The 72,089-nt window shown below is 40.3% G+C and overlaps 2 protein-coding genes and 1 long non-coding RNA gene across 3 annotated transcripts in view; 2 read left to right on the top strand and 1 right to left on the bottom strand.

Moving 5' to 3' along the window:
* Positions 1–6,113, top strand: part of ifngr2 (interferon gamma receptor 2) — a 9,192-nt gene extending 3,079 nt beyond the window's left edge. Inside the window, exons 5-7 of the mRNA XM_084085043.1 lie at positions 160–313; positions 2,701–2,852; positions 4,121–6,113. Of these exons, the coding sequence (XP_083941169.1) occupies positions 160–313; positions 2,701–2,852; positions 4,121–4,249 (435 nt within the window). The 3' untranslated portion in view covers positions 4,250–6,113. The remainder of the gene's footprint in view (positions 1–159; positions 314–2,700; positions 2,853–4,120) is intronic.
* Positions 6,114–17,831: 11,718 nt separating this feature from the next.
* LOC311065077 (transmembrane protein 50B) lies at positions 17,832–30,374 on the bottom strand. The gene is made up of 7 exons (XM_084085285.1): positions 30,313–30,374; positions 28,411–28,663; positions 25,960–26,072; positions 25,720–25,787; positions 25,487–25,579; positions 24,235–24,292; positions 17,832–24,108 (listed from the first exon to the last, which is right to left on the bottom strand). The coding sequence occupies exons 2-7, from the start codon at positions 28,507–28,509 to the stop codon at positions 24,063–24,065; spliced, it is 477 nt and encodes a 158-aa protein (XP_083941411.1). The 5' UTR covers positions 28,510–28,663; positions 30,313–30,374; the 3' UTR covers positions 17,832–24,062.
* An 8,127-nt stretch (positions 30,375–38,501) lies between these two features.
* On the top strand, positions 38,502–42,781 carry LOC311064243. The gene is made up of 3 exons (XR_014602696.1): positions 38,502–38,642; positions 40,805–40,891; positions 42,079–42,781. It is a non-coding gene; the product is annotated as an uncharacterized lncRNA (long non-coding RNA).
* The last annotated feature ends 29,308 nt before the right edge of the window (positions 42,782–72,089 follow it).

Here is a 72,089-nt window from a genome sequence, read left to right as displayed (position 1 = left end):
GTTTATTGTGTATTGTTTTGTTCTTGTATATTTTTAGTATTTCTGTGTTACTGAGTGTAAAGCACTTTGGTTCAACACTGTTGTTTTAAATGTGCTCTATAAATAAAGTGGATTGGATTGGATTGTATTGGATCTAATGTTTATATACTGTCCATACAGGAATATAAAATACATGTTCCAGACTCCAGATCTTCAGTGAGTATCAAAGAGCTGGATGAGGGACAGAGATACTGTGTGTATGTCCAGATTGTCTTATACGACAAGGTGGTTGGTCCTCCCAGCTGTCCAAGGTGCATGCTCATACCAGAGTCAGGTAAGCTCAGATTAAAGCCATATGATATCCGTTTGATTGTTATTCCAAAATTCAATTTCTTCCTGTTATTATATTGTTTGAGTTTCTAATGTTAAGATAATGGAATCAGTATTTTTCTTTTTTCTTTTCTTTTTTGAAAAATGGCTTTTTGAGTTATATCTAAGATCCAACATGCTTCGAACAGGCAGTGACAAGGCACAGAATACATAGGGAATTGGCATAACAAGTTAATTGGGGTGAAAAGGTAATTTTTTAACAGTGCAGATAAAAATGCATACAAGTAAAGTTTAGGGCATGGAATCAGATACAAATAAATACATTATCATTGTACAAGCGCAACTTAAATAATTTCTTTAATCCTTGAAATTGACACATAGAGCTTCCTTTTTCTTATTGAACAGGGTTCTCATGTGAAAATAATTGAATATATTTAATCTATCACAGACGGTCATGGAAATTGATGAAACAAGGTCCATGTCATGGAAATATACAGGTCAATGAGAAATACAAAAACAAAACATCTAAAGCTGTACAAGGCCTATATTTATCAAGCGTTGCAGAGAAGCAAAGCTGTTCTAAGTAGCCAGTTCCTTTCTTGATGTTTAGATATGTTGCATGATAACACTAACAACACATTCCTGTTTCTAGTGCAGGCCTGTACCCAGACAATTGATTGCACAATGATTTCCATTTTATAGCTCAGTGTTGCTAGCCTGGTGTAGCTAGACTATATCACTGCGTGGATATGAGTCTGGTGCTTCCATGAGGACGTTTTTTTTTACTGGCCCCTGATTGGTTGCCCAAGTCTTCTGGAGCAGGAAATGGATTCTCTATTGGTGTCTAGTGGTGCCAGACCCAAATCGCAGTGCAATTTTTTTTTTTGCACTCGCAGATTCGTCTGGTCCCAGGCTACAGTGTTGCAAGATTGTCAAAAGAGAACTCCCAATTCGTGTATGAAAGTGTTTGTAGGGAGCTTCATACCTAAATGTCCTCCTCTGAGATAGATAGTATTTATATAGATAGTATTTCTGGTCCTAGTTAAACTTTGACCATGATTCCTAGTGGTGAAGTACTTACAAAGTGATGTTACAGACAGTGGCTGGTTTAACTCATGTCACTGATTGAACTAATATAAGAACTTGTGTCAAGTTGTAGTCATAAAAGTGACTTTCTTTTCACTTCAGTTCCTGAGGCATCCAGTCTGTTTGGACAGAGTAACATTTAGCATTTTGAAAACATGTTTTGTCAACATTCAAAACATGTTTCAAATCACACATGGTACGGTGTTAAAAGCAAGTTGTAGCTGAGCCTTGTTTAGTATAGATGCAGAGCAATATATCACAATAGTGAATTGTGATGGATAAGAGCACTTTGATGCACTACTAGTGACACCGTGAAGTGCACGTGCAGAGACCTCGCTGACAGATGATTCTCAAACCAACAGACGGTAGTCGTACTACACCAGGTGTTTCCAACGTTTTCACCCAAAACAACATGATAAATGTATACTATTTAAAAAATAGTGAAAATAGCCGATCTTCAATTTTGTGTGTATATAAAATTAAGGGAAGTCACTCACTCTCTGTTCCGCATTTCTCTCCTCACTGGCTTGCGCAATTGATCTCAACTTGCACACGGCATTGACCATTAGCATTATTCAGATCGTGAGGAAGACAGTTTTTCACTTTGCCCAAATTCAAGCTGTTTATTAGGGTTTTTTGGAAACTGTTTAACTCCTCGACCGCATTTGCCGTTACTGCGCATGCGCGGCCACAGGGTCTGCTATCACGGCTATGGGATGTACTCTGTTATCACGATACCAACCAGTGGCCAGTCCCCTGGTAGACTTTGCTACCGGCTGCAGCTCTCGGTGCTAATAGCGTGAGCGATGAGCATCTAGATTGTTTACTCGGGCATTGATACAACGGACAAGTATTTTCACGTTGAGAGACGACACGTGCCGGCCGGGACAATTCTTTTTTTTTTTTTTTTTCCTAAAAAGAAAAAAAGGTTTTTACTCACAACCCATAAAATGGGTCCTGACCCTTTGTTTGGGAACCCCTGTACTACAATCTTTGCTTCAATATTGCATGACCCACAGTATTCATTTAAAAGCCTCAGATAAGGCTAACTCTGTCTAACTCTATAACTCTGATGCCTGACAGCTTGTCTCGGTTCCATTCCCAGGCCAGTGCGGACCTTTACTGCATGTCACCCCCCGACTCTCTTTCCCTGTTTCCTGTCTCGCTACACTTGCGTTCGTGAGTGCGTGCAGTTTTGGGTGTGTATGTCCACTTGCATACTGCACATGCAGGTGTCCATGCCTGTATTGTTCATGTGTGAATGCGTGTGTATAATATGTGTGTGTTTGTGTGATTTTTTTGTAGATGAAAAGCTGAAGCTGGGTACGATAATCGCAGCAGGGTTTGGTGTGATCATAGTGGTGGTTGTGTCTGTGGCTATGGCGTATGTCCCGCTGCACCAGCAGGAGAGAATCAAGAGAATTAAACAGTGGTTCAAACCTGAACCCACGCCACAGGTAGCCTCAATAATCCCCCCCCCCCCCCCCCCCCACACACACACACACACACACACACACAGACACTCTCTTGCAACCTCAACTAAACAGATTACCTAGTGATCGACCGATTATGGTTTTTCAGTGGTTGATCAAAAACTGATTATATATGTTTATTTATTTTTGGCATCTAATAAAGAAACAGCAACACACATAACTAAAAACAACAAGCAGAACTGCCCTGGCTGGTAGTTTTCTCCCACAAACTAACACGTCTGCAAGTTATGAGCCTGTGTTTAGATAGCAGTGCACTTAATCAGAATCAGCTTTATTGATTACAGGTTTACAGGTGTAAAACAGTGGGTGAAATTCGTTTTTGTGCAAGCGCCATCGTTTTTTGTATAAACTCATGGACATAGAAAGCTTTAATCGGTGTTCTAAACTACAGATAGGCAAATAAAAATAGGCAAATAAAAAAGAAATTGTACAAAATTTGACTGATATCGATAAATCATTACCAATTTATCTATATCGTTATTATTTTTTTCTTAGAATCGCCCGAAAAATGTATATGACCAAAAAAATAGATTATAGTATACAAATGTTAGTGGAGTGTTAGGAAATGACAAATGTCTCCATCAAATGAAACGTGTACCAAGGGACCCAGGTGGTCATCACCAGATTAGCGCACGTCCGGTGGTTTACGCTAGAAGTGACACCGCCTGAGTGCACGTGCAGAGACCTTGCTGGCACGGCAGACACGGTCATAGCGTGCCAAACCAAACTTTACATGGTGGGAACCAGTGGAAAAGTGATGCCAGGAAAGTTGTGTAACCACCAGTAAATGTGGCACGTACCTAAATCCCTAAGGACCAAGATGAGGCCAGATGGCCATGACATGGCAAAAATCTATTGTTAAGAACTTGACATGATTTATATAAAACCCAATGTCAGGGTAGACCATCTGTATCCCGCTTGCTGCACCTTTATCTCTATAGACTTAACCTCTGCATTGCATAAATAAAGCCACGCTTGAAATTCAACACTTATCTCATGTCTCTTGATCAATTCTCTGGAAGGACCCATTCACAGAAATCCACAACGTTAGCCCCAGAATAAGGACTCTAGGGTTCACGTGGTTAAGATGTGGCTCAAACCACCCATTTAAAAACACATTTATCCATTCAGACACCCGCATCTGTTGAATATCTAATAAAAACAACACATCTGAATGAAGGAAGATCTGTGTAAGTGCTCTGTTTTACATTTTTCTCTTCCTTGTCCCATAGTCTCTCTGTCCACTACCAGACCACCAACACCCTCTTATCGCCATCGCCCCTCTGGAGGACGAGTATGACCGCATCTCCTTCACTTTAACACAAGAGGAACAGGGTTTGACGTCCGTCCAGGAAACTTGAGGTCAATCAGTCACTGGGACTTTCCTGTTCAAGATCCTGAACATTTACTGTAAGCCATAAATTGGTCGGTCTGCCAGTCCAAAACATTTCAACCACAAACCGATGGTGACTGGAAGGTGTAACCATGTCTCTAATAACACATGGAGTCACCAGCAGGTTCCTTTCATCTGACATTGAGGCGTTGAACTGTCTGGGAGAGTGTAACGCATGTAGAGGTTCACTACTAAGTGACGCCCCACTGAACAGGCGCATCGAACAACCAGCAGGAGTCGCTTACCTGTGAACACTGCCAATTGAGTTTGTAGGGGTGCCCAGCCAATCAGGACTTGTTCTAGGAACAGACCATATGGACCTAATGGTAATCCCCATTCTCGTCTCTTTGGGGATATTTTATATGTTTCCCTTGAGTTTTGTCTGCATTTTTCAAGGCACATGCGAACTGAGCCAACATATATCCGTGTTTGAGAATGTTCCACAGTTCATACACGACAACATATTAATGCTGGGAAATATATTGATTTTATGTCAATATCAGGATAGTAGATATAATCTGGGTTTTTAGATATCTTAATATCATGATTATGGTTTAATTAGACCCTTCAGAAAAATGCGATTATGCGATCGCACAATTTACCGCATAATCAGCAAAATGGCGCATAATTATGCGGGGGTAATGTTTTTTCAAAAAGGCTGCATCGCATCGCATAATATGCACATCGCATCGCATGTGTTGCTCAACGCGGTCATTGACGTCCTCAAGCGCTGCGTCATAGGAGCTACAGTTGTAGTTTTGTATCTTTGTATCTGAAAGTTGAACCTAGCTCAACTTCAATTTGTATCTTTGTATATTTTGTAGCAGCTACAAACGTCGGATGTTGCTTTGTATCTTCATGTCGCTGGCTTCCCTTAAAAATTAATGGTAGACTGTATCTTTGTATCTGCCCGTGTGAACGCAGCATTAGTGTTGTCTTTTTCTGGTTTTACTCACTTTTTTATTTACAGGTTATTGAAAAAAATATTTTATTATCATCTTGATATCAATTTATTTGTCTATCGCACAGCCCTACAATTGTGCTTCAAATAATTTCTGAGAATTCATATTGTCTTCTGACACTACATAGTGAATTTTTAACATATTATTTATTCTAAATACAGGTTAATCATAGGACACAATAGATTATTTTAAGTCCTGGAAGATAATGAGACACCATAGAGCAGTGGTTCCCAAACGTTTTAGCACAAGACCCAGATAGAAAAAAACTAGGGAAAATCTACAAGCTCACAACGCAAGCTCAGAATCAGACCGCGCCGTGTTGTGAGCTTGTAGATGGGCCACTTTCACTTCTTTTTAAAAGTTACATTTTTGGAATTTCTTTTAATCCGTTTTATTTTATTAAATTCTTTTGAAAAATGTTTTTTTTACAGTGTGTATAAAAAACATAATATTTTTGGAAAGTCTTTTGAAATAACAATACTGGTAATCACGATCTACAAATGGGTCCCGACCTACTGTTTGGGAAACAACCATAGAGTGATGCTTAGTAACTCCAGGTGGAGGCAGTCTGGTTACATTGTCTCAAGGATGGAAACTCTTGTTAGACGTTCTCCATTGGTGCTGCAAATATCCATTATCTTCTTGGCCATTATTCCATTGATTACTCTTTCCATTAATCAAATCATTGAGAAGCGCAATTTAAAAAAAATATACATTAAAAAACATTCTACATAAACAAATCGATTAACCACTAAAGCATTATTTTATTTTTTTGCACGTCATGCAACAATAGTGAAGATAGCCACAGCACTATTTTGGATATGTGCTGTATATGTATGTATGTGTGTGTGTGTGTGTGTGTGTGTATATATATATATATATATATATATATATATGTATATATATATATATATATATATATGTATATATATATATATATGTATATGTATATATATATATATATATATATATATATACATATATATATATATATACATATATATATATATATATACATATATATATATATATATTAAAAAAAAATTACATTCTTGAAATATTTCCCCTATATCCCAAAGAAGGGATACATTTTTCACTTTATTAAATTATTATAGTTTATGTTTTACAATCAATTAAATTGATTAGTTTTGATGCAATGTTGCACCCCAATTCTCCAGCCATTCACGCCTTTCATCAGGATTCACTTGTGGTTTCCTTATAGTTGCTGTTGGTCAGAAACCTCATATCTCCATATTGAACTTTTTATGTTTTTCATAAATGAATGCCCTACTACTTCATCATACAAGAGTGTCGCACAAAAACTAGTGAAAATAGCAGATGTACTGTACAGGCTCAACATGTCACGAATGTGACGTTTTTGTGAGCTTGTAGATCATCTATTTTCACTTTTATTTTGGTTAATAATTGTTTTGGATATACAAGGTTTCCACCTGAAAGCGACAATATGCAGAGAGCCATGGAGCTCTAGACTAGGAGCTCCCAAACTTTAACATGTCAAATAGCCATAGCCTCTGGCTGGGAATACCCATTGCCTTATAAGTTTGATACTTTATTTTTCTGTTGCTGGGTTAGCCAGCCAGCATGTCACCTTACAATATATACTTTAAAACAAGCATTGCATTCACATTACAATTTTAGCTTAAAGTTTTGTATTAGCACATGCACTGTAATTGACTAATTTGCATTATTTACGCACCGTTTCCACACTGTATTTTTTTCTCTTTCTGTTACGTTTTGTATGGTGTTTTTATTGTGATAGGAATCCCCCTTGGGTTTGAAATAAAGCTTGAATTGAATTGACACTATTTGCTATGTATGGTTTTAAATGTAAACAATAACATGTTTAAACTAAGTAACCACTAATGTAAGTGAATATAACCTGGGGCCTATTACAAGGAAAGGAGAATTAAATAAGCCTGGATTTAAATCAAATCCAGGTTTGACAAAGTCTGGTCCGTACAGCCTGGTTTATTACGTTCCATGAACGCCAAGCCAGGCTGAAAAGGAGCGACTTTGTCGAGCTAGACCTTGTCAAGCCAGGCTGTGTCGAGCCAGGATGGTAAAGCCAGGCTTCCTTTAACAGACAGTTGTAAATGATGAACTGTCTTCACTTTACTATAGGGCACATAATAACATGTACTAAGGATTTATAGATATTTTACTCTACTCAGAGTCATAAGTTTACAAAATGTACTAAAGTACAGTGAACGTCTGTGCGGTTTGTCTTCATCACTGAAAATAACGTACATGTAAACTGATATAAAACTGCTGTCATGTGCAGTTGGGGTGAAGAAACACAACCATTTCACTCCTAATAATACCTATTTGATTTGACATCCTGACTTGCTGCTGTAGCTGAGGCTTGAACCTGTTACCTGCGGCTCACTAGTCAGTGACTCTATCCATTCACCTACAGCTGTTTCCTTGGAATCTGTGGTTCTGAAACTTTTTGTTGTCAACCCCCCAAATTGACATGTATTTGGGCAGTGGACCCCAATGTGAAAAGATGTAGTGTCAGGGCCCCCCATGAAAAAGATTTATATTTATGCTGTAACACATTTTTTTAAAGTTATTTGTCTTGTTTGTTGTTCAAGTCAAATCACCAGGAAGGCTGTACTTGTCAGCCATCTGTTAGCTCAATGGGTTGAGACGCAGTATTCATGATCCAGAGGCCATGAGTTCAAATCCCATTGATGTCTTTCCTATGATTCTTTCCTTTGCAGACTGGCTTCCAGAAGATCAACTGAAAACTACCAGGAAGGCTATATTTGTCATCCAACTGTTAGCTCAATGGGTTGAGACGCAGTATACATGATCCAGAGGCCATGAGTTCAAATCCCATTGATGTCTTTCCTATGATTCTTTCCTTTGCAGACTGGCTTCCAGAAGATCAACTGAAAACTACCAGGAAGGCTGTACTTGTCAGCCATCTGTTAGCTCAATGGGTTGAGACGCAGTATTCATGATCCAGAGGCCATGAGTTCAAATCCCATTGATGTCTTTCCTATGATTCTTTCCTTGAGTGGGTTCGATTCCCACTCCGAGTCATGTGTCCCCGGTAACTTGGGGCAGCGGATAAATTGACTGATATCCTTAGTGATGCTTCCCTTTGCAGACTAACTTCTAGAAAACAAGTTAAAACCACCAGGAAACCTGTAACTCTCAGCCAACAGCATAGCTCGACTGGTAGAGCGTCTGTCCAATAACATGACTTGACTTGACTTGAGTGGGTTCGATTCGATATCAGTCAATTTATCTGCTGCCCCAATTTACCGGGGACTTGACGTTAGTGGGAATCGAACCCAGGACCGCTCGGTCCTGGGTTGTACTGGATTTGAACCAGCACACTCCTACAAGTTATTCTACGGATATCAGTCAATTTATCCCTTGCCCCAAGTTACCTGGGACACTTGACTCGAGTGGGAATCGAACCCACTCAAGTCAAGTCATGTCAAGTCAAGTCGAGTCAAGTGTCCCAGGTAACTTGGGGCACTCAAGTCAAGTCATGTCAAGTCAAGTCGAGTCAAGTGTTGGCTGAGAGTTACAGGTTTCCTGGTGGTTTTAACTTGTTTTCTAGAAGTTAGTCTGCAAAGGGAAGCATCACTAAGGATATCAGTCAATTTATCCGTTGCCCCAAGTTACCTGGGACACTTGACTCGAGTGGGAATCGAACCCACTCAAGTCAAGTCAAGTCATGTCAAGTCAAGTCAAGTCGAGTCAAGTGTCCCAGGTAACTTGGGGCACTCAAGTCAAGTCATGTCAAGTCGAGTCAAGTGTTGGCTGAGAGTTACAGGTTTCCTGGTGGTTTTAACTTGTTTTCTAGAAGTTAGTCTGCAAAGGGAAGCATCACTAAGGATATCAGTCAATTTATCCGTTGCCCCAAGTTACCGGGGACACATGACTCGGAGTGGGAATCGAACCCACTCAAGGAAAGAATCATAGGAAAGACATCAATGGGATTTGAACTCATGGCCTCTGGATCATGAATACTGCGTCTCAACCCATTGAGCTAACAGATGGCTGACAAGTACAGCCTTCCTGGTAGTTTTCAGTTGATCTTCTGGAAGCCAGTCTGCAAAGGAAAGAATCATAGGAAAGACATCAATGGGATTTGAACTCATGGCCTCTGGATCATGTATACTGCGTCTCAACCCATTGAGCTAACAGTTGGATGACAAATATAGCCTTCCTGGTAGTTTTCAGTTGATCTTCTGGAAGCCAGTCTGCAAAGGAAAGAATCATAGGAAAGACATCAATGGGATTTGAACTCATGGCCTCTGGATCATGAATACTGCGTCTCAACCCATTGAGCTAACAGATGGCTGACAAGTACAGCCTTCCTGGTGCTTTGACTTGAACAACAAACAAGACAAATAACTTTAAAAAAATGTGTTACAGCATAAATATAAATCTTTTTCATGGGGGGCCCTGACACTACATCATTTCACATTGGGGTCCACTGCCCAAATACATGTCAATTTGGGGGGTTGACAACAAAAAGTTTCAGAACCACAGATTCCAAGGAAACAGCTGTAGGTGAATGGATAGAGTCACTGACTAGTGAGCCGCAGGTAACAGGTTCAAGTCTCAGCTACAGCAGCAAGTCAGGATGTCAAATCAAATAGGTATTATTAGGAGTGAAATGGTTGTGTTTCTTCACCCCAACTGCACATGACAGCAGTTTTATATCAGTTTACATGTACGTTATTTTCAGTGATGAAGACAAACCGCACAGACGTTCACTGTACTTTAGTACATTTTGTAAACTTATGACTCTGAGTAGAGTAAAATATCTATAAATCCTTAGTACATGTTATTATGTGCCCTATAGTAAAGTGAAGACAGTTCATCATTTACAACTGTCTGTTAATGTGACTTTCTCCTTACCTGTTGCAAACTACCTGGCTTTCATGAATGCAGATGCCAAACAATTACTAGAATTATCTTTCATGTTTAATATATGATTCGTAAGACATTCGTAAAGAGTGTGTTGACCATTTGCTAACGTTATCATGGGCCTTGTTGTAAAGTGAAGACTATGCATTATTATTTCATGTTTAACAGTGATTAGTAAAACATGTGACATCAAAAAGTGGCAAAAGTAACGTTATATAGTATACAAGTATACAACAATTTATTAAGATATAAAATGTAGCAACTCTTGGCCACAGCACACACACTGACATTTAAACAAAGAAATTAATCACAACAGAATCACAGAGTAGCAGCTTGGAGCCTCTGCAGTCACCACCTCCCAGTGCAAGTTAGCTTTAGCTGCTAAGCTAAACTGCTAAGCATGGAGGACATTACGGGAGGCATGCGTTAATCCGACAGACCTTTTCTCCGACTATGTGGCATCCGCGTGCGGTTAGGGTTAGGGTGCGGGTTTGGTTCGGGTTTACTGTTTAATGTCGGAGCACTGCGCTGTCGGAGGAATGCGCTGTCGGACTAACCAAAATACCCCTTAGTCATGCTACTTCATGTGTGTAAGATTAGCCATTTTATGTTACCTCGATCACCTGCAACAAGACAGTTAAAACACATAAAACATGAATTAGACATATTTCTGTCCAGTCTGCAACTGCATCACTGTTCACTTCCTCCCTAGTAGGCTACTGCAGGTGTAATGCAGGTAATCAGTGTGTTGCCAGATTTTGCAAAAGAAACAAGCGGACAGGTCTATGAAAACACGCCCAAAAGAAGCAACTAGGCTCAGGCTCATGATAACATCTGCAAATGGTTTACATACTCTTTACGAATGTCTTACGCATCATTTGCTTAACATGAATGATAATTCTAGTAATTGTTTGGTGCCTGCATTCATGAAAGCCAGGTAGTTTGCAACAGGTAAGGAGAAAGTCCACATTAACAGACAGTCATAAATGATGAACTGTCTTCACTTTACTGTAGCGCACATAATAACATGTACAAAGGATTTATAGATATTTTAGGAATGTTTTACAAAGCATGTTAAACATAAACAAACACATTAACAGACAGTTGTAAATGATGAACTGTCTTCACTTTACTATAGGGCACATAATAACATGTACTAAGGATTTATAGATACTTTAGGAATGTTTAACAAAGCATATGTTAAACATGAACAAGCTACCAATAGCTTGTATATATTATGTAACATCAGTTAAAAATGATTTAATAATCATTTACAGATGTATTATACATGGCTTATTCATGAATAGTTACTAATACCTTTATAGATGATTTGTAACCGTAGTTATAAAGGTTTTAGTAATCATTTACGAATGTGAATAAACAGGTTGTTAATGATTTGTTAATAGTTTACAAACTGCTTATAAACGTTTATAAATGCTTTAGAATGGGTCGTTACAAATGATTTCATAATCTTTTACAGATGTATATAAATGGCTTATTCATGAATAGTTCACTACTTACTAATACTTTACAAATGATTTGTAACTGTAGTTATAAAGGTTTTAGTAATCATTTACGAATGTCAACAAACAGGTTGTTAATGATTTGTTAATAGTCTACAAACTACTTATAAACGTTTATAAATGCTTTATAACGGGTCATTATTGTAAAGTGCTACCTTTTTTTTTGGCCTCCACACTTAGTGATTTTTACTAGGCGTAAGTATGTAGTTGTAAGCCTGCCTTTAAATGTCCATTGCCGTTGTAGTGACTTTTTTTTTGGTCCCTAACATTCATCGAGCTCTGAACTTAGTCAATTTATTTTTTCACCATTGGGTCACTACTGAAAAGAAAGTTGGTCACTACCGAAACGAAAGTTTAATCCGAAAAAATCACTAAGTGTGGAGGCCAAAATCGTCCCCCCGAAAACCTGTTAGGAGTACGTTTCAGGCAATTTAGAGTTGATTGGTAGTACTTTGCAGTGACTTTTTTTTTGGTCCCTAACATTCATCGAGCTCTGGACTTAGTCAATTTATTTTTTAACCATTAGGTCACTACCGAAACGAAAGTTGGTCACTACCGAAACGAAAGTTAAATCCGAAAAAATCACTAAGTGTGGAGGCCAAAATCGTCCCCCCGAAAACCTGTTAGGAGTACGTTTCAGGCAATTTAGAGTTGATTGGTACTTTGTAGTGACTTTTTTTTTGGTCCCTAACATTCATCGAGCTCTGGACTTAGTACATTTATTTTTTCACCATTGGGTCACTACCAAAACGAAAGTTGGTCACTACCGAAACGAAAGTTAAATCCGAAAAAATCACCAAGTGTGGAGGCCAAAATCGTCCCCCCGAAAACCTGTTAGGAGTACGTTTCAGGCAATTTAGAGTTGATTGGTAGTACTTTGTACTGCCGCATCGACAATACATGGGGCGCTTAAAGTTACACATTTCAAAAACTCCAAATCATTTCAAAGTAAAACATCTCAAGGATGCATGTCCACAGTAAGGGGGATTTTTTTAACTGTGAATGGAGTTTCTAGGTGAAAGTGTTTTTTTGAGGTCCCAAAACCTTCCATCCGCCTCCATTATAAATCTCTGAACTTTTAAAGGAGTACAATTCTAAAACTATGCAACATTTCAAAGATTCCTTTTCAGGCAAACATGTCCACAGTAAGATGAACATTTTAAAGTATGAATGAGGTTACTAGGCGTAAGTATGTAGTTGTAAGCCTGGACTTAGTACATTTATTTTTTCACCATTGGGTCACTACCGAAACGAAAGTTGGTCAATACCGAAACGAAAGTTAAATCCGAAAAAATCACTAAGTGTGGAGGCCAAAATCGTCCCCCCGAAAACCTGTTAGGAGTACGTTTCAGGCAATTTAGAGTTGATTGGTAGTACTTTGTACTGCCGCATTGACAATACATGGGGCGCTTAAAGTCAAATATTTCAAAAACTACAAATCATTTCAAAGTAAAACATCTCAAGGATGCATGCCCACAGTAAGGGGGGATTTTTGAACTGTGAATGGAGTTTCTAGGTGAAAGTGTTTTTTTGAGGTCCCAAAACCTTCCATCCGCCTCCATTATAAATCTCTGAACTTTTAAAGGAGTACAATTCTAAAACTATGCAACATTTCAAAGATTCCTTTTCAGGCAAACATGTCCACAGTAAGATGAACATTTTAAAGTATGAATGAGGTTACTAGGCGTAAGTATGTAGTTGTAAGCCTGGACTTAGTACATTTATTTTTTCACCATTGGGTCACTACCGAAACGAAAGTTGGTCACTACCGAAACGAAAGTTAAATCCGAAAAAATCACTAAGTGTGGAGGCCAAAATCGTCCCCCCGAAAACCTGTTAGGAGTACGTTTCAGGCAATTTAGAGTTGATTGGTAGTACTTTGTACTGCCGCATCGACAATACATGGGGCGCTTAAAGTTAAAAATTTCAAAAACTCCAAATCATTTTAAAGTAAAACATCTCAAGGATGCATGTCCACAGTAAGGGGGATTTTTTGAACTGTGAATGGAGTTTCTAGGTGAAAGTGTTTTTTTGAGGTCCCAAAACCTTCCATCCGCCTCCATTATAAATCTCTGAACTTTTAAAGGAGTACAATTCTAAAACTATGCAACATTTCAAAGATTCCTTTTCAGGCAAACATGTCCACAGTAAGATGAACATTTTAAAGTATGAATGAGGTTACTAGGCGTAAGTATGTAGTTGTAAGCCTGGACTTAGTACATTTATTTTTTCACCATTGGGTCACTACCGAAACGAAAGTTGGTCACTACCGAAACGAAAGTTAAATCCGAAAAAATCACTAAGTGTGGAGGCCAAAATCGTCCCCCCGAAAACCTGTTAGGAGTACGTTTCAGGCAATTTAGAGTTGATTGGTAGTACTTTGTACTGCCGCATCGACAATACATGGGGCGCTTAAAGTAAAATATTTCAAAAACTACAAATCATTTCAAAGTAAAACATCTCAAGGATGCATGCCCACAGTAAGGGGGAATTTTTGAACTGTGAATGGAGTTTCTAGGTGAAAGTGTTTTTTTGAGGTCCCAAAACCTTCCATCCGCCTCCATTATAAATCTCTGAACTTTTAAAGGAGTACAATTCTAAAACTATGCAACATTTCAAAGATTCCTTTTCAGGCAAACATGTCCACAGTAAGATGAACATTTTAAAGTATGAATGAGGTTACTAGGCGTAAGTATGTAGTTGTAAGCCTGGACTTAGTAAATTTATTTTTTCACCATTGGGTCACTACCGAAACGAAAGTTGGTCACTACCGAAACGAAAGTTAAATCCGAAAAAATCACTAAGTGTGGAGGCCAAAATCGTCCTCCCGAAAACCTGTTAGGAGTACGTTTCAGGCAATTTAGAGTTGATTGGTAGTACTTTGTACTGCCGCATCGACAATACATGGGGCGCTTAAAGTTAAAAATTTCAAAAACTACAAATCATTTCAAAGTAAAACATCTCAAGGATGCATGTCCACAGTAAGGGGGAATTTTTTAACTGTGAATGGAGTTTCTAGGTGAAAGTGTTTTTTTGAGGTCCCAAAACCTTCCATCCGCCTCCATTATAAATCTCTGAACTTTTAAAGGAGTACAATTCTAAAACTATGCAACATTTCAAAGATTCCTTTTCAGGCAAACATGTCCACAGTAAGATGAACATTTTAAAGTATGAATGAGGTTACTAGGCGTAAGTATGTAGTTGTAAGCCTGGACTTAGTAAATTTATTTTTTCACCATTGGGTCACTACCGAAACGAAAGTTGGTCACTACCGAAACGAAAGTTAAATCCGAAAAAATCACTAAGTGTGGAGGCCAAAATCGTCCCCCCGAAAACCTGTTAGGAGTACGTTTCAGGCAATTTAGAGTTGATTGGTAGTACTTTGTACTGCCGCATCGACAATACATGGGGCGCTTAAAGTTAAAAATTTCAAAAACTCCAAATCATTTCAAAGTAAAACATCTCAAGGATGCATGTCCACAGTAAGGGGGATTTTTTGAACTGTGAATGGAGTTTCTAGGTGAAAGTGTTTTTCTGAGGTCCCAAAACCTTCCATCCGCCTCCATTATAAATCTCTGAACTTTTAAAGGAGTACAATTCTAAAACTATGCAACATTTCAAAGATTCCTTTTCAGGCAAACATGTCCACAGTAAGATGAACATTTTAAAGTATGAATGAGGTTACTAGGCGTAAGTATGTAGTTGTAAGCCTGGACTTAGTACATTTATTTTTTCACCATTGGGTCACTACCGAAACGAAAGTTGGTCACTACCGAAACGAAAGTTAAATCCGAAAAAATCACTAAGTGTGGAGGCCAAAATCGTCCCCCCGAAAACCTGTTAGGAGTACGTTTCAGGCAATTTAGAGTTGATTGGTAGTACTTTGTACTGCCGCATCGACAATACATGGGGCGCTTAAAGTAAAATATTTCAAAAACTACAAATCATTTCAAAGTAAAACATCTCAAGGATGCATGCCCACAGTAAGGGGGAATTTTTGAACTGTGAATGGAGTTTCTAGGTGAAAGTGTTTTTTTGAGGTCCCAAAACCTTCCATCCGCCTCCATTATAAATCTCTGAACTTTTAAAGGAGTACAATTCTAAAACTATGCAACATTTCAAAGATTCCTTTTCAGGCAAACATGTCCACAGTAAGATGAACATTTTAAAGTATGAATGAGGTTACTAGGCGTAAGTATGTAGTTGTAAGCCTCGACTTAGTAAATTTATTTTTTCACCATTGGGTCACTACCGAAACGAAAGTTGGTCACTACCAAAACGAAAGTTAAATCCGAAAAAATCACTAAGTGTGGAGGCCAAAATCGTCCCCCCGAAAACCTGTTAGGAGTACGTTTCAGGCAATTTAGAGTTGATTGGTAGTACTTTGTACTGCCGCATCGACAATACATGGGGCGCTTAAAGTTAAAAATTTCAAAAACTACAAATCATTTCAAAGTAAAACATCTCAAGGATGCATGTCCACAGTAAGGGGGAATTTTTTAACTGTGAATGGAGTTTCTAGGTGAAAGTGTTTTTTTGAGGTCCCAAAACCTTCCATCCGCCACCATTATAAATCTCTGAACTTTTAAAGGAGTACAATTCTAAAACTATGCAACATTTCAAAGATTCCTTTTCAGGCAAACATGTCCACAGTAAGATGAACATTTTAAAGTATGAATGAGGTTACTAGGCGTAAGTATGTAGTTGTAAGCCTGCCTTTAAATGTCCATTGCCGCATCGACAATGCATGGGGTGCTTAAAGTTAAATATCTCCAAAACTACAAATGATTTAAAAAAGAAAAAATCTGAAGCATGCATGTCCACAGTAAGGTGGAATTTTTGAACTCTGAATGGAGTTTCTAGGTGAAAGTGTTTTTTTGAGGTCCCAAAACCTTCCATCCGCCTCCATTATAGATCTCTGAACTTTTAAAGGAGTACAATTCTAAAACTATGCAACATTTCAAAGATTCCTTTTCAGGCAAGCATGTCCACAGTAAGATGAACATTTTAAAGTATGAATGACGTTACTAGGCGTAAGTATGTAGTTGTAAGCCTGCCTTTAAATGTCCATTGCCGCATCGACAATGCATGGGGCGCTTAAAGTTAAATATCTCCAAAACTACAAATGATTTTTTTTTTTCATCTCAAGCATGCATGTCCACAGTAAGGTGGAATTTTTGAACTGTGAATGGAGTTTCTAGGTGAAAGTGTTTTTTTGAGGTCCCAAAATCTTCCATCGACCTCCATTATAAAACTCTGAACTTTTAAAGGAGTACAATTCTAAAACTATGCAACATTTCAAAGATCCCTTTTCAGGCAAAAATGTCCATATTAGGATGAACATTTTAAAGTTTGAATGGGGTTTCTATTCTATATATGACTTTTTGAATCTTTACAGTCAGTTCACCTTCTTTTGGGTCTTGAGTCAAACCAATTACTCCCGCGGAGACATCAAATTTCTCTTTTGGGCCTTGAGTCCCAAGACTCAAGGCCCAAAAGAGAAATTTGATGTACTTTTTCCCCTAAAATCTATAAAAGCAGTGATGGTCAATGGCAAAATGGACAAGAGTTTCTAGGTTAAAGTGTTTTTTTGAGGTCCATTTTACCATTGACCATCACTGCTTTTATAGATATTAGGTGGAAAAGTGCAAACTTTGGCAGGCTACTAGTACTACATACTTACACCTAGAACCCCCATTCAAACTTTAAAATGTTCATCTTAATGTGGACATGTTTGCCTGAAATGCTTTGCCCGAAAAACTGCTTTAGTTAGTTGACTTGACTGACATTATTCCCAAATGTATGTATTATATTCAGAGCATTGGTGATAAAAAAAAAAAAACATTGACTATTACATTGTTCTAATGTAGGATCATGCCCAACTAGTTGATAGTTTTATTGATAATTCCACCTTTTTTAATCTTTTAAAAATGTGAGTACTTTTACTTTTGGTACTTGGAAGTATATTTTAATGCCAGTGCTTTTGTACTTTTACTAAAGTAACATTTTTTACACAGGTTTACACTTAAACTTGAAAAGTGAAAACACAGTATTTTTTATATTATATTGCTACTTATACTTGTAAAACAATCTGAGTACTTCTTCCACCACGGAGTTCACCAGCTCAGTAATAAAGACCCCCACCAGGTACCAGCTCAAATTTATTTGCAGAGGATCACATAACAGGTATTCAACATTTGGTCATCATAAAGTCAAAAACAGGAAAAAGGAGAGTGAACAAGAAGGGGATTAGGACTCAAGTCCTACAAAAAGCCTGCAGAGAAAAAACAGTCCATGGATTAAATGACTTCTCCTAATCCCCTTGTATCTCCACTAAGAGGCTGTAGGTGTGTCTTGTCATGCTGATAACTTCATTCACACACAGGACACTGGGAGCGCAGAGAAACTGACATCGTATTCTAGACCCATTAACACTTAATGTGCTGCTTCCAATTCTGCTCACACCAAAATCCCTTTCCAAGCATCTTCATGCAAGCCTTTAGAAAATTGTTTTTCCCTTTTAAAAAATTCTGCTCACACCAAAATCCCTTTCCAAGCATCTTCATGCAATCCTTTTGGAAATTGTCTTCCCTTTGTAAAGACAAAAACAAACAATACATCGTCGCTGTCGGGCACAAACCTTGTAGCTCCATATCTAATTTATTTTCATAAATTAATGCCCTTTTTATACTTTGTATGATAGTGTCACACAAGGGTAGCAACAACAGCCAATCTGCAAGCTCAGGACCGCTTTGAAAATGAGATGCTACATCTCAAGTTACCCTTTCAATACATTCTGACTACTGACATGCACACAACAGGGACGCCAGGTTGATAGTGGTTAAGTCTGTGTGGGTTTTATGCACATTTAACCAATGAGATATATTAAGAAGATGTGACTAAATAACTACAGTTTTTTCTTTTTCCATTTCCTGAAAAGGTAAATAAAGGTTTCCACCAGACAGCGACAACAGAATTACAGACACAGGCTTGTTTGAAACGGCATGCTATGACAATCCATGTCCAAGTTTATTTCCTGTCAGCTACTGATATCCACAAACACTTGCAACAGGAAATGAACTCCATGGACACACTTAGAATGTTTATGCTGTCACATTTGAAAAGGACAACTGAAGGTGTCCATACGAAACCGTTTCAGGGGACACAGACACCTTTTTTTTCTGAGTTCAGATTCAGCATGGTGTGCGTGAGGTGGTAATCAAAGCACTATTATCCCGCACTGTATTTCATATAATTATCTCAACAACAGGGACTGTTGTTTTAGTTTCCTTTCAGTGACTTCAGATTGCAGAGTGGGTGAGTTGCAGCAAAAAAACCTAACAAACAAAAAAACTGGTGAGAGTTGAACACTGCGAGCACAATAACCATTGAAGGCGCTTGTAAGTGATATTTCTTTGTTAAAGTAAGTGTTAAAGAGCTCTATATTCCATTAGCTGCTATATTGTTTGTTCAGTGACCGGGGTCTCCTCATCTCTCCAGCTCTTTAATAAACACAAAATACATTTGCAAGTCGGGATATCAATTTCAATATCAATATCAATCCAATCAAATGAGAGAAGTCACACAGGATACAGGAAAAACAAGTCTAATTGTGGGGAACTCTCTGCTGATTGGATGAAATTAGTGTCCTGAAATTTTATTTTCTGTTTACTAAAAATTGGAGAGACAGGGAGACCGCTGTTATTGAACACTCTATACTTTTTCAATTATACTGTATATTGGAACATAGAACTTTAACCTTTTAACAAAACTTTGTTCTAGAAAATATATTACTTACACCATACGCCTATTTACTTTATTGTACAATGAATAGCAAAAAATAGCAGATGTGCAAGCTCCCGACAACGCATTGTGATGCGACATGTTGTGAGCTTGCAGATCTGCAAACTTTGAAAATATTTGAAAATGACTCCCAAAATAGGGACAGGTCGAATAATGGTTAATGGTCACTCTCTGTTCACTCTATCACAGGGTGAGCACATGAAAGTTTCACGCTTCTCACTAGTCTACAGCAGTGGTTCCAAAACTGGGGGTCGGGAACCCCAGGGGGGTCCCCAAATAATTTTGGGGGTCCCCAGATGATTAGCTTAATGTGCAACATTGCTTTCTCAACAAACCAACATAAAGTATAAGTGTATACAGGGTATCTACACATTTCTAAAGTTTCAATTAAATGACTTTTAAGGCCTTTTTAATACCAAATTCGCCAAATTATCAAATATTACATAAGAAAGAGGCAAACATTGTGAAAATAGCCGATCTACACGCTTGTAGTTCGGCTATTTTCACAATATTTATCTGTGGAACCGAGTCAAACTAAAAGTAATGCCTACAATTTCAAGTGCTTGTCAGGGTGGAGGGGGGGGGGGGGGGGGTCGTGGCTTGAAAAGTTTGGGAACCCTTGGTCTACTGGACGGAAATAGGAGGCACGCTGAATACAGCAATAGCTTGAAAAAGCTGCGTGCTAAAATCTCTACCGTTATAATACCGTATGGGTTGATTAAAAACATGCATCTGCCATCTTTCCCTTTTCTAGTGGATATTACAGGAAGGCCTGTTGGTTGCTGAAGATCTAAATACTAGCAGCAGCTTGAGATGAGGGCTGACCTACAACTCAGTGGAAAACAATTTCTTCAGCGCACCCTGGTGGCCGAACCACTTGTTGCATTGAACACATAACTTTTGTCTTGGGTTTTAAAAACCCAGGACCTGCGTCAAATATCATCCCTTCTCTCTCCACTGTTCCTGTCTAAAGACAAAGAAAGACCTTGAAAAAAAATGTACAAACAAAGAAGAAAACCCATTTTCAACCTGAGACAGAACAACAGAGCAATCTACAAATAAGAAACTAAGCAGAATACAAATTGGACTTAAGAGAGAACTTGCTATTTGCTAACACTAGTCTAGTAGGTTCAATATACTCCAGTGCACAAATCAACAGCTGACATTAAAGCTGAAATCCATAACTTATTTTGTGTGAGTAAAATGTCTACCTTTTCCTCTATTGAGACATTTAGATCCTGTGGTAGGACCACTACTGGTTGATATGAGGTATTGACGTTCTGTCCCTTATAGCTCAATAGTAGAAATGTTGGCCCTTGCCCGGATTCAAATCCCAGGTAGTACAAGAGCGATTCTCAACCTGTGGGCCGGGGCTCACTGGTGGGCCGTGAGGATATTGCAAGTGGGTCCCCAAATAACTGGCATTCTAATGTAAAATAGCATTAATAACAAAAATAATGTAAAAGAAAATGTCATGGTATTTAACATATTGAGTGCCAGGGGTTTTTCAAAACAGGGTACCTCCAGTGCCTGGAATTTTAACCATTTTTGGACCTTTTTCAAGTAGTCACAAAATATTTTCAGTGATCTCCGTCCTCACGGTGATCCCCTCATTACACACACAGGGGTCTCGTACAATCCGGGGAAAAACATTAAAAACATTCGGTAATCCGTTCCATAGTTGCAGCCAGTTGAAAACAGTCAAAAATACATACTAAAAAAGAAAAGTACACAGGAGCCGAGATACAGGCTTTTGAAGTCATAAGTTAACCAGGAAGTGGATTGGAGTCTAAATCTTCGAAGAATCATATCTCCTGGTGCTGTGAAGGAAAACTTTTTTTTTCTTTTTCTTTTTTTTTGCCCATTGGCACACCTCGTTTGGATTATGAAAAACGGTCCGGACCGTTTTTGGCACTCAATGTGTTAATATGCGTTTTCATAGTGATAGCGATAAATACTATGTTAGTTCCATTGATCTAAACGGGAACACAATCGATTGATCATTAAAATAAACTGAAAATTCATGCGGCCACCCATCTGACCACTTAACTTGTTAAGAGGTTAGATGGGAGGGCCGCAAACACTTTCAAGATTTTCAAGTGGGCCCTGATCCAGAAAAGGTTGAGAACCACTGTAGTACATGACATGAAAGCTATGGGTTTCAGCTTTAATAAAGAATACAAAATGAACAACTAAAAGACCTTATGTGTGTGCTCTTCTCATTCTAAATCACAAATACTTCCACATGTATTTACAAATAAATTAGCCCATTTCTAGGAAAATGATATATTCTAGTAGCAAAAACAACACAATTATAGGGGCAGGTAGTCATAGTTTAACGACTAAAGCCCTATTCAAAGTCGTAAATAAAAATGTGCAGCTCTATAAGCTCACAACCCCTCGTAATTTGTTGTGAGCTTGTAGATCTGCTATTTGGCCGATCTGCAAGCTCACAACACATCGCAACATGTTGTGAGCTTGTAGATCTGTTAGATTTGTGAATATTTTTGGAACATTTTCACCTATGACATGCCCAAAATAGGGACACTGGGGTCAAAGTGGTTAACTGAAGTGGAATCTTTTCTTTCTGGGACATTACAGTGTGATTACACAGTAAAGATAACCTAGACAATTTGAACTGCAAAAATGGGGGATGAAATGACCCAATACTTAACATGCATCAAAGATAAAATGGTGTTGAAATGAAGAGCTCCCTGTTGAGGCCCTGACACACCTAAGCTGACTTGTTAGGACTCATGCTGCATTCACACAAGCGGCGAAAAGCTACACAACAGCCAAACATGGTGAGCTACATTGCTGCCAAGTAGCTCAAACCACACTGCATAAAGGAAAAAGGGCTAAATATCACAGAGGGTTTTCTTCCATTTACGGAATGGAGCAGGAATTGTGGGTTGAGAGAAGGGGAGTTTGAAAGGTCAAATAAAAACATGATTGACTGATGCTTCACTGTGTCATTGGAGTGTTGACAAAAGTTGAGTCCAGCTCAACTATTTTCTGTAGTGTCAGGCATCACTCTGTAGTTTCATGTCACTGTCTTCCATTGAAAATGACAGTTCTACTATAGACTATATTGCGTTTATTACGGTCAGGTCTATAATGCATTACAAGTGCATTTTGTTGTCTGTTGCTTTGTCGAAGCTAGTGTGAACACAGCATAACTGCGACTCATGACTGATGGCTTTGCGGATAACGTTTAAAGTTGCTCTTGGTGTGTTGGGGCCTTTATATGGATTTAGAAAAAATAATACATACCCATATATACACAATTTAAACCATATTTTAGGAGGAGAGCGTGACGACAGTATGATGTAAAAGTAGGTAAATGAACCCAGACAACTGAAGCCAACATTTGAATAAGAGACGACTGCTACATGATTAACACTGCTACAGCTAATGGTCTCCTGGTAGAAGACTTGGTTGAGTCTATCCGAGTCATGAAGGATACATGACAGCAAGAGAGCACAATATATGAGAACATATTGAACATTATAATATCCATATTGCGAGAGGCTGCAATGTTTATGGAACAAGAAAGGTTTCAGACAAACTCCAAAAGTAGTGTTCTGATGCTCCTCGTCAAAAGAAAAAAAATAATTACTGTAGGTCAAAACCTAATAGGTATATTGCGGGACAGATAGCGGAAGTGGTGCCACTCCACTGAGGTGAGTGATTAAGTTACACCATCGTTCACCTTCTGAGGACCTACCTAAAGATAGGGCTGGGCAATGTATAGATATTATAGCGATACTGTGATATGAGACTAGATATGGTAATATGGCGAATATTATATAAAAAAAGATGGCGTAAGTGTTATTTTTTCCCCCATTTTATACTCAGTTATAATAAAATGGTCAAATATTTTGTTAACCCTTACTGATGATCTATAAGCTCACTATGCATCGCGATGCACTGAGAATATGGTTACAATAAGATTATTATCACAATATTGACATAAATATTGAGTTATTTGATTCCCAGCCCTAGCTGAAGACCCCTGCAGGTGTAAATGAAGACTATCATTTTTGCAAATCAGGCTGTTGGAGGTTCCTAATGACCAATAGGAACCTCCAACACTCGGCCGGGCGACCAATGGTGTAACTTCATCAGTCGCGGACATTGGCTTTTAGAGGGCTGGCCTGCTGTTGCGGGCCAACCAAAAACATTTTTAGATCACCGAGCGTGGAGAAATCTTCATCCACATGAGTCACATGACAGATCTCAACCACAGCACTTAGCTGTAGTGTTGCAATATGATATAGTTTGTCAATACTGTGCAGCCCTACAACAGTATAAAGGTATAATAATATTGTGTATGCTGGCTGAGACATCACTAGTGTGTGTGTGTTTGTGTTGTTGGGTTTTCAATGAGGTTATAGACAATGTGTGCCTGTGTGTGTGTGTGTGTGTGTGTGTGTGTGTGTGTGTGTGCCTGTGTGTCTGTGTCTGCGTCTGCGTGTGTGTGTGTGTGTGTGTGTGTGTCTGTGTGTGTGTGTGTGTGTGTGTGTGTGTGTGTGTGTAATGGATGAATTGATATGCCTCAGGGAGCATGGCCACTCTAACCCCATAGGTCTTCGGTTCGTCCAAATTTATACACGAGCGTGCTGCAGAGAGAGAGAGAGAGAGAAAGCGATACAGTGTAATTGACACATGGTGTTTGGAGGAAAGACTGTTACGTGACTTTGTTGATCAAAGTCACATGTTTCAGTATGTGTTCATTTCTTACTCACCTGAAGAAGATGAAAGCATTCTGAAAGAACACAGCCAGACCTGGAGCCACTTCCTTCTCTGCAAAACACATCACATAACACAAAAGTAAACACAAAAAAATCGATTATAATTAGGGGTGTGCCGATACACTAATTTCACGAAACGATACGATACGATATTTGGCTCACAACTTCGATACGATTTCGATACGATACGATACGCACTTTTTTTATTATGAAAATAAATGGGGGAGAAAAAAAAGGAAATGCAAACAAATAATTCTGTTTTTGCATTATTCAGACATGCAAACTTGTAGCTTTTCAGCCGTTTTGAATCCAAATAGGGCAATAGTGTGACACCTGACCCGAAAAAAAAACAACATGTTGTCACCCTTTTCACCTCGGGGCTGTTTGCATGCCTGATTATTTTGATTGGTGTAAAAAAAATTTTTTTTTTTTTTTTTTTCAAAACGATATTTTTTTTTTCCAAAACGATACATATCGTCGCGAAAACGTATCGCGATATATCGCGGGACGATATATCGGCACACCCCTAATTATAATAACAAACATCTATTTCAATGAAATAATCAATTTTCAAAAACAGTTTGCTATTTTTGCAAGGCAAAGTATAAAATAGGGATTAAGTGGTTAATCAGATGAATGAATTTAGTTGATGAAAAAAAATGCACTTCCTGAATGTTTTGATTAATCTAAAAAGTAATCGACTATATAATAGGATGATAAGCGACAGTTGCAGCCTCAAACACATCCCCTTTCCCAGCTGGAGAGAAGGGTAATAAGAGTAAGAAAGAACATGGAGTTTTTTCTCAGCAGTAATACAGGACTTAGAGGAGTATTGGTCGCAGAGAAATGCTTCCTTCCCAGGAAATTGAGAGGCTGAAAGCTGAGGTTAACTGATACTGAACTGAGACTATTTTAAGATTATAGCTCTGTATAGGAGCATTTACATTCATTACGAGACAGATTACAACTCATCTCATCTGCCTGCTGATAAACCAGACAGACAGACAGACAGAGAGACAGACAAGGAAAATCAAGGACAGTAGACAAAGAACAACAAACTAAGCTGGTGCCGGGACGTCGATTGGCGTCTGGACGAAAATTGGTCATGGATTGTACAGCATGGGGTGTACTGTGCCATCGGTAGTAGTGAGGGATCTGTGTGGGTCGTTATTTTGGATTCAAAACTGCGATTTTCGACGAAAGGCGACAAGTTTGCATGCCTGAGTATATATCAGCCTTGACTCACTTGGCACCACGTAGCCACCGAACAGAATCCAGATGGAAGCGATGAGAGATCCAAACATCATCATGAAACCAATGAACAGCCAGAGACGGGCTCCTATTGGACAGAGACACAGACCAGGACGTTACACCTGGTACTAGAACAGTACACTAACTTAACATTATAAAATAATATAATTGATAAACATTATAAAACTCTACGTGCACACATGTAGACACACACACAAAAACACACACCTGTTCTCCCAAGGCAGCCCTCGCCATATGTGTCACCTCTCACCTGACCGTTAGACACAGCATTGATCCTGAGCATAAAAAAACATTAAAAACAGAGTTTAGGTTAAAATCCATCAAAAACATGTATTTTTTGTTATAATAACGTTAATAACTTTTTTGACACCTTAATGTGGTAGTAATAATAATAATTCAGTCACACACACACACACACACACACACACGTGTGAGATGATTGCTTACATGAAGAATGCGATGGTGGAGAAGACACCACAGGTGTGGAAGGCGTGGTTCATCTGTTCCTGACTGGGATAGCTGACTGCAGCATCGATCATGATCCACCAGCCTGTAAAGAACTAACAGACAATCCAACATCAGCTACGGAAACACACATCTGTTGACACACGCAGCACACACACACACCAACCCATATACAAACACATCCACACACACTTATATAACATACATATAGAGTACAAACTTGTAACCAACATTAAACCTGATTTATATTATATTATTTAATTGAATTTCTTTTTCTTCATGTTTTTGCATTTTCAGAATATCTTTATAAAGTGTGGGATAGGAGGAGAAGGGTGACTTATAATAGATTAATTTTCATAAATGTTTATGTGCAGGAATATATGAACGTATGTACTGTATGCGGCTTGTTCAGGCTGTATTATGATTTGCTGGTTGGGTATACACTGGAATGTTTATTTTGTTTTTGTTTTAAAATTGATGTGTCTGATAATCCCGTGTGGGATGGGTCAAGAAATTGTCCAGACCAGAAATAAAACATTCATTCATTCATATACTTTGTTGCGCGGCGGTGTTGTGTGCCGAAAATAGCCGTGAGCTTGTAGATTTTTTTATTTACGTGTTATTTTCAGCACGTGACTCCAATGTGCACATCAACACGCTCCTGCTAGACTGCACACACTCCATTTTTTCTTCCCACACAGACAAAGGGAGAAAAGCAGAAACGTGGAGCACCTCTTATGAAGATAAAGCCCAGAGGCTCCTGGGTGACTTCTCAGATTAAAAAACTAACAAAACTGCACACATTCGATAAACAGCGCCATCTGTGCTATATCATACCTCATCAACACCTCTGTCTGGGGAAACAGATAAAAGCCTTCTCCATGGACACTATTCATTCCCCACGACGATCACAACGAAACAACAAGCTGGCAAACAAGTGCCGACGCATTCTGCTGAGATAATTGAGGCCTCTGGAGAGCTCTGTGATTGCTGCCGCTATAATAGCCTCATCCACCCGTTTGTTTTCTGAGAGGGACAACACATTGTGTAAATTTCTATGACTTCAAAATTGCTCCCTGGGTTGTTGTTTTTTATGATGAAGGCAAATTATAGCTCTTCTTTAAGTGTGTGAAAAGATTGTGAGTAGGGGATGTGGGCGCCTAGTCATTATTTTTGCTAGTCTAGGACAGTGGCTTTCAAAGTGGGGGCCACGTTCTCCAAGGGGGCAGCCAGGGGGATGGATCAAATGGAAAGGAGAGGACATTTTTGACACAAAAAAAAAGAACTCATAAAAGAATATATCATTTTTTTAAACTAATTTTCAAAAATAGCATGAATAGTAGATCTACAAGCTCACAACATTCATGATGCAACGCGTTGTGAGCTTGTAGATCAGTTAAACATTTTTTAAAGCCATTTCACAATAGGCACACAAAAGTCAGAGCCAGAGGCTATGGCTATTTGGGGTTCTTGGCATGGAAAGGTTTGGTAATCCTTGGTTAGGACATGAGCACAGGCTGGTAGTGAGGGGACTGCAGCTTGTAGTGCTGCAAAAAAGAAGACTAAACCGTTTGCAGAACGGTGTTTAATTCTGTGCACGGTTTCCAATTTCATACATGCATACTTTCTGCTCTCTTCTCTTTTTTCCCCCAATCAAAATGTAATATGATTCGTGAGCAAGGTTCAGCTTAGTCAGCTATTATTGGTAGTCGCCATATTCAGTATGTAGAAGACTGCTACATCAATCTATGCATTTCTCTCTCTGAGTTTTTTTTATATCATCTCCAGAATACATTTTATTCCTGCTTATTGAGGTATACAATTGCTGTTTTTACAGAACCCATCTGACATTGGTAACAGCAATTACGCAGCCGATGAGTCCCGATTTCTAACCACTTTCAACCTGGTGTCCCTATTTTGGCCATGTAATTAAAGGCAAAGAATATGGGTGCTATTAAATTAATACAGGTTTCTATTTACCGCTCTCCTATAACATGACTCATGTGTGCTTAGGGTGTAATGTAATAAAGTGCAAAGCAGAGGCACCCCCAGCAGTGGTCCCCGGACCCACCCAGGGGTCCTTGACAGGGTTCCAGGGGGTTCCCAGCAAAATGAGTTTTCCCCAATCAGGATCAGTTTTAACCACTTCAACCCTATATACATTGACTATTTGCAAATAGTTGATCTACAAGCTTTGCACTTTGAAACATAAAAAAAAAGAAAAAAAAAAGGAAAAAAAGTATCATTTTAACAACACATATCTTGTGTGGGGGTGCCTGGCACAAACTATTTTCAGATGGGGGTCCACGGCCAAATACATATTAATTTGGGGTCCTGAACATGAAAACGAAAAATGTTCAACATTTGTACTCACTCACTCTCTCTCTCTCACTCCTTTTCTCTCTCTTTCACTCCCTTTCTCTCTCCACTGACCAGAACTCCTGAGGAGATGGAGGCCACGGTGTTCCTCCTCTCCCCCCAGTCGATGCATTCACACTCGGGCCAGCGGAAGTTGTCCAGGAAGCCGGCCATCCTGCACTCTTCTTCTCAGAACCTCCTCCACTGGCAGGTGACCAGCAGCCCTCGTTCCCCTCCTGGTTCCTCCCGTGTCTGTGCGGACGCTGGAGTGCTCTGGTGCCGTCTAGATAGATACAGGCTGCCTGGGGAGTCACTTTAAAATCAGTACCTGTGAAGACAAAATAATTAACAGTTAATTGAACAAATTGATTTAAATCAATAAAGAAACAACAATCGATTTTGGCCGTAGATATTTAGTGTAGCGCGAAAACAGGAACAGGCAGAGTATAGAGCCCTGAACTAAGTATACAGTATAAATTCAGATTTTTATTTTTTTTCGTTGGCCAAGCGGAGCGCTTTCAAATGTTGATTTGATTTTATCAGCTGATCAAAGTTGTGTCTGCTGTCTCTAGATTCCTGGCTCAATGCTCTGCAACATGTTAATTGTATCCTATTGTATTGTATCCTCTAGATATTCGACATGGCCATGGTGATATAGGCCAAAGTATTAAGACAAAATTCACTAATATACCGATGTATACAGAACCACTGGTCCAAGCTGAGGCTCTCTCTAGATTGTGTCAGCAATGACAGTGTACAAAATATGTATTGCATGATACACCCCTTTCTTCCCCTTTTTTCATTTTCAGCATAAAAACAGATCCAGGCAGCACTTTTTCTTCATAACAGGCGGCCAGTGGGAACACATCCTAATGCAACTTATGTTATTCGGGATGAGTACACACTGGCAGTAAAATACACTCACTGTTCATTTAACTGTAAATGTTACGCAGGTCCATATGGTTACTTTTGGTTACAATTAACATTTTGCGGCAAACCTACTGTATGTAGAAATCTAACAAGTACACACTGAACAGGATTGGCATAAAACATCTATTCAGATAACAGACTGGACTCATTAACAGAATGTAATGATAACAACACTAACGTGTAGGTGAACCATAAACACTTACTGCTAGTTACTTAACAACAGTGGTGGAAAAAGTACTCAAATGTTTTACTTATGTAAAAGTATCAGTACTGCAATGTAGAAATACTCCTACACTACAAGTTAAAGTCCAGAATTCAAAGTTTACTTGAATAAAGTAAAGTAAAAGTACAAAAGTATTGGTATCAAAAAATGTACTTAAAGTACCAACATGAGAAAGTACTCATTGTGCAGAATGTCCCATTTCACAGGTTTTCAAGTGTATAAAATGTATAAAAAAATCTTTAGAAAATAGCAGATCTACAATTGTGAGCTATTTTCAAATGGACGATATGTATAGAGAATAATTGTAGTGGAGTAAAACTATATGTGCCTCTGAGATGTGGAGTGTGAGTACTGGAGTAGAGGTAAAAAATAATGAAAACTGGAAATACTCCAGTAAAGTAAAACATACCTCAAGATTTTACTTAAGTACAGTACTTACTTTATACAACTGGTTAACAATACCATTGCTCAGTAGAAAAGAAAGAAAGAAAGAAAGAAAAACAGCAATGACTAACATGTCCACTGCTCCACTCCTGACATTCATTACCAAAGAATGACTCTTCATTAGTCTAGAGGACAACTAGAACTAATTAAAGCTAGCCTTGGATCTAGCCTTGATATGACTTGTATCAAGGCTAAATAAAAGCTAATGTTAGCAACCGTTAGCTTCAGTAGCATCAATCTTAAGTTCAGACAAATCAAACGATACCTGGTCAGGTATAATATAATAATATGGTATAATAATCCTCACGATGAGAGAACGACTATCTTCACTCACCCCCACTTGCATTAAACACGTAAATAATAACATTTTGCAGTCTCACCTGCATATAATGCTTTCACTTTCATCAAGCATTAGACGCTAACCAACCAGCTAGCAGTGTTGCCATATTTTGTGAGAGAAATAAGCAACCAGGTCTAGAACCAGAAAACTAGCCGATGCGACGCGGTGTGAGCTTGTAGATCCGCTATTGCAAGCTCTTGCAATAAAATGAGGAATATTTGGATATTTTTGAAACATTCTAACAACACAAATGCTACCTGGCACAAAACATGTTCATGAAAATATTTGAGAACCACTGGCTTAAATAATAATACATGTTTTTGGAAGCAAGTAAGCAAGTACACTTTAGAAACAAGCCCAAAAAACTGCAACCCGCAACTACCAATTATTACAAAGAAGCCCAAAGTCGCTTATATTAAGCCGACATGGCAACACTGCTAGTAGCGTGTTGTGGCTGGCTGGGGGCGTGGACAGTGGACAATCACAGCGTCTCACTGCTGTCCGACTCAGGGATGGGATCAAGTCACTTTGCAGGTTGCTGATCCGGTCTAAAGCGGATACGGAAACAGCGTGTGCGTGCGCGTGTACCGTAGCGAGCTCTAAACCGGATCACACCGAGTTAATTCCTTTAACTCTATGGTTAATTCAGATACAAATAAATGTATTGATTGAATACTTTATTAACAGTTTGCAAACTCTTCTATTGAATACTTTAACCAAAGCAGTATATTAGCATTTGTAGTATTAAAGGTAGGATGTATTTTTGTTAAAATAAGTGTTGAATAGCTCTATATTCTATAGACCCCTTAACAGACAACGTCAAACTGATAAGAATCAGTATGCGCTCAATGAAACCTGAGCTGTCAGGTCTCGCTTAATCTCTCAAGAACAGATTTAGTCCGGGAGTCATGGGGCTTAACGTGGTTTCGTCGGTAAAAGTTTTTTTCTCAACTGATTCTTGCTGCTGGGGGTCCCCTCTTAAGGATTCAAGAGGGTGCCCGGTGAAATCCCTTGGGCATTTTTTATTATTAACCCCTTAATGCCCAAAACACAAAAAAATCACCCAAAATAGACTTCTATGGTATTTCATGCAAAATACTTGATCTAATTGCTTAAAATTTGCTTTCTACAGTGTGTATCCATGTAAGTGGATGTGTACAGTGCATTAGATTCAATATTTGTAAACTTTTAAATATTAACCCCTTCATTCCCAGAACAACTTAATCTTTAAACTGTGATATTGTGAAATAGAACATGTATAAATCAAATCAAATCCATCAGATCTGCTTTCTATTAAGTCTAATAGTGGAACTGGTCATGTTTCCTTTTGGATGAATGCATATTAACCCTTTGAGGGCAACCATCTTTTAGTCATTAACCCTTAAATGCCCAAAACAAAAAACGTTTTTTATGGCATTTTATGCAATGGACGTGGATGTGTAAAATTTTGTTTTTTGATTTCACATTAGAACATTTCATAGATATTAACTCCTTCACACCCGAAGCACCAACATCCATTAAAAATTTTGATTTATGACATGTTATGCACAGTAAATCAATTCAAATGCTTCAAATTAGCGGTATAAGAAATGAATAATGTTTATGTGGAAGTGGTCATATACAGCATATCCCATGTTAAGGTCCAATGATACCAAACTAACCACATTTTCCTGAGACACCAGAATCAGAGACGGAGACAAAAGTTTAAAGGAATTTATAAAAGAAAAAGGAAAGAATCCTATCTAAAACTGTCTTGAGCATCCTACAACATAACAGTGACAGGACAATGTGCATGACAAACCATGTACTCTGCAGCTGCATTTTTTGGAATTGCATGGGTTGTCAGTTTTGCAGCCACATTTAATCATTTGCAAAATGTAGTCTGGGGCAGGTTTGCAACCTTCAGGTAGAGTGGTTGGGCTCAGTGACCTGTTAGTTATGTCTTTTTCCCATCCAAATTTCACTGGGTCTCATGCTGGTGGAAGATGCCCATCAACGGACGCTGCTTGCAGCCTGCGGGCCCAACCAGGCACGTGCGGAGAGGCCTCGGTGGCCTGTCCTCCGCACTCCTCCGCGGCCGACCCCGGCCTAGCGAGACCGAGACGCACCGTCTGACCAAGTTGCCCTGCCACGGACCGCCTGAGGGCCCCCGCTGTCGGCCTCGCCTCGAGCCCCATCACGGGGCTCGGCGAGGAGATCCGTATGCGGCGGGGGCGCAAAGGCGCTCTCCGGAGACTCCGTTTCTCAAACCCTGCTTGCGTCGCGTACTCCGGCGACCGACCAAACAGCTGCGTACCGGGCCACGGAGGCCGATCCCCCGCAACATGCCGTCGACCTGGCTAGGGGGCAAAGGAGGAAGTGGTGACCGTCGCAGTGCACGCCGCCGGGAGACTATACCTCCGAGATTCCGCGGCCGGCTCCGGTCAACTCCCCCGTGTCCTGTCTATCCCTATCCCGTTTGATAGGGCATGTGTTCTTTGTGGCGTACCTATCGTCGGTGTCCTTTCACTAGTTCCGCTTTTTGCGTCCAGACACCATGATTTGACGGTAAGGTACAAATGCTGTAAATGATACCTGGGAGAGCTCTAACCCGCGTGCGGTGCGGTGCCACTTTGCCCGGTGCAAACCGGTTATCGTGGACCAGCGCCGCGCGTTGGTTAACTTTTCCTGTGGGCTCTGTTCGTTCAGGGCCCTCTCACGTGCCGGCCGGACCAATCACATGCTAAGCAGACACAAATAACTGAACATGCCAAGCGAGAACCCGGGACGTGGGAGACAGCAGGTTCGGGGGCGTAAGCACCGGCGTTGGACCGTGGAGGAGGTCAACGAGCTACGAGTTCTTATGAACCGTCCCAGAGATACCTGGTCGTGGAAGTCCGTGGCTAAAGACCTGGGGCGGGGGAGGACGGAGGAGCAGGTGAGGGGTAAGGCTTGTAGCCTTGAAAAGGCTGACCGTGCGAGAGGCGGTCGTCCCCCAGTCGTGCTGGATGATGAAACACTCGTCCAAGGGCTGAAATGTCCTGACACGATTCCGTTACAGCCCGCGTTGATGAAACAGGCGCTTCGACGTCTTGTAGAAGACGCGGGTATTGATGGGGTCAGACTGGGGGAAGACTCCGACCTCTTTTTGAAGATTGAAGAGTGTTCGGTGCGATCCATTGAAGCCAAAGCTAACTGGCTAATTAGTAGCCTGGGGTCTCCGCCGAAACAGTTGCGTCGCCAGAGAGAGATAAGTGGAGAAGTGCCTGGCAGAAGGGGCAGTCGCCTGCAAAGGTTTCACCGCCGGGTGTTTCTGAGGCGGCTGTACCACTCTGATAGGAAGCGGTTAGCCAAAACTGTCCTAGACGGGGACAATGTTATCGGGTGTCCGATACCCATGCATGGAATACATCGTTTCTACCAAAATGCTTGGGGACTAGAGCGACCGTTTCTTGGACTGGGCCATTTCAGTTCCTTCGGTGGGGCTGACAATACTGTCCTCGGCGATTTGATCTCGGGTGAAGAGGTTCACTCTTGTCTCCAGCGCATGCAGAATGGCAAAGCGGCCGGCCCCGACGGTATCACTCGTTCTGAGTTGCTACTATGGGACCCTGACGGCTCGCAACTCGCGCACATCTACTCGTCGTGGTTGGTCGCTGGCTATGTCCCCCAGTGCCTGAAGCGGTGCCGTACGACGCTTATCCCTAAAAGTGATGACCCCGCCAAGCTAGTCCTACTTGGCAACTGGAGGCCCATTACCATCGCCTCGGTGATTATCGGTCTCTTTTCCCGTATCCTCGACGGGCGAATGAGAGCCGCCTACCCCTTACACCCTCGACAGCGGGGGTTCATTCCCTCGTCTGGCTGCTCGGAGAACTTGATGTTACTCGAGTCAACGTTAAAGCACAGTAAGGGGCAGGGCAAACCTTTGGGCGTAGTGTTCATCGATTTCCAAAAAGCGTTTGCTGGAGGGGCGGGGTCTAGACCGGCACATGGCGGACGTAATCTTTGCGGGCTACAATGGATGTACGACGAGGGTCAGGTGTGGGGGAGGGACAACACCAGACATTGAAATGAAGGTGGGTGTGAAACAGGGTGACTCCCTGTCTCCCCTACTTTTCAATCTAGTGGTTGATCCATTAATCACCACTATCGAACGCGAAGGGCGGGGATTCTCCTTCGGGGATGTCTCCGTGGTGGCGATGGTGTTTGCTGACGATCTAGCATTGTTTAGTGACTCAAGGGAAGGCATGCGGAGAAACTTGAACATTCTGGGGGCTTTCTGCCAACTTACCGGCATGCGGGTTAACGCCGGTAAGTGTCATGGGTTCTTTATCGAAAAGAAGGGCGGCCGGCTCACCTACAATGTTAACACCGATTGGGCCTTTGACGGTGAGCGGTTGCAACTGATCGATCCTGCTGGTTACGAGAAATATCTCGGCCTCAGAGTGAGCCCGCTTGGCGTTTTTTCGGCTCTGGCCTGCGAAGCCTCGATCTCCGCGTGGAGTGACAGGATCGGCAGGGCCCCCCTCGATCCCTGAATGAAGTTTGATCTGTTGAACCGCTTTGCCCTACCGAGGGTTCTTTACGCCGCGGATCACATAGGCACCGCCCCCACACCCTTGAGGGATGTAGACAAGGCTATCCGGGTCAGAGTGAGGGAGTGGTTCCGCTTCCATCAATCGTCTAGCAACGGGATCCTCTACTCAAGCAATTCCGATGGCGGCATCGGCCTCTTGCAGCTCCGCTCGGTTGTCTCTGCAGCCCAGGCCCGCCGAGTCTTCCGACTCGGTTGTCCAATGACATGGTTATCCGGAAGGTGGCTCGCGTGGTTATTGGGGCGGACAAGTTGAGGCAGTGGTGGCTTAGGGCTGGGGGAATATATATATATATTTTTTTTAAATGTTTTTTTCTTTTCTTTTTCCCCCCCAGGGGAATATGTTCTGTAGATATTTTTGTGCAGGATGCTCAAGATGGAAGGCCTGAAAGGGTTAATGTGCATTCATCCAAAAGGAAACAAGTTCCACTATTGTAGAAAGCAGATCTAATGCATTTGATTTGATTTGATTTCTGTGCATGTACAATATCACAGTTTAAAGATTATGTTGTTCTGGGCAGGAAGGGGTTAATATTAAATACATATTAAATCTAATGCACTGTACACATCCACTTACATGGATACACACTGTAGAAACCAAATTTAAGCATTTAGATCAAGTATTTTGCATGAAATACCATAGAAGTCTATTTTGGGTGAATTTTTAGTGTTTTAGGCATTAAGGGGTTAATAATAAAAAATGCCCAAGGGATTTCACTGGGCACCCTCTTGAATCCTTAAGAGGGGACCCCCAGCAGCAAGAATCAGTTGAGAAAAAAACTTTTACAGACGAAACCACGTTCAGCCAAAAATCACCCTTTGACTCCCGGACTAATTCTGCTCTCCGCTTGAATCTGTCGGGGGGGTTCGTCATAACGTGTACGCACTGGCCTACAAGTGGGCGTGCCTTCAGATCAGGAAGCAGGCCGCGCTTTACCCAATCAAATGTAGTGGGCGGGATTTACTGTCTGTGCTCTCGCTTCCCACTGAAAACAAACCGAAACTCATTTACCAATAGCGTCCTCGGAGCAGACAAAAAAGATATTCACATTTTAACTTGCTCTTTCATCATAGAAACAAGTGGGCTTATAACCAAAACGATCCATGTTCGTCGCCACCAAAGAAACTATAAAAAAAAACTGTGTGGTCGTCGTCGCCACCAAACAAACTGTTGACTTGACTCCTCATACACACACACACAGCGCCGCCTCCAACAGCGATTTGTTACTCCGCGAGCGAAAGGGTACAGCCTACAGGACTACGGGTCCATTTGGTTCCGTGCGGGGACGCTGGAGAAAGCAACCTGGTATTAATATGACTGCGTCATCATTTCTTGTTTGTTTATTAAAGAGCTGGAGCCTGGAGAGATGGGTAGATCAATGCCTACTGAACAAACACTCTAGAGCAATGATTACTATCACTGATAGGTCTGAAAAACTATCTATTTTATGAATTATACCATCATATCATATTTTAGCATGCCTAACTCAATCATGTCAAGTTATTGATATAATGTCAATATGATTGTAACTGTGTCCACGTGCAGAGCCTTTCCTGCCCTTTGGCAGAAGGAGCTTTGTGATGTGAGTGAAACTACAGTTCACAGGTCACTGTGTTTGATAAACCTTTTGCAGTAGCCGTCCGTAACTTGTTGTTGCCTGACTCGGTATGTAAAACAATGTAGATGAGAAGAATTGTTTTACATGACTTTGGGTCGGTGTAAACTCTGGTTGCCATGGCAGCGCCTGATTAAGCCTAATTCATCAGATTTGCCCTTCCAGTATAGCCTGGTAAACCCTCCCTCCGGAAATCTCATTTCCGTTTGGAAATGAGATTTCCGGAGGGAGGGTTTACCAGGCTACTTCCAGTAGGCAGAGTAAGCAATTGCCTAGGGCACCATGAGGCTGGGGGGAAACCCACCAAGCCAAGATTTGTTTAAAAAAAAAAAAAATGAAAAATGAAAAATACATATTTGTATTATTCCATAGAACACATCATCATCATCTGTTTTTCGTCCGATGACCCCTGTCCAGGACAGGCTTCAGACGCGCCTCCTCAGGAGACTTGGCTCAGTTCTGAACCCATTTGATTTGGCGTTAGGAACCCGTTGCGACCGCATCCCCTTGCTGACGTCGACCCCAGGCAGTAAAAAGTCTCGAATTTGTACGTTTTAAGTATTTAAAAAACTAAAAGTTAGGTGCGCCCCATCAATGCATGCACCCCTCTCTTTCGTTTTTGGTTTCGCCCAGCCATGTGAATCCAGACTGCTCTGCTTTCAGTTTCAACAGTGTGGCAGAATCAGAGTTAAATTAACTTTAAGGATTTTTACCTTCTCGGTTTTTCACTCTCTGTGGCAACAGATGCCACAGAGAGGATGTACAGTATAGACAGATTTCTTGTTTACAAACATTAGTGGGTGTGTGTGAATTCAGTGTGAAAAACCACTTTACAAGAAACACGCACAGTTAAGATTAATAAACTGTTTCATTAGAGTCAGCTAGAGCCATGAGCTGCAGTATGTGATGGTGATAAAGATAAAGTAAGGTAAAGATATTAAGACCTTTATTGCTAGAAGGATGCATTCCAGATAATATAAAGCGTGCTGCGTTCATCCCAAACAGAATCCTGTTCATTAATTGCAATGGTACAGTACAGTATAACATACTGTACATGGGCATGCACGCACATGCAATAGCCACCCATGTAAATGGCAACGACAACATGCACAATACTGTCAGCATGGCACGTAACTCACATTTCTTTGACATAAGACTTTCAGAGGTCCTAGGCAGGCAGGTAAAATCTTGCCTAGGGCACCCAAATTGCTCAGGGCCGGCACTGTCAGCGCAGATGAAGATAGTTTGGTGCCATTCATGTATAAACTACTTGTATCATCTTTGTAAATAACAAATGATGACAGCTAAGTTTTGTGAAACCATGGTACGTTGCCCTGGTTACCCTTACTGATAAGAATGGTTTAAAACTCTCTTTGATTCTGAACCTCGTCAGAGAATACTTTTCACCTTATACATACTGTCAACCTCGTCTGGTTCTCATCATTATACAACCATGGCTGTCTGTGTTTTATTTTTCCGTGGGTTGCTCATTACTCCACAGCAAACCCTTTTTATTATGAAATAGATGGTGCCTCAAAAACCTATCCCATCAATCACAATATAGTGCTTTAACTTTTTAATGAAAAACCTTTTAGGCTCACTTAGGCTACCCTACCTTCAACCACTTAAGCCATGGATTAGTTTGATTAACTGTTACACTTTTGGTCAACAACAGATTAATACACTGTGCTGAACATCATAGTTCCCCATACTTCATTTAGATTTCTTTTTATGTTGTGTTCATTGCACAGATGGTAATTTATCATTCAGTCAGGATGAGATGGCAAAATGTACATTGGCATGCTGACAGCCTCATTACGTATTATTTGTCTGTCTTCATTCATAACAAAATACCACAGAAACCTGCCTGTCATACACCCACTTCAGTGAGCTCACTATCTACAACACAGGTCAAACATCCCATAAAGCAGGTTGTCAGGGGGAGTGGTCAGGTTGTCTGGGGGAGCGGTCACGTTGTCAGGGGGGGTGGTCAGGTTGTCATGGGGAGGGGTTAACTTTGTTTTTGAAGAAGTGAAGCAACTGTTGAAGGCACTTGGGAGCTTCCACAAATAGAGTCAGACACAAACGATTTTTCTCCTAAACCTTAACTAATAAACCAGGGTTTTAACCTGCTCTGGTACTTCAATCTGTGTGAAATGGTGTGACTGATCATCAACGGTAAGCCTTTATATTTGATCAATTCAGTCACTAAGTTGTGTTTTGCACAATTTGTTGACCTACTTGTTTAGCCAACTTGCACCCTATAGTGACCCTTCTGGGGCGAATATTCGAAAATAGCAGATCTACAAACTCGTCATTGTCACAAGGTGTCGCAAGTTCTCAACACAACATGAGCTTCTAAATGTGCTATTTTCAGCTAAGACATTTGGTGTAGAGGGAACAAGGAGGGGAGCTAAGTATAGAGCCCTGGGGGATCCCAGTCAGCAGGGGTTACTGTAAGGTAATTGTATTCGGTCTTTTGGACTTAGATTTCAGGATCAATAGGATAAGAACCACATATTTCTGAATTCTCAACTGTATTAAAACTACAGTTGAGTTGCAGTGAAAAATAAAGATAAAAACAAAGAGACAGTTTGTATTGAAGGAATGACTCAGCATATCTTGACAGGTCTGACTGTGCCTGCACTGGTATGCTTCATTCTGGATATGAATGACAGATGAGTTTAAAGCTCTTGAAAAATAAAGTCAATGGTTGTTAAAATGTTTGGAGAGAGCGAAAGAAGTGACATCTAAATAAATAAATAGTAGCTGGATGTTTCTGTGGTTATGTGTTGTTTGGTCACAGTTTTCATGTACCCAAATAAAATATTATAGAAAAACTGTACGTTTAAGGGAATACTATTATTTATCTTTTAATAATAATCATGATAATAATCCCACCAGATATTTCTTCCTTGTGTCTCCCTCTCTGCCTCAATAAATAATTACAGATGTTTTTTGTGTGTACTTGCTGAACAACTTTTGCACTGATAACATGTTTGCGGTCATTTTAACGTCTACTCAGGCTTTTGTGAATACCCCAGGCAATTTTTAAGTTGCTTGATTCAGTATTTAGATATTTAGATTTAGATTTAGATGTTTATTTTATCAGACACGCCTCCTTCCAATACAAACCCATTGTAACTTCAAACTCAATTTAAACCATGATAGATTCATTCATTGAAAACACCCGTCCTGACTCCTTGGTTCTGGTGACTGATATTGTCTTTCTAATGTGTGAGGAGACTGTGTTTTTTCAATTACTTTTTTCATTTATTTAATAATAATAATAATTATCATTATTCATTTTACCAAAAAAAAGTCACCAGAACCAAGGACGGTGTTTTAAATGAATCTAACATGGTTCAAATGGATTTCAAAGTTACAATGGGTTTGTATAGGAGGGGTGCCGTACGTATATCAAATATCTAAATACTGAATCAAGCAACTTAAAAACGGCCCTGGGTGCTCACAAAAGCCAGAGTACACGTTAAAATGACCCCAAATATGTTTGAAAGTGAAATATCCCAGACCTCATGCCTCATACCTCATGCTATGTTCAGCCTCAATTTGGTTAACATTCAAAAGAGATTTGCTGGCAGCACTAACACATGATAGACGTAGGATAAAATGCATGAAGGGTGTGTTGACAGTTTCTTGTCTTGTGCTTTGTGGAATGTACAGAATGTTGGATCAGAACCGCTGTCCTCGTGACACTCAAGAAGCATTTTGAACAAGGAGAGGTCTTATAATACGTCATGTCCTAGGCTAGGGCAGGCACTGGGAGGCAAACAGCAGTTGAAAGTTTGATGGAATGCATTGACATCAATGAGAGCCAGGTGGACTAGTGCATTGATTCTCAACCTGTGGGCCATGAGGATACTGCAAGTGGCCCCCCAAATAATTGGCAAAACGCTACAATTCTAGTCATTCCATAGTCATCTGTGTTCTTTAGATACCTCAATACAATTAAGTGTGCATCAGGAAACGTGTATGTCTTTTATTTCCCTGATCAAATTATTGACAAAGGTAGCAATAATAGAAATATATACAGGTATATAGTTAATTCATATGCTTGTCCACGCAGCCCTCATTTAGACCACTTCATTTCATTTAGGCCTCATTTAGCCCACTTAAATACATTGCATGGCACGTGCAGCTCCAGTTTGCCTCCTCCCGGTGCCTAGAACGTGATGTATCTGACCTCTCCTTGTTCAATACTCCTTGATGATCTGAACATATGCTTCAGTTCACCAGTCTCTATACTCTATAGTTCACATTATATAATATTGCATATGGTACTGTATATTTTACTTTTGCTTATCTTTATTCTGAGTAAGCCTGCACTTACGTGGGGCAGAAGATCCGGGCTGCAATCTCAGGAGGAGACCACCCGGAGAAACCTGCATCATGTGACCAGGTCAAAGGTGAGAAACCAACCGCTGCATCATATGACCTGGTCAGAGTCAGACAGATAGACGTTCCCACAGAGCCTCAACCTGGAAGACAAGACATCATGAAACCTGTCCATTAATAGTGATAAATACTACTAGAATACTATGAAGCCGTCTTGAAGATCAGATACAACATACTTCTGCTCCACCTACTGTACTGCTTCTACGGGCCGACGGCGTGGAATAAACTCTCATTACACCTAAGACAGGCAGCCTCTCTGGATAGCTTAAAGCACAGCTCAAGACCTATTTCTTTATTCTTGCTTTTAGTTGATTTTTAAATCTCTGTGTTATTCATGCCCTCACTGTTTTTGCCTGATTCACTGCGTTTTTTGCTATTATTTTAACATTGTTTTATGCTTTTACTTTTCTTTTTTTGCTTTATTGTTAGATTATTTGTACTTTGTCTGTAAAGCACTTGTGCTTTATTCTGGCTCTGTAAAGCACTTTGAGCTTTATTATTATTACTATTATTATTATTACACACCTGTCTGAACCTCCTACACACAGGACACTGTGTAACCAAAATAAACAGGAATTTTCAAGGGCTTAGAAGGAAATGGGTAACCACTGTAGCTTGCTGGAAATGGGGAAGTTGGATATTGTGTAGATTTATATAAAACTACTCGAAAATACAAATACAGCATTTGAGACACTCATCTCGGCTGCATTTAATCAAACCTGGCTTCAGTGGAAACCCTGCTTCCGCTTGAGGGCTTTCCACCTTTCATATGAATTATAGCGAGGACATTATGCAGCATATCCCCACACTTCCCTCCTACTTGACTTCACCACAGAACAATATGTCAATATTCTGCCTATACTCAGAACTCCAGAATGACAGGTTGGTTGTAAAGCTAATGTTTCTCATGGATATATTACTGAACTCAGAGTACTATTAGTAAGAGAGAACACGCCCTACATTTCGTGACAATAGCGTGTGTGTGTGTGTGTGTGTGTGTGTGTGTGTGTGTGTGTGTGTGTGTGTGTGTGTGTGTGTGTGTGTGTGTGTGTGTGTGTGTGTGTGTGTGTGTGTGTGTGTGTGTGTGTGTGTGTGTGTGTGTGTGTGCGCGCGCGCGTGCGGTGTGGACAACAGGAAACTGTACAATGCACTGTCTAATAATGTCTGTCTCACTCTGTCTGTCTGTCTGTCTGTACAGGGATGAAGGAGGGAAATATGAAGGAGAGAGGTGTGGAGTCTGAGGGGTTCAGTTCTGAACAAATGCCGTCTAAGCCAGACGACAGACTGGAGGTCTCCCAGTGTGGATCCTGAGCCTAGACTGAGAGCTGGAATGACACACACACACACACACACACACACACACACACACACACACACACACACACACACACACACACACACACACACACACACACACACACACACACACACACACACACACACACACACACACACACACACACAGGTTGGACTGAAAGCTCAGAAGAACATACATGAACAGTCCTGTTTTTATTCAGTGCACATACTGCTACTGCAGCATGGTGAGCATAGCCCCAAGGTCCTTCTACTACATGAATCTGCGTCAAAATCAAACTCTGTGCACATACCACATATAAACTACCCCCCCATAAAGGCTTACACATACTCACACATACACAATTGTCCCCTCCTGTGACGTGTGTGTATCCAGCTCTCTCAGGTATCTAATGGAAGCCAGAGGAACGTTGGAGCAGCAGAACTATGAAAGTTTGACCATCAATTCCCCAAGAGAGGAACTGATCAGACCTGATCACATCCGCTGATTACAACTGTTCTATTATCTATTCATTCATGCATTCACGCATCTCGTTTTTGGTTCAATGTATGAATTTCAATAAAAAAAACATTTTCTTTGAATTCTATGTCAATATAAATGTCTGGTCATTTGGGGTGGCAATCACCAGAATCTAAATCAATTTTATTGTCAGATCACACTATTACAGGTGTAAATAAAAAGATAAATTAATGTATTTCTCTTTATTCTTTTTGGTTTTCTATATTCTTATTATTCTACTACGATAGAATAATCACTAAGAAAATAAGCAATAGTTGCAGGCAGCCCTATCAACCAGTTGTTCTATGAGTTAAAAGTGTAATTACAGACATTTTCCCTAGTTGGTTTTCATGGTTCCCATGGTGTCCTTTTGTTTTCCCTAACAGTAATCCTGAGTATTAATTTAATAATTAACTGAGAGTGTACAAATGTGCTTTGTACATTATCAGAGTTACAGATGGATAAATGAACTACTGTGTATGATGAACTTTAAATATTATTGACACACCAATAAACGGACACTTACGCGTTTAAGCATTCGTTTATTGGTGTGTGCCAATAAATAAATAAAAATATGAGAACTCTGTCCTCAATTGATTTTAAATTTGGGATGTGCTACCTTTTGGGGATTTTTTCAATTCCTACTTTTTATATTTAAAATAGTGCTGACCGGTATGTAGTTAATCGATTATTTGATATACTTTCTTTTAAACATTGATTCTTGATTAATTGAAAAATAAATCAATAATAATCAAACAATAATCAATAGTTGCAGCCCCAGTTTTGTGTGGGAGCTGGAGATTATGAGCAAGGTAGAAGAGAGAGAATCAACTCAATACCAGAGCAAACTGTAATGCCATTTGGCCTTGAACAGAGAATACACAGTGACAGGATACCTGAACACTTTGACTGATTCAAAATCAAAGTAAATCCTTGCTTGACTACTGTATGTACTCAGAGCGCACTGTCTCGCCATTGAGAGAGGCCGCCACAGGCAGACCTGGCTCCCAAGAGAAGACAGACCATACACCCACTACAAGATGTACTTTCTAACTACCTGCCAAATGTGGCACCCAAAGAGAGTTTGAAATTATATATATCTTCTTGTTCAAGTAGCAACACATTGCTACTTCATGCTACTTGTTGTATGCTGTTGTGACCGGAGAAGGATGTTCAATGGATTACAACTACCTTAACTAATCATATTACCACTCGTCCTCCACGACCTACACTGGCTCCCCGTCGTCAAACAAAGAATCCACTACAAAATCCTGCTTACCACCTGCAAGGCACTCAATAATCTGTCTCCCCCTGCCTCTCTGATCTTCTCGAACATTACATCCCCTCCCGTTCCTTCAGGTCCACTGAAGCCAACCTCCTGGAGGTCCCTCAGTGCTTATTGCTTATACTAATATGTGTATACAATACTGATCTTGCCACATAGAACTACTGTAGTACAAACAGAGCACATACCTTTAAATACATAAAGAAAAATAGTTTGTCTGTCTATCTATCTATAAAATAATCTTGTACTGACTTGCAAAGTTGCAATGTTACACAGCCCTGTTTATATATTTCTTTATTAATTCTAGTATGCCTATATTTTAATTATACATACTACATACTTTTATTTATTTATTATTGTTTATATTTCTCACTTGCTTTGGCAATGGAAACAGGTATAGGTTTCCCATATGCCAATAAAGCCCCTTTGAATTGAAGGGAGGGGATGAGAGGATGGGGGGGGGGAGAGAGATGGCAACAGGAAATGAGATGCGAGATAGGAAAGAATGGGGGCATGATTTAGATTGTAATAACGATGCATGGGGCAGCAGAAGAAAGCAAAGAACAGAAGAAGGGGAAGGGAGAACAGAGATAGAGACGAGAGGCGAGGAGAGGAGAGGAGAGTGTGTGTGATAAAATGGCGTTGAATCCCCTGTCTATTTCAATGACAGTAAAACCAGTGATGTATGTTGGCTCCAGTCACATCTGTGCACTGGGGAACCAAAAGCTATGATATAATTCATCTTGGCACTCTCGCGCGCGCGCACGCACGCACGCACGCACGCACGCACGCACGCACGCACGCACACACACACACACACACACACACACACACACACACACACACACACACACACACACACACACACACACACATTCAGACATTTTCACTGTCACACATACATTTGAGTTAAAATATATGTGAAAGAAAGGAGACTATGTTTTTGAGAGTGCCAGAATTGATTATGTCTTGTACGGCCCATCATAGAAAGCTATCCGTTGAAATTCTGAAGAGGCGTTTTAGTAAAAGCATGTGCACCTGCATGTGAAGGAGCTAGAATGCATATATGGGCATGCATGTGTAACCATGGCAGAGCAGAACAGCTCAGTAAATTCGACTTCACCACCATGGGAGTTCCACCCAAGGAATCAATTAAAAGTGCTATGTGTGTGGTGTTTTGTAGTTGTTTGCGATGTGTTTGTATGTATGTATAGCATTTTGGAAAAATTCAACAAAAAAAATGAATAATTATTATTCTAATTATTATTATTATTAGAGTCTTATAAAATAAAATAAAAGTAAAACCCAAACTATTATTAACACATACAGTATACCTGTACACTAGCACAGGGTTAGAGTCCGGAGAATAGAAGACAAGATGTTCCAATTCCAGAGAATGCAGGAAACATGGACGCATTTTATTGATGAGAAAACGGTTTTACAAAAAGATGTTAACAAAACAAAAGGTGGAAGAAGCACACATGATTCTACAACCAGAGAAGTGCTAAATACTTCTCCATCTGATCATTAACCATATGTGAAACTGACAAAATAAACCCATGTCCTCATACTACACTACTCTTAAAGGGGAATGTCACTTTAAAACTCTTCTGGAGTCCTTTTCGCATGCACTTTTTTGTATGCACCCGCACCGTTTTTTAAGTTGCTCCATTCAACTGAAAACTCTGTGCTACACATCCTTGTTTCTGGTGACTGATATCGTCTTTCTACCTAATGGGGAGACCTTCATTTTTCCATTTCATGCATGGACTTCTTGATGCAACATTAAATTACAGAATTTGTCCTTTTTGTCCTTCAAATTCTCCTTCACTCTGTCAGAGAATGGCAGTGTATAACTAGCTGTCCATATCCCATAAAAAAAACGAATAAATACAAGATTCTCCGTCCTTTTATTGTTTGTCTTCATTCGTCTACTTCCTGCGAGGTCGCTGTGTGTGTTCTAGTCCATGGGTTCCCAAACTTTTCAGCCCGCGACCCCAAAATAAGGCGGAAATTGACTCGCGACCTCACCCAAACCTGGAGGTCATTTATGCACATAAACTTGCACGTTCGGTGTGCATTTGTAATGTGTTAAAATGGTAAAATATACCATTTGTGATCATTTTAGATGGTATTTCATCCATTCTGTTGAATTTAAAGTAAAAAAAAAAAAAAAAAAAAAAAACCTTTTTTTTTTTTTAATGACCCAAAATAATTTCGCGACCCCCTGTCAGTCTCCTGCGACCCCAAGTGGGGTCGCGACCCCTACTTTGGGAACCCCTGTTCTAGTCAGGCTTGGATGAGGTGGAAATTCATGCCTCTGCTTTTGATATCCTCCCTGTGGTCATACATGTTTTATGGCTGGTGGTGACATGTTTTGTCTCTGCTCTTATTGGTCAGACTGAATTAAATACATGCATTTTATTTTGGAAAATGTAGACTGATATGTTTGATATTTATGTTTGATAACATTACAATTTTACAATGTAATACAAATTTTAAGTTTTTAGTTAGTGACAACATTTGTCAATTTCTCTCACAAGTTATAATGTGAGCTTGTAGATCTGCTATTTTTTAAATTGTCATACGAAGAAGCATACAGGGCTTAAGTGGTTAGGAAAATGCCCAGTCGTCACTCATGAGGGGGCTATGGCCTACGGGGCACATGTTCCCTCATAGTCACATCCGGCACAAATGTCTGCCAGTTTTCTGAAGTGAGGGCCCCATTCATGGAGGTGATCGAGGCAAATGTTGTCCTCCTGGTCATCGCTGCTGGACGAGTACAGGGAGCTTAAGGAGCCAGCTGTAGAGCCACTACTGTCCTCACGTTCATACCCCAGCAGCATGTCATCTGAGGGGCTGCTGGGGTCGTTGTCCACTGCCTTCAGTCCCTGGACAGACGGAAATCAGTGGTGGAAGAAGTACTTAGATTATTTTTTATTTAAGTAAAAGAAGCAATACCACAATGTATAAAAGTCCTGTGTTAAAAATATGACTTGATGCCAAACGTATTAATTGGCATTAAGTACCATGTACAAGTTGTGGGCTTGTAGATCGTCCATTTTTGAAGAGCCAAGTATAAGTGGTTAATACAAATAATTGTATTGGAGCAAAAAGTAAAATATTTGCCTGAGATAAATTGTTCTGAAGTACATTACTTGCAGTGGTGTGTTCTACCGTGTTACGCTATACGTAACGTAGTATACCGTCCAATTACATTTGAAAAAAATCGTATACCCTCTACTAACCATTTCATTCGCTGACCACGTGAGCGTATACGTGTGCATGTCGTGCGTGTGGGAGGGAATAATAGGGTATACCCTACAAAAAAACCTTGATTACTCAATGTACTTACAGTAGTTACTTTCCACCCATGAAAGGTCAGAAGCATCCCAATAACGGACTGTTTCAGATGCTACCAAGTGACAAGTAGTTTGGTAGCCACTAGCAGTAGACTGTTAAACAGCTGCTTCCCCTGGATAATCAGACTTATGAATGAACAAGCAGGCGAAGCGAGCTGAAAAGTTAAAGTTCTAATCTGAAAACTTGAGAGCGAGCAAAAAACGGGAACTCCATTTGTAATACCATGACAACGCTTGTCTGTTGGAACTGGTGAAAAATACATGACTGTCCTTTTCATTTTCTCCCTTCTTGCTGGAGTCAATGACGTCCTCAGACAAGCTGGGATGCATTGAGCGTCTGCATCTTGTCATTTTATGTTGTTCGGGTTGATACAAGTTAGGTGAGAGTGTATACAAACTAATCATAGAACAGATGCTATGATTAGTTTGTATTCAGATGCTATTCTATATATTTGTATATATGGTGAAAACGTTTTTTTTTATTCCCTGGAATCTGTGTGTGTGTGTGTGTGTGTGTGTGTGTGAGATGGCTGCTGTTTTTACCTCAACGATGAAGTCGGCTATGCTGACAGAGTCAGGCTTTTTCCAGTGTGGCTGCTGTAGCTCGCTGACTTTGTAATCCTGGGGAAGAAGACAGACAGATGAGGGTTAGCAGCACAGAGCCGCATACCTGCTGACATTTTCTTAAGTATTTAAGCCCTATAATTCTTCATATGACAAATGTAGCCAATTGTGATGTGAATTGTTTGCATCTAGTTTAGCAAGACAAGGACATTTCTTCTGTTGACTGCATTGTTTGTCCTTAGCAGTAGAGATACATATCTCATATATCTCGCACATTTTGTGGTGCTGCTGCCTCAAGACATGTTAGGTCTTTCAGCCTACTCCAAGTGCTTCTGAATCTTTATGAAAGCACTTGTTTTTTTCCTATTTTGAAAACAAAAACAAAAATCTGCTCATCATATCACAGCACGCCAGGGTATGGCAGAATGTAATGATTGGCACCAACCTCTCTTTTCCTGTACAGTATGGTCTTTGTGCATTAGGACGTAAGCTGAGCAATGCTGCAACTTGAATAATACAGGACAAACACAATGACGTCTGTGTCATCACACTTAATGGTGACTTTTTGTTTTTGTATCCTTCGCAAGGTGCTGTTCTACGAACAGTTGCTTTTGGTGTTAAACACCTTCAGTGAAACATACTGTAGGACAAACCCTTTTCCACCTTACAAGATCTCCTTTTCTAGATGAAAGTGATTTTGGTTGTCCTCCACAAATTCCATGTCTGTCTCACCTTAAGGTTCTTAAGGAACATTTGTCAACATAAATCGGATGTCATGAAAGAGCTTTGTGTGGTAAAAACTTCTTTAAAGAAGTAGTGAAACTAGCAGATCTACAAGCTCACCGCTCTATTTTCTAGTTCGGGTCCCGGGGAGACCTCAAATTTCTCCTTTCAGTCTTGAGCTCAAAAGTGTGGGAAACACTGGCCAAGATGATTTGATGAGTGATCAACAAGAGGTGAGCACCAGGCGTGTGCCACATGCCATCCACCTAGCCAAGACACACACAAGAGTCATCATGAGGTGTGATAACACTGACGTCATTGTGTTGCTCCTGTATTATGTAAGTTGCAGCATTGCTCAGCTTACGCCCTAATGCACAAAGGCCATACTGTACAAGAAAAGAGAGGTTTGTGCCAATCAATACATTCTGCCATCCCTCGACGAGCTGTGATGCGATGAGCAGTTTGTTTCATAAATGGAAAAACAAACTTCAGAAGCACTTGGAGGAACTGAAAGGCCTACTGTAAGTCACTGGTTTGACAACAAATCTTTTAGAGTCATTGCCTGTAGCCAGATATTACACACTCATTTTGTAGGGGTTGAGTGAACCACTCTGGATGAGTTGAGGTATGCACTGAGCCTACTGGCAGCCACCTCAGACATGCCTGTCTCTCAGCTGACCCCAACTGAAGATTTAATTAGACAGCAGGTAAGAGCCAAGGTAATAAACTGCTGTTTGGTGCCACAGCCATCACAAAACAAAAAACACTATATGCATTAAATTGATAATGTTAATAGACCATGCATATTACACTCTCTTTGGTACATGTATATATATATATGAAATCTTTGGTTGATTGGTCTCTTTACTTTAATAATAGACAAATATATGCATATCTTTTACATGTTTCATTTCCAATCAATTTCCATTTTGTAGAAGCCTACATTTTTGGTTGCAAACACTAACCAAATAAACTATTTTATATTATTTTTTAAATACTAGATTGTCAGGCATCGGCCTTCAAATCCAGTCCTATATTGCGCTGATCAGAGCAATGGTCACAGAGTTACGGTAATTTGCCCTAACATGGCCCCCTGTAGTGACTGCAGACCCCTGAACAGTGTTTGTGTCAAGTTTGGTTCAGATTGGAGCAGCAGAGTGCCTTTAGCCCCTGGGGGGCCCTAGCATGGCCCCCTGGAGTGACTATTGTCATGGCAGACCCCTGAACAGTGTTTGTGCCAAGTTTGGTGCAGGTTGGAGCAACAGTTTGCCTGGGGCCCCCAGGGCTCCTGATGTGGCCCCTGGTGTGACTAATGTCATGGCAGACCCCATAACAGTGTTTGTGCCAAGTTTTGTGCGGATCGGAGCAACGGTTCACAGGTCCGCATGTTACGTTTGTGACTACCCACCCTCTAGGAAGGTTAATATTGGAGGATTTGCATACAACCATCCATTTCAAAGACTAGACATATTCAAGTTATGAAAATAACATGGTTGTGCTTTGTTCTACCTCGGGTATTGGAATCTCAATTATATTTGCTGTATAGTGTCTTTCATGAAACCCAAAGATGCTGTACACCAAAACAAAGAAAAACAAAACAATGCAATAGCATGCCTTAATAATAATACTTGTACTGTATTACTAAGTATACTTGCTCTCTTTCTCTCTCACTAAATTAGAGACAGAGGAAATCTACCAGCTTTGTCCCTTTGTTAAAAATAGAAAATGTGAAATTACTCCATAGAAGTTATCGTTTGGTAGCATAAGTTTGCTATACATCTCCTGATTCTCCTCTTGGCTTCTTCCTCAAGTAGGAATCCGTAACAGCCCGTACAAATGCATGAATGCATAAAAATCTTGAAATTCACTTCTTCACTCAGAGAAAACATCCATCTGATTAACCCAACATGCACATGAAAGCAGTCTCATACAGTCTGGCTCCTGCAACGGTTGGCTAGTATAAGGTTCATAGACTGGCAAGATGCTTATCCTGACCTATATGGCCTGGAGGTATGACTGTGCTGCGATTATGAATTCAATAAGTTACAAAGTTGTAGTTGATGGATTTGAAGAACATTAGAGCATTGAGGTCCTTGACCTTGTATTAAAAGTTTGGGTGAATTAGGAATCATTAATACACAACCAGGAAATGTGTTTATGTACATACCAGCTTTGTCAAGATTGCATAAACAGCTGCATTGATTTCCTTCTCATGCCTTGAAAAAACAGGACCTGTCACTTCAGTGCATTCTGAAAGTAAATTGATAAACATATATACACCAGAATTACTGTAACTCTGTATCAGAGTTACTATTTGTGTACATAACAAGTAAAAATGTATACGGTATATTTCACATCTGTTAAATTAATGACATGTTAAAAATTGGCTAAATTAGAAAATATGTAAAAAATATATGTTGTAAATAAGTATTCAAATATATTTTAGATATATTTTGGCCAATAACATACATTGTATATTGTACCGTATTTCTACCATATACTGTATGTCCAAAATATATTTTTACCATATTTTCTATATTTTAAATTTGACAAAAAAATGCATATAAAATATAAAATGATATATCTTAGTAAGAATGTAAATTCACCTTTAAACTGAGGCCTCTTATTGGGATCCTGGTCCCAGCATGTCTTCATGAGGTCAACCAGCTCTTCTAATCCATCTGCTTTCTTCTGATCAACCTTGTCAAGACGGGGTCTGTCTCCCCGAATTATCCTGAAGGCCAACACGAAACGATCCACCCCTACATAAAATACAAGAAACATAATTGGTGTTTGGTGTGTGTGTGTGTGTGTGTGTGTGTGTGTGTGTGTGTGTGTGTGTGTGTGTGTGTGTGTGTGTGTGTGTGTGTGTGTGTGTGTGTGTGTGTGTGTGTGTGTGTGTGTGTGTGTAAAGACCGGGAAAGGGCTAGAATTCAGGTTGGTGCCTATGATTTGAGATTTAGATGAAATTTAAGGTAACAGTTAATACGATTATAATAATAATTAGGCCCATTTGCTCCCGTGGGGGATATTCAGTTTTCAGCTTCACCCAGCTGATTCCTGCCAGACTGCAGGGGGGGGAACAGTTAGGGGGTAAGTGTCTTGCTCAGGGACATTGGTGTGTGTCACCAATCGACTTCAAACTCGGCAAGGAAGTTGTGTGCTGAGTGAGAAGTCAGACGGATCGCCGGTTGTCCAACTAAACTACAGTTAAACTTTTCACATTGGTGCACCCAAATACAACCGTAGTGGGCAACAGTCAGCACAGCATGTGAGTTACATTTCTTTGAACTTATGGAGGTCTTTTCACTCCAGTTGGTTGTTTCTGTGGAATATTTAAAAACTACATTTGCAATTGACTCATTACTGTGATTAAGATTATTATAGTTTATTTTACAGTACAGCACAAAGAAAGCATGTTGACTGTGGGATGTGAAACTTCTTCTGCTATCCTACATTTGACCTTGTGAGAGATACAATCTCATCCAGAACAATTCAAGTTCAAACTCTGTTCTCCAATACTAGTGTTGAGTACATTCTGTATGTATACAGTATGTTATGTATATTCAAATATAATTACAAATAATGTACCTGGATATGGCTTCTCTCCTGTAAAAATGGTCCAGAGAAGTATACCGTAGCTAAAGGGAAAAAAAGGTTGAACAAAGTTTACAATTTGCAATTACAGTGCAATTTAGGCATTTAGCAGATGCTCTTATCTAGAGTGACTTACAAGCGCAAAATCGGAATAAGTATAGTAAGCGTGAGCTCTAGTTAATAAAGAAGGTAAATAGCTGTTTGATATTGTTTCATATACTGTAAAAGCCATTTGATGACTCTCAATTAGGGTTGCAGAGTGACAGAACATTTCCAAGGGAAGTCAAGCTCTGGAATTTGGAGAATTTGAGAATTATGCACAATTTCAACATAACTACAAAATTATGTGGAAGTACACAGTTTATAACGTATTCATACTTTCTGCTAGTTTTTGCTAGCGAGCAGTATTACCATGTGGGTTTTGCTTTAGCTTGATTGAACATGATAATTCATGTGAGTGTTCACTGTTTTCAAAGCACTTTCATTTATTGTTAAATGTTTAAACCCTAATCAACAGCATTCCTTCAAGAGTGTACCTGTAAATATCATAAGAGCGAACACGTTTGTATGAGGGTATAAGCCTCAGGAGGGGTGTAGGCTACGGTGCCTCCTTCATCGTCTTCGTCACTGGTGTTCAAAACACTGGCAGTCACCGTAGACAAGCCAAAATCTGATATCTAAAGAAAGAAAAAATATTGTATTATTATATTATTTCATTTAAACAGACAGACAGTTAGGGCAAAGGCGTGGCAATATGCAACACGGCCTGAGATGAGCCCTTGCGGTTATATTGTCCTGCATGGCATTAATTGAAAGTTATTTGCAAGGAGGACTTGCAACACAGAACAAACTAGAAAAAGTGCTCCGCGGAGCACAGGTTGCCGCCAGGTCAGGTAGGTTATTGTGGGCCAGCAATGTTCAGAATGCGCCAATCAGGATGGAATATGAAAGATCAGACAGATTCGTCTTGATCACATGACTATAGAGATAATGTGTACCGATTTGCGTGATGTTTGGACAAAATCTGCTGGAGTAATATAAAAAGAATAGGCCTCCTGGTGGCTCTATATATAACAGGCCGATCTGAAACATTTGGGGCAGAGGTTCTGTTCTGGCATCCAGGGAGTGTGTGTGCACAGTTTCGCTTTGATCGGGCCACACACACTCACACTCACACACACACACACACACACACACACACACACACACACACACACACACACACACACACACACACACACACACACACACACAAAACTGAGATAATTGGATACAGTATTATATACCTTAGCATTTAAGTAGGCATCCAGTAGTACATTGCCTGGTTTCAGGTCCGAGTGTACAAGTGGTGACTTCTTACTGTGGAGGAAGTCCATGGCCATGGCCACCTGATGGGCCAGGCGGAAAGCCAGGGGCCAGTGTGGGGGCTCAGACAAGGCCTGCTGGAGGGACAGCAGGGAACCCCTATCCATCAGCTCCATGACTATACCCTGCATCTCGGAAGAGGCTAAGCCTGGGGGACAGCCCCGATACATCCCATAAACCATGGGCACATACTGGTTAGGGGCAGAGTCCATGTGATCAGCCTCTCGCCCCAGGGTGGAACATGAGGTACCAGAGCTGCGGTATGGCAGGGGTCAGTTTGGGAGAAGAGAGACAGCATTTAGAACCAAGTTACCAAGTTGATAGGACTGAAGATTAGAGTGGATCAACCTAATTCGTAATTGCAGATCAAATCCACATCATAATGATTTTGCATTTTCATCATACCCATCATCACCATGAAGCAGTTTAATGGCCACTTCAAACTTCCAGTCCTTGTGTTTGGCCCTAAAGACGCTTCCAAAGCCCCCTGAGCCGAGTCTTTTCCAGTTCTCCAGGCTTTCATCGCCAATTGTCTCTCTACCAGATTGTGCCATCTCTCGTCATAGGACATGACAATGGAAACATGACAATGAAAGATTCATAGATAGCACCATAGGCATGACATTTTGTCCATAATAAAGCAACACATTTTCAAGTATGTTTTAAGTATTGTGTCAGCAGTATGTCTGCTGACACGGCATGAATACTTCCTTTGTACATAGTACTGGAATATGCAGCACAAATATTAAATAATTAAACCAGAAGTAGTATTACCTTGCTGCTGGTTGTATAGGGACATACAAGACTCATTGGGCTTCATGCAACAACAGTCTCTTACATTTCTTTTATATGTTCTGTTAAGAGAAAACATAAGAGAAGTCAACTCCATCTGCTCTTACCCAGGTCTAATGAACAATGAATCCAACTTGATCATAATCTGGAAGGGCATGGCAGATTGACTGTTATTAGGATAGGTAACGCTATAAACACAACATAAGGTTTCTGTGCCGTGTACACAGACTCTGGCACATGCCCAAGAAATGGAGAGATCATGACCAAATAAAAGGCATGAAGAACTTCAGCACTGTTAAACACACTTAAAATTATAATAACATTTAAATATTTGATGTTTTTACATTTATTTAAAAAGAAACAGCATTTTCTGGGAAGCATACACAAAATTATTTCACCCATTCTTTTTATTTGTACCTGGTTCAAACTTGACGCGACAGAAGTTGAATTTCAAGTTGATTTTCCAAAGATTCAGTACTTGGCATTACAGGGACTCAGCAATGGCAAAGCGTTAACAATTGGGATGCTGTAAATGCCGTGTCAAAATTTATCACACAAGCGTGACTTTTTAAACGTTTTGCCTAGTAGTTAAGAATCAGGATGCATGATACTGTACCAATGTTTTAAAAAGGTAGATAATGGCTGATATGTTTCATTTCAATAACACTTTAGCTTCTTGCACACATGTATCACAATTTGAAGGTACTTACCATGTCATTAATGTGTTATTAAGTATAATATGATCCTCGGATTACGTTCAGTTGGCAGAAACTTGTAGCTCTCATTCCACTTTGTTGACTCATTGACTAAGAGTTCAAGTTCACGTTTATTTTACTGCTGGTCATAAATCATTGGGTGATTTGTGTGTGTGTGTGTGTGTGTGTGTGTGTGTGTGTGTGTGTGTGTGTGTGTGTGTGTGTGTGTGTGTGTGTGGACAGCCAGTGGAGCACATACACTTGAGATGCTGAGGTCACGTTTCTAGCAAATCTCACGAGACTCAAGATGGCTATGGAAACACTATAGAACCATAACAGTTTAACAATATACTATATTTTTCATTACACCCAGTAGTATTATTATCTTGTTAAATTGTATTTCTGTTGTTAGTTAGCACAGCTTGCAGCTTTCTGCTTATATATGAGTGAGTGACAAATAAATCACTCTTGATTCTTCATGACTGTCTACACCCTCCTTAGCTTTGCTTATCAACCAGAAATAATGTAAAATACAAACAAACAACATTGTATGAATTGTTTTTGAACCTGTCACAATATGCTGTGAAATAACAATCCAGATGGTTGGTTTATAACAAAATCACATGTCTGAACATGAACCCTAGCATTACTATTCTGGGGCAAACATTCAGCGAAAATAGCAGATCCAAAAGCTCACAATGCGCCTCGTTGAAATGTGTTGTAAGCTTAATCGGCGAAGATATTTGTTGTAGCTATTTAGTAATCGTCAGTGGCTGTAGATTGTGGCTGTGGAGCTGCACTTTCCATGTGGCAGTATCTGAAATAGTCTGTGGGTGGGATGACTGCGATCTTTGATGATTCTGCAAGCTGACATAACGTCCATTGTATAAGTCTTGGATGGAGGGAATGTTCACACCCACTTATGCACTTGGCTGTCCCTGACCTTTTGCATTGCATTGCTTTAAGGTCAGTACAGTTCCCATACCAGGCGGTGATGCAGCCAATCAGAATGCTCTCGTGGTACCTCTGTTGAAGACCCACAAAACCTTGGGGCCATTCCTAATTTCTTCAGTAGCCTGAGATAGTATAGGTGTTGTGCCTTCCGCACCACTTGCTTGTTGTGTATGTCCCACATTAGGTACGTTCCTTAGTGTGCCAAGGAATTTAAGTCGTTGATCCTCACCACTGTGGCACCACCTATGTAGATGGTCTGTGCTTTCTGCCTGACTTTCTGTAGTCGATGATCAGCTCTTTGGCCTTGTCAACTTTGAGAGCCAGGTTGTTCTCCTGAGACACCATTGTGTCATGTTCTCCACTTCCCTCCTGTAAGCTGTCTCATCATCATTAGTGATCAGACCACTGTCATGTCGTCAGCGAACTTGACCACTATACGTTGCAGCTGTGCATGGCCAGGGAGTGTACAGGGAGTAGAGAAGGGGGCTCAGGACACAGTGCTGGGGGGTTCCGTAGTTGAGGGTCAGGGGGCAGAGGTTTTAGAGCCCATCCTCACCACCTGTTGTCTTCTTGAAAGAAGGTCCAGCCTCCAGCAGCACATTTTTATGGCCAGTGAGGATTGTGTTTTATCCCTGCTTCTGGTCAGACTGAATTAAATACATGCATTTCCTTTTGGGAAATGTAGACTGTCTGATATACAAGTTTGATATCTAATTAATAATATGTAATTATATATATCCCCATTCTAAGTTTTCAATTCTTTTTTAATTATGTTTTTAGGTAAAAAATGTATTTATTTATTTTGTCATAATTATGAAGGAAGTATATAAGGCTTACGTAGTTAAGAAAATGCGCAGTAATTATGAAAATGTCCTCCCGCCCCGGTTTTATTTTTTTAAACGGAACCTGCTGTTACATATACAGTACTGAATGCCCGGATGGATGACATTCTCCACATCATCCTTCAATTTGTGGCCAGAACACACTCTCTAACCCAGGGGTCTTAAACGTCTTGCAGGTCAAGGAACCCTTAGCTGAGAGAGATGAAGCAGGGACCCCCACTAGATATTCTAACATTGTGTTGCAGATTACATTTTTTTCATTTATTTCATAGATAGCATCATAGACTTGTTTGACAGCACTATCATCAGTGTTGTGTAAATGTATGTTTTTTATTTGTTTGTTTACACATGATATTTTCTATTAACATGTTGGGTTCATCAACATGTAGTTTCAGACAATTAACCACATAGAGTAACCTTCAATACTTAGTAAAACTTCACCTTATATGCTCTGTACTTGGTCTGCTCTTTTACCCTCTACACCAAACCTCTTCGCCAAAAATAGCCGACCTACAAGCTCACAACCTTACATAATACAGCTCTAAAGCAGACAAACCTGGTGACCTAGATACAGCCACTGACACTTTTGGTAATGTTTGATCAATTATGAATGAAAGTATCCAGATATAGTTGTACACCACTTTCTATTCTGTTCTCATCTGATGTATACATCCTCAATTAGTTTAGTATTTTAAAGACTGATCATGAAACAAAACTATTATGCTATGTAAGTACATTTAGTTTACATACCTTTAAGCTATATGGACATGACCTCTGAATTCTTTCTCTTGTTTCTGAATACATTGGGATCTTCAGGTCAGGCTTTAATTTGAAGTTGATTATGATTAACAAACAAATAACAAACACCTGCTCTCTCGATGAGATAATTGGATGAGGTCATTTTCCAACCGCTAGAGGGTGACAGAAACCGCAACACATTTGTAAAAGAAAATAAGTCCCTAAGGACAAATTGTGCATAAAGACACATAACTTGACTTCATTACTGGCAGCTCAAAGCATCTGAGCTTTTCTACACACCTGGGCCTGCATTTAGTTGAAATTTGCAAAGTTGTAACACATATAAAAGCTTTGATTTTAAATCATGAATTTATTTTTTACTTTAGACAGTTGTAGTGTACCACCAGGACCATTATAGCTGGCAGTTGAGGAAGTGTTTTGGCATCTGTGTGGAAAGATTTGTTTATTTACATGCATGGCAAGGCTTGTTTATTTCTCAGATATTGCTGTGCAGCAATGGTCAGGACGGGAAGTTTTAGGACTGGTGAAATTAGTGACACATGTGTGCATGAAGTCAGTTCAATAACTCATGTTCAGGGCTGCAGCAGTGACAGCGACAGCAAACAACACCCATTACTAGACCATTTAGTGTCTCTGCTGGACACGTTTGACGTGACCAGAATCTCCCAAATGCAATATTCCAAATTCCATTTTTCCCCCCAAGATCTTTTGAAAATGGCAGATCTACAAGCTCAAAGGTGAGCTCACAAGTGAGCTTGTAGATTTGTATAGTTCAAACGGTAAAACTGATTTTAATGCTACATTAAATCATTTTGATCATGCGACCCAGTCACTTCTTTTGGGCTTGTTTTCGTAGACCCATCTTCTTGTTTATCTCCCAAAAAAATCTGCCAACACTGGTCTACTCCAAGATTGGATCATGTCGACAGAAGCCTGCATGCAGCACACTTCAAATGAAGTTGAACTTTTATTGGCTTCGGCAAGTCAATAAGAACAAAATTACATCATTGCGGAGCAAACAAACACAGTGCCTTGACAAAGGTCAGTTCGCTATTTCAGTACTTCTAGCACCTGCAAGGTTTTCTAACTAGCCGAACATCACTGCAGAGACACAACACATATATGCGAACATTGTGTGATTGGTCAGAAAGCCAATGCGCTTGTGAGTTATATCTGCAAGCAACCTACCATTTACTCATAGTTTTGAGTAAAGGTTGGTGGAGGTCGTTAGGAGATACAACACACATCTATAATCCCTCTCTGAGAGATACACAGCCAGATGGAAATTAATGAATGGAGAGATAGCACACACGTTGTCCTCTGTAACTCTTGCCAGAAATAGCAAAACAACTTATAAAAGTATGGCGCTGAGGTTGATAATGCAAACAGCGTGGTAAAATCACTGTTCCATCATACAGAGGGTGGGATGGATCTAACATTCAGAACTCAAGAGTGGAGCGGCAGGGAGTATGAATTAGTTTCGTTCTCGGCAAACTTTGTTTTTAGGCAATACCACTCTCTCCCTCTCATCCACTCTGCTTATCGCTCCTTCTCTCCAGGCGGCAAGCAATCTCCACTGCATGGATTTGAAACCCATTTCCTGAATCTCTTAAGCGTGCAGTTCCCATTAATGGCAGATGTCGCTATGTTGCCATTAATGGCAGATGTCGGCAGATGTCGCTATTTCACCTCCTGCAGGCCCCAGAAGGATTTACTCTCTCAATACAAGCGAGCAAGGTTTTGGCCGGACTTTACACTTGATTTTATTACCTTAGCAAACATTTCCATAAACACTTTATGTTTTCAACGGCTAGTTTAAAGTCTTTTTTAAATCATCATGATACACGTTTAGTAAACTATGGTCCCATTAATTTTAAAATGAATGATAAAGTAGAGTATATGCTTCTAGGGCTTCTATAGCCAATAGCAGTTGTTTCCGGTTTCTTATCGGGACCAAGTTCAAAGATGGCAGATTTGAATTCCCCGAAAAAGTTAGCCTGGTTCCAGACAAATCTGCCCTCTGCCAAAAAAAATGCCCGCAGTGATATTAGTCTGGCCATGCCAGGCTACGAAAAAGTGGCTTCAAAATGGTTCTGTAGAAACCACAGTCCATATGTTTTACAGTCTATGCTTCTCTCCCACTCTCTCGCCTCGCTTCCCTCTAATTATCCCGTCCCCATCATTATCAGGCTGTCGTCGTCTCCCTCTCTCCACATCCGTGGGAGAATCACACAGAAAGCACACAGCTTCATGTCAACGTTGGCCTCTGTCTCTCCGTGGTTAAACCTGCTCCTCCACCTTGTTGGGGTCTGAGCCACCAGCGCTGGGAACCACCTGCATGGGTCTACAGCAGCCGCCACAGATGTACTTGAGGAGGCAGAGGTACGCGCTGCCCGACACAATGACGGTGATGATGATGATGATGGTGGCGCCGAAGGCCGGCGACACGGTGTCTTCCAGGATGGATTTGAGACCTCCCATGCTGACCCCACCAGGAGACTCCCCGCCTGCTCTGCTGCTGCTCGGTCTGTTGGTCGTTTGACCTGGAAGTAGAGATAGGGATAGAATGAATAAAATAAAATAAAATATAAAATAAATAAGGGTATTGGTAGTAACCCCGAAGGGGAAATTACTTTTCTCATAATCAGAATCAACTTCATTGTCGCATCACAGGTTTAGAGGTGTAAAGAAGTGGGTGATTTTTTTGTTGTTGCCGTATTTGACCCGGACAGGAGTCATCACAATTTCATCAAAATGTTATTTTTGCCACAGACTTACAGTATAAAGTGATGAGCGGTCAATAATATCCCCAGAAACGCATTTACCAAGCCCTAAAAGTATACTAATGGCTCCTACTATGACATTTTAAAATGAGTAAAATAGTAAAATAGCATTAATTAAAAAAGTGTCCTACCTACAGTATTCTAAAGACAATCTGGAGACTGCCTGTATACATGCATCAATTCAGCATGGTCCAAATCTATTCACTGCATACTGGCTGTATACAGTACATATGCATCAACGCAGCATGGTCCAAGTCACTGTATACTGGCCGTATACAGGCATCAATGCATAAAGTCAAAACAAAATTAGAATAAAAACTAATGCACACTTTCCCTGTAAGAGATAAAGCTAATAGCTACTGTGAATCAGCTGGTATAGTGTTGACAACAGATTTGAGTTTAAACTAATGCGCCTCCTGCAGTAACCTCTTCCATTGTTCTGAGCTCATTAGAAACACAAAGAGAAGACTACACACGTCTTTCTTTTGTACTTTCTCTCAAACTCCCAATTATTTTGTTCAGACACACAAATATGTCTGCATGCTCTTTCTCTCTCTCTCTCTCTCACACACACACACACGCACACACGCTTGCTCTTGCTTCCTTTATCTCCAAGCTTCCAATTGAATGTCCCTGTCCCTTAACAGACAGATGCTTCGGAGCACTCTGGTGTCTGATGGATCTTTTCCAGTTCATGGTTTTATTGTTTATTGTTTATTAAGGATCCCCATTAGTCTGCACCAAAGCGGAAACAAATTATTCCAACTCCACTCAACCTTTTTGGTTTTCCATTAGGCAGAAATAGTACCTAACCTAGTATCTGGTAAAAAAAAATCGCACCCTGTGTGAAGGAAGCGGTGCCTTTGATGAGTGGCCTCCTGGTGGCGCTATAATAGGGCGGGGCGGGGCTTCAGCAATTAATGCTCGTCCCTATTGGTGGTGTAAGTCCACATACCAAATTTGGACTTGGTGGCATGCTGCAAACTGGAGTTATAGCTGTTTAAAGGCAGTGGCCTCCTGGTGGCGCTATAATAGGGCGGGGCGGGGCTTCAGCAATCAATGCTCGTCCCTATTGGTGGTGTAAGTCCACATACCAAATTTGGACTTGCTGGCATGCTGCGAACTGGAGTTATAGCTGTTTAAAGCCCGTGCTGAAACGGACAAACGGACAAACGGACATACGGACATACGGACGGACATAGTCAAAGGTAGAGCGGCTGGCACCGCTAAAAATATTATAACTTTGTCGAGGTGCCTAGCGAGCAGAAGGGATACCTAAAGGCGATGTGAAAACATGCTGCAAACTTATTGGTAGGCCTTTCACATAATTACATAAAAACCTGATCGCAATTATTTGAGCTAATCACAAATATTTTGCACAATCTTTAGAATCGTTTCCATTCACTGTAAAAAAAAACAACAACAAAAAACAGCTGAATGAAATTAAAAGGGGGAATTTAATCTGCAACCTTCTGCTTCCCAGGCAGGCTCTCTAATCATTTAGCTATGGCCACCCAAAATATACTTCAAGCATGGCTTTTTGCCACAGGCTGTGAAACAGTCAAAGGCTAATAAATAGACGTAAAGGAAAAGTGACGTTTGCGCGACCTTCTGATGATTGGCCGATTGACAGCATGTGACCGTGTCTGCTGGAAACCTTGTCTGCTGGAACAAGGCTGCAGCCAGCGGGCAGAACAAAAATCGATAGGTCACCACATTCGGTGCAACACTCGGGTGCCTTTCACACCTAAATAGTCCTCTAAAAAGCTCCGGTCAGACAAGAACATGACACACACTCGAACAGGTCGTTCAGAGCATTTCAAGGGAAAATCACTTCATTGCCATAGTCACTGGAGGAAGTAGGGAGAATGTCATGAGGTAAGTTAGGGGCAAACTTGCAATGTCCTCACCGCCCACAGGTTGACAATCACTGGTCTGTTGGACGTGTGATATTTTTATACAACTAGATTCTGACAAGCCTCGGAAAAGACGCGCTGTGATTGGCCAGTAGTCACTTTGAGTGGCAGTTGGGCAAACGCTCACCCCAAAACATGATTTACAATTCGTTACATAACTCGGACGGTGCTGAGTCGGCTCAAGCAAACTTTGCAACGTTCGGCACGGCGACTCGCTCACTTTAGCTTGCTCGGTGGTGCCTCTTGTGGCTCAAGTTCGCTTGAGACAGCGCGCCTCCGTCGCGGCCCAAAACTATACTTTATCGGCAAAAAATAAATTGTCTGCGGTTGTCGGAAAAAGAATGCTGGCAGCGGGATTCGATCAAGGGGGTTTGAGGTCGGCCCAGGACCAGGTGTAGAAGTAGGGTTTTGGGCTGCATTAGAATGTGACAGCGCCCCAACCGTCCCCTCTGGGGGCGGAGTCCTTGTTTTCTTGTTTTTGCATTCAGCCAATCGCAAGGCAGGCAGGGCGGACCCCTTGAAAATTAGATGCTACGTCCCAAGGGGCTCCTTTCAATAGGCACTTCTGACGTAATGAATTCTTTCCTCTCAGCCAGTACTGCCAATTGACTCACTGACTTATATTCTCCCCCAGGCCATGGTAACAATCAGAGGGATTGGACAGACTAATTGGCGAGCATCTGCGTTTAAAACCTCATCAAGATCTCCATACACCACCTTTTACATCCTGTTGCTGTCGGACATAATTGTATCTCCATAATTCAACTTTTAATGTATTTTTTCTGTAAATGAATGCCCTACTTCATCATACAAGAGAGTCGCACAAAAGTAGTGAAAATAGCAGATCTACAAGCTCATAACGCGGCGCGATGTGATGTGAGCTTGTAGATCTGCTATTTTTGCGAAATTCGGCATTTATCTAGGAGCCACATCTTAGTAATTATTCTTCACTTGTGCCATGTGAGATGGAATAGCTTCAGGTCAGCAAAGAACTTCAACCATTAATTATATGAAATGAAATATGAAATTGGATGTAAAGGTCAATTGAACTTGCCAATCACTAACAGAAAGGTAGGAATGAGAGAGAGAGAAAGAGAGGGAGAGGTGTGATGGGATTTGATCCTACAGACCAAATCATCGTGACATCACCACAACCAAAAATGTTGATTTATATACAGCATCCAACATACCTTAAACGGAGCACTCCCGAGGTTAGTTTTACAAACTGGCCGTTAATGTACAGTATAAAGGAAACACAGGAGAACAAAGGGAAAATGTTTCACAACATGTTTCAATGATACTTGACTTTGTTTATGCAGCATAGCGGTACTCAACTGGAAAATTGTTTCTGAAAATCTGAAATTCTGAAATTCGAATGAATAACGTGCTGTATCTGTTTTCACAAGGATCTGTCTTACAGTTAATGGACTTCTTACAGAAGGCTCCCAGCTCCAAGCACACAGCTGAAAAACGCCTCTGTTATACGTCTTCTAGTATTATTTATAGAGCTATTATCTCTGCATGTTCCATTCTTTCCATGGTACAGTAGCAGTCAGGGCTATAATTCTCCTCCAGCAGCGTCAAATTGAATGCAAAAAGGGTGACAAGGAATATGTCTCTAAAAACATACAGACCCCCAACAGATCCACAAACAGCTTAAAGCTCTATTATGTAATTATTTGTGTGAATATAAAATGTTACTTTGTCCAATCTATATGGTAGAGTATCTTAATACAATATAACTTATACAATTGTGGAGGTTGTATTTGGTATCATGTTCTTCTATTGAGTTTTTTTTTTCCCCCGATTTTTTTTAATGAATTAAGTACAAAGGACCCTTAAAGTCCTCTTAAAAGGATCCCTGGCTAATAAGCCTAATATGCCTTAATACATAATAATTGCCCTCTAACAAAAATATTTCTTAAAAACACCTTAAATATTTTATTTATTTTATAAACGGTTAATGTTTTACTCAAGAGGGGCAATGCCCGTCGCAAGTTGATGATGTAATTTGTCAATGTGTGGTCTAGCCCTATGGAATTTATGGATGTATGTGCAAATGCATGTGCAAATTGATTTGATGCTCATATTAACCATAGGAAGTATTAAGTTGTTTATTTTCACATGCATTCCATGAATTTGGCGTACCGGGCATATGCCCGGTACGCCAAATGGCCAGTCCGCCCCTCTAGCCACTGAGGAGAACTGGGCAGAACAGATTTTGGGCTCACCGCCACAGGGCTTTGTCAAATTATAGGAGGATTATGGCATATTTGGCTTATTAGCCAGGGATCCTTTTAACAGACCTTGTATTGAACTGTACTTCCCTATGCTTATCTTTGCAAACTGTTGTTAAGGCATTTAGATCCTGTGTCTAGGGTTGGACAGAACCTTTGAAATGATCCTGTTTCCGGTTTGACAGATTTTGACCTGAAGTCAACATTCAATTTCTCCCAGAGCCAGCAGGCAGGCTAGCTCTGTGGTAAAACTTTAATCAACATAGGAAAGTTACATTCAGATCAAATAAAACGCACTGCAATTTTATGCAGTGTAATCTTTCCTCCAACTGCCAGATTTCTATTTAAACTGATTCCATAGTTTGATGCTCTGTCACCATATTCCTTCTGCACTGTCGATGTGAAATAGGGCTGTTGGAGTCTTGATGTTCTTGGTCTCATCTCAGTCTAACTCTCCATCATTAACTTCAGGACAGGTCCTCCATAAAAAGTTGCCTTAATAACAGCTGCACCCTATTATCATTAGTTGAGTTGTAGCAAGTTCCATTTACAGTACAGATGTTCTTTTTTCATTGCTGTCGGACTTATCTCCATATAATTAAACTTTTTGTGTTTTTCGTATATTAATGTCCTACTTTGTCATACAAAAGTAGCAAAAATAGCTCAAAGTTCAAAATGCGCTGCATTGTGAAATTTTAACATTTTGAAAGTTAAAGTGTATAATTCTGTCTGTGGGTTTTATAAATATTGAACCAATTAAAACAAGTATTAACAAGAGTTTGTTAGTACTCGTAAGCTCTCGGGCGGCGCAGTGGTAAAGTCCCTGCCCACCACCACGGAGGTTGTGGGTTCGAATTCACTGTGTAGCATCCGACTTTGTCAATGCGAACACAATTGGCCGGACGGGGAGGGTGATATTGATCATTGCACGTACTATACGGGTTTTGGCGGCACCTGTCAGTGGGGAGTGTTGGGCGGGAGGAGAAATGTGTGTGGGGAGGAATCAATTCGCGACTAATTGGGGAGAAAAAAGGGGGTAAGTAGAAATAAGGTTTATAGAAATAATTGGCTACTCTAAATTAAAAAAAATATATATAAGGTTTCCACCTGACAGCGACGATTTGCTATTTCAGACTAGGTTAGCTGTCTCAAACCAAATCAGCTTCCAGCAGAAACATTTGAGTACTTGTAAGTGGAGTCTGCTATCATCCTCCTGTTGAAAACAATGACCGTCTAGTTTATTTTCAGCTGCATGGTGTCACAAAGTGAATACAGCCAGTAGTGTTCATAAAAATGTACTCAAATTTACAGGCTGACATCCTGAAAGCCATTTGGTAAATTTATGGCCTTCTTGAGCAGTGACGATAACGCTAACGCGGCAATCCGGAACTTATTTGAAGGAATAAAACATTTTAACCTGTATGGTAGAGCATGTTATTATAATATAACTAGTACATCTGTATGGTAGAGTATGTTAATACAATATAACTACAGTAGTACATCTGTATGCTATAGAGTATGTTACAATATAACTGGTACATCTGTATGATAGAGTATGTTAATATACTTCAACTAGTACATCTGTATGGTAGAGCATGTTAATACTAGTACATCTGCAGTGGTTGGAGGTACTCTTCCATTGAGAATCAGCAACGCCATTAATGAGAATTATTCAATACTACCCGACCCCCCCCCCCCCCCCCCCCATGAGCTTATTCAAATTCAAACCCTGTGTTAGACTCAGAGTCTTTCTAATGAATGCATGGGGAGACCATCATTGTTATTTGGAGGATGCAACATTACAGAAATGATTCCTTCTGCTTCTATGTTGGCTGTGCAATCTGTGCATCATTGGTGAATAGCATGCTCTGCATACTGATAATGGTAAAGAAAAAAAATTGATTCTGCCCACTCATATGGGCATATAGACAAGGTTTCGAGCCAAGGCTCTTCGTCAGGTCTAACCAAGTTTGAATAGCAGATCTACAAGCTCACAATGCGGCACGGATGTGAAGCATTGTGACATTGTAGGTCTGCTACTTTCACACAGACACGTATCTCTGCTTGCATTGGAGGAGCATCTCTCACAAAAGAGTATCCTTTGACATCACAGCACAAAAGAATAGGAATTATAGAACTCTCTCTCGCATCATGTGCATAGAGCGTATGTCCCTGCTGCTGTGAGTGACACAAGTGCTTTCAAAAAGTACCCGAGCAGACAAGCTGGGACTCTGAATCACCTACAGTGACAAAGAAAGCAGAACAGCTGAGACGGCCGCGTCCCTTAATGTCACAGATCTTTTTTTCCCGGCAGGTGTGTGGGCGAGTCTCTGCTGCAGAAAGAGTTGAGTATATGAGGGAAATAAAACCTTTATGGATATGGAAAAAATAAGAGCTGGAAATTAGTGGAATACAGCCCTTATGGAGAAAATGTATAGTTATGATCAGTGGCGTCGTTAGGGGTGGGCTTCGGTGGCTATAGCCACCAATGTTTTATCCAAAGCCACCAATAAAAAAAAATAAAAAATAAAAAAATTAAAAGTTTTTTTTTTTTTTAATAATATATCTATCCCCCTAACCTAACCCTACCCCTAACCCTAAAACCGAAATAAAGTAACAAAAAACGGGGGGAAAAGCACCCAAATCCGCGAAATCCGCGGAAAAAATCGCGCGCGCGCGAAGCTAAGCCTAGTAGAGACCTAACGACGCGTCTGGTTATGATATGGAAATGTGTTAGATTAGATCTGGGTATGTGTACCCCCTAGTGGTACGTGGAGGCACTGCAGGGGCTACGTGAGAGAAAGTTATCATTCATTCATATTCTAGCTACTGTATATGTTCTCTTGCAGTCTTCTGCAAGAGATCAAAGCTAAATGCTGTAGTCGGGGGCACTTGTATTCTGAAATCAGTGAAAGGGGTACTGAAGCCAAAAACTTTTGAGAACCAGTAAACCTTAGGTTCAGCAAAGGCTTTACAATACTGAACTGGAGGGAGGGAGGGACAGAGACAGCGTGAAAATACTGAAATCTAATTATTCTCATAAAACACAGATTATCACCCACTTCCTCATAATATTGGTCAAACCAATACTGCAGGCTTCCAACCGGACTGCATAAAACAAGCAGAATGGATGGAGCAGCGATTCCCAACCTGTGGGCCCACTGGTGGGCTTTGAGAGTATTACAAGTGGGTCCCCAAATAATTGGCAAAACACTATTTTAGTGATAATATAACTTTCACATAACAAAGATTATGTAAAAAAAATTATTTTGTCTTTAAAACCTTAAAAAAGAAATTTCATTGTGATACCAAAAAATAGGAACAAAATTAATTCCACTGATGCAAGCCAGAACACAATAGATTGATTGATCATTAAAATATCAAAATATAAAAAATAAACATGATCACTTACGCCCTATAAAGTTTTCATACGACAAATAGCGAGAATAGCCGATCTACAAGCTCACAACACATCACATTGTGAGCTTGTACTTTTTGCTTTTTTAAATTTAAAATATTTTAACATTTATTTTTGAATAATTTGTACTTCGTTTTTATTTGCCCAAAATAGGTACGCCAGGGTTAATGTGGTTAACAAACATTAATCAAACTGTTTAATTGATTGAGTGATATTATCAAACATTAATATCAAGCATATCAAGATAGTCTACATTTACCAAAAGGAAATGCATGTATCTATCTGACCAGAAGCATGGATAAAAAATATCCCTATCGACCATAAAAATGAATGATCAGAGGGGGGGTATCAAAAGCAGAAGCATGGATCCTTGAGCATGGCAGGTGCACTCACATATACCAAGACACTGTCAGACAGGACACTGTTACACAGGCTCAGCCAGCTACCCAGAGTGTGATGACTATCAACAGGAGGGTCGAACAGCCGAGGCAAATGTCAAAGACAATCAGCGAATGGCCAGGGGAGTTCTTTCAGTAGAACAATGAGGACCTGTCTGTCTCCCACACAACATCTACTAGAGGAAAACACGTCTTTATATTGTCAAGCAGAAATGGTTGTGGCCTATTTGGGGAGTTGCGTAATGATCCAAGGAAGCCAGGGGAAAAAAGGTATTGTGATTGCAGTGTTTATTTCGTCGACTAAAACTATGATGAAAAATTGTCGTCGTCTACCTTTTTTCACTGACAAAATCAAAACGAAATAAAAACTAAGCTACGATGACTAAAACTAAGACTAAATACATTGACAATTTCGTCAACAAATAAAAACTAGACTAAAATGTTAGTGAGGGACGAGTGGAGAAGAGATCCAGTAGAACTAAAATACAATTCATTTTATGTTTGGTTGCACTCGGGTGCTCTGAAAATAGCAGATCTACAAACTCATAACGTGTCGCGCTGCGACATCATTGTAGATCGGCTATTTTCAGCATGCTACCAAATATAAAATCAGCCATTACGAGTATAGTAATGGAGTTTGTAGCAGATCTACAAACTCATAACGTGTCGCGCTGTGACGCGTTATGACCTTGTAGATCGGCTATTTTCAGCATGCTACCAAAAGAAAATCAGCCATTACGAGTACGACGCCATCAAGGCCTGCCAAAATACATTTTAGTCGACTAAATCAACTGCAGATTTAGTCGACTAATCTTATGATATTTAGTCAACTAAAACTAGACAAAAACTAAAACATTTCAGATGACTATTATGAGTAAAACTAAATAGAATTTTATTCAAAAGACTATGACTAAAAGTAAATCAAGATTTGCTGCCAAAATCAACAATATGTGACTGTATGACCTAAGACCGGTTATAGCGCCACCATGAGGCCGATTTGAAAGATGTAGGGTGGCATTTCTTCCTTGGCCTAGTGAGACTGTGCGTGCAAAGTTGGCATTTCTTCCTTGGCCTAGTGGGACTGTGCAAGCAAAGTTTGACGGCAATCGGACGCTGCATTTATGATTAGTGGCATTTTGTTAAAAACGGGCCACTCCTGCAAACTTTGGAAGCCAATCTTAGGCAATATGGATGGAATATGAAAAATCGGACATATACGCCTACGTCTTGATCACATACATTACTATTGAAATCATGTGTACTGATTTGCGTGATGTTTGGACAAAATCTGTAGGAGTAACCAAAATCGGCCTCCTGGTGGCGCTATAACATGCCGATGTGAACGTTTTGGGGCAGAGGTTTTTCCTTGGCTTCCAGGGAGTGTGCATGCAAAGTTTATCACAATAAGCGAGAAGCGTGACAGCAAGTCCCCTGTAGTGGGGCTATAGCATCCTGTGGTGTGCATTGGATAAGGGAGTGACTTGCATGCAGAACACCTTTTGATTAATGTCTTTCTTTTTGTTTTTTAATTAACTCAATCTTTGCCTTGAGGGGGGCGGGGGCTATGCTGGCTGTGCTCTTATACATTACTTGTCAAGTGATAGGCTACTATTGAGCACTCCCTTCCAGCCTGTGCCCAACATTGGAGTGAGTTTCTTGGTGAAACTGTGTGAGCGTTTCTACTAAAAATCATCATCATGGCTTCTTCTGGAGGTCAGCAGCCCACTTGTCAGTATTCAAGAAAGACATAAGGACTATACAGTATGTTATTTTACAAATTTTCATTAAAGAGTTAAATTCTCTCTCTCTCTCTCTCTGTAAAGTGATGGAGATGTGGGCTATATACAACATGGCTATTATAGGCTACTTAGTACTTACAACACACAGTCGGGAGTCCAACATAGACGATGAGAAGCGATGTAATTGATGGAAACCACTGTGCAAACATCCTGCACGAATAGAATAGTTTAAAATTCAGTTAAAACGCATTACTGTTACAATCACTCTTAAAGCCTATACATTTTTCAATTTAACATGTCATGCGCTCAGGTGAAATGTATTGGGCTTGCTTTATTTACTGACCTGTGTGGTCTAAAATCCATGACAGGTCTGCAGGGTTTATGACAGAAGGCTAAATGAAAAATGAAAGTAACTAAGTACATTTACTTAAGTACTGTAGCAATTTTGAGGTATTTTTACTTTTCTGGGGTATTTCCAGTTTTCAGTACTTACTTCTACACCACTACATCTCAGAGGCACATATTGTACTTTTACTGCACTACAATTATTTGAAAACTTTAGTTAGGCTACTAGTGACTTGCAGATATAAACTATTATATTATAAAACATACATTAACCACTTTAGCCCTATTTTTCACATAGGCTATTTGAAAATAGCCGATCTACAAGCTGACAATGCTTTGCGATGCAATGCCTTGTGAGCTTGTAGATCTGCTATTTTCAAACATAATTTACAAACTTAATTACTTTTGGTACTATTTTGATGCCAATACTTTCACTTTTACTCAAGTAACATTTTGAACACAGGCCTTTTACCTGTAACAGAGTATTTTTATATTGTGGTATTGCTACTTTTACTTAGGCTACCATAAGTACAATATCGGAGTACTTCTTCCACCACCGATTGTAGGCTATATCCTATTAATATTAGCTAGGGTACTATACAATTTAATCACAATATAGTATACCTACCTTGTCTTTTCTTCTGCTCCACGTGCGCGCTGCGTTGCGAGTTAAACTGTCGGGATGATGTATTCACATCCTCTGTAAAGCCTTAATCCGGTTGTAAATTAATAACCCCCGTTTTTCTTCGAGCCACAATTAGAGAGAGGAGCGGCAGTTTCCTCAATTTAAACCGATTCTACTCTGACACACAGGGAGTATTACGAGACACGCGCGCGCGCAGCCAGAACGCGCGCGCATGCACGCGCAACCTGCACAACACGTGTACGCGGTGCGCGGATGTACACAACCCACTTTTGCGCACACGACACTTGCACACACACACACACACACACACACGTTGTCTCTCACCGCGCGCACGGACGGCGTTGCACACGCACACACACACACACACACACACACACACACACACACACACACACACGGTGTTACCTGTTCTCTGTGATTTTCAACACCTTACATTACATAACTGAATTGAAGAAAATAAGAGGAGCCAAGCAGTGTAGGTCTAGGAAGGTGCTCTTCTTTGGTTAGAAAATGGGGCAGGCTTCAGAGTCAAATAAGAAGAAGGCAATCTTTAAAAAAAATAATAGCCTAAGGGCTTGTTCATCTTTGAACAAAGTTTAAAAAAAAATATGTTTCCTTTATGGCCTTCTTCAGGGCATGCAGAAAGAGAGGGAGACACCATACACACAAGTTATACAAGTATAGGTACCATCAGCTTAACCTGTAGGTGTGGGAAAGGGAATAGCCCAGGCCAACAAGGATAAAAATGCATAAAATGGTACCACTAGAGGTCAATTACTCATGTGTAAAATCAATAAAGCCTATAAGTCTGCTAATAAAGACAAGAGAAAAAAAACAGTCTTAGTATTTGTCGTGCAAACATTTAGAAAATGGTAGATTGACTATTTTCAGTATTTTTTGTTTTGTTTTAATTTGTTTTGAAGATTTTCGGCTACAAGTACGGATAGATTAGATTAGCCTGACACTCAGCCTGAAT

Source organism: Gymnoscopelus microlampas (genome assembly GCF_963454915.1).
Source record: "Gymnoscopelus microlampas genome assembly, chromosome: 17".
NCBI classification, from domain to species: domain Eukaryota; kingdom Metazoa; phylum Chordata; class Actinopteri; order Myctophiformes; family Myctophidae; genus Gymnoscopelus; species Gymnoscopelus microlampas.
The sequence above is the reverse complement of the archived record's forward strand: the minus strand, read 5'-3'. Positions and strand labels throughout refer to the sequence as shown.

What these genes read in the sequence shown, in the direction of transcription:
- LOC311065077 (XM_084085285.1), bottom strand. Translation starts at nt 28,509, where the DNA reads ATGGCCGGCTTCCTGGACAACTTCCGCTGGCCCGAGTGTGAATGCATC. An exon ending in CCATCTCCTCAGGAGTTCTG is followed by an intron (nt 26,073 to 28,410) that starts GTCAGTGGAGAG and finishes ATTGTCTGTTAG; the next exon opens with TTCTTTACAGGCTGGTGGAT. An exon ending in CGGTGGCTACGTGGTGCCAA is followed by an intron (nt 24,293 to 25,486) that starts GTGAGTCAAGGC and finishes TGTGTTTTGCAG; the next exon opens with AGAAGGAAGTGGCTCCAGGT.